General features: G+C 35.5%; 2 protein-coding genes across 2 annotated transcripts; one reads left to right on the top strand and one right to left on the bottom strand.

Moving 5' to 3' along the window:
• Nucleotides 1–45444: 45444 nt before the first annotated feature.
• On the bottom strand, nt 45445–50685 carry LOC146881537 (uncharacterized). Its single transcript, XM_085669223.1, has one exon. The coding sequence runs from the start codon at nt 50683–50685 to the stop codon at nt 45445–45447; it is 5241 nt and encodes a 1746-aa protein (XP_085525349.1).
• Nucleotides 50686–53983: 3298 nt separating this feature from the next.
• ERF4 (ethylene responsive element binding factor 4) lies at nt 53984–54994 on the top strand. Its single transcript, XM_028055505.2, has one exon. It carries the CDS (start codon nt 54135–54137, stop codon nt 54720–54722), a length of 588 nt encoding a protein of 195 aa, XP_027911306.2. The 5' UTR covers nt 53984–54134; the 3' UTR covers nt 54723–54994.
• The last annotated feature ends 17095 nt before the right edge of the window (nt 54995–72089 follow it).

The raw sequence follows: 72089 nt of genomic DNA, 5'->3' as shown, positions 1-72089 counted from the left end.
CCAACGCACCAGATTCATGCTCCATACCAACACGCTTCTCCATCATCTTCACGCCGTCAACCTCAGATCTGCATCTGCACCGTGAGTTTGCACCTGCAATGGCAACATTGATGACGCATCCATGGAAACACCACCACGCAAACACCGCGAGTTCATCTCTGCACCACCACGCAGCAGCGAGAACGAACTTGCGCAACCACCATCCATGGCAGCGCCATTGCACCTCCACCTTGACCGCACCAGTGACGCGCACCGTTCCTCGTGCAAGAACCATGGCAGCAGCTGCAATGCACCTGGACCAGCACCACCACGCCGGAGCAGCCACCATTGCAGCAGCCACAAGCCTCCATAAAATCTTTCTGCAGCCAAAGTGTGAGGGAAACCCTAGTCTGGAGAGAGAAAGTGCACTCTGCCACGTGTCAGTTTCTCAATGGACAGTCAAATGGTCAAACAATCAACTCTGGTCAAATATTCAAATCTGGTCAAAGACTGGTCAAACAAGAGGGGTTTAACTGCAAATATTGATACTTTTTGGATGTCTCTGCAAAATTGGACTACACTATTGAAAATGAGTTATTTAGAAAATTAACCGATGATGAATCTATTTTGAAAAAGCAATGGAATCAATCTATTTTCTTTACTATTGTTTTTATCCCTTTTTATCTTTTCTATTTCTTTCTTGTTTATCTTAATCCTTCTATATTTTTATTATGTTTTTTTACTAACTCATTTGTATATATTTTTTAAGAACTAATTTGTTAAAAATCAATTCCGTGTTCGTTGGGAGACGACTTAGGGTTACTTTACCCTTTCTATTTTGTTGACTACTATCTTAGCAATACTGAAGTTGCTATAGTTTAGTAGTATTAATTTGAACGCGTCAACGACAGCGTTATCACATGCCTAAGCCAAATGTAAAATGCAATGGATGCTTGCACCTCAAAAGGTGTTTATTCATACAATATGCTGATACAAGCATGATGAATTTGAAAATTAATTATATGGTATCATGAATATGCAAGTATAAAACATTCTCCAATTGTGTCCTATAATAGTGTGGATAAAACTTATGTTCTAGTCTACGGGCTTTTTAATTCCATGGGTAGCTCTAAATAATCTTACAGGCCTCTAGAGCTGAAGTCAACCTCAGGATATAATCCACAACGATAGGTGACATAACAGATGTGGCATGTTAAGATAAAGCAAACTCTAGACGAAGTCTCCACAATAGCCAAGTAGATCCGAGATCTAACATGAGAATCGTTGGACATCCACTCGCTATGGCTCACTCAGACTCGGGTATATGGCCCCAATATCACAACAACAGAACTAGCCTAAAAAGTGTAATATGTGAAGGGAGCAACCTAAAACTTCCAAATCCCCCACCTGCAAAACAACCAGAAAACTTCCCAAGCAGATATAGACAAATATAGAAATTTTATCTATGCTAGGGTTCAATAATTTCACAATATAATAAATCACGACATTAAAGCAAATATAAATCAAATCAAGCCAAATGAAGATAAATGTACATAAAGGAGAATAAAATAAAAAAGGGAAAACAAATATGTATAAACATATATTTTGCATGCTTAATTAATTAGGATGGACTCTCTAGAACAGTCCCCAGTGGAGTCTCCATCTGCCGCAACCGGGGTCACGACGGGATAGCAAAAAAAAAATATTTTAAAATAAAAAGGAGTCACCACCATTGTTTATTAAGGAAAACTATAGAAAAACCTTTAAAAGAATAGTCTTCGAAACCAAGTTTGGGTTCAGAAGTCAGTTACGTGTAGGGAAGGTATTAGCACCCCACAACGTCCGTCCAAAAATGATTCCCTTTAATTAAGTGTGCAAAATTAATGTAATTTTTAAAATATTAGTTTTCCCCAAAAAAATCAAACAGACAAACAAATACAAATTGGTAAAGAAAATATTGTTGAAAATTTTAGTTGGACCCGATAAGGATTGACCTTACTCCTACGTATCTCCATTCGCAATGGAGAATCAAGATTATGTAGTTCTTAAAAAATATTTGGAAAAATATCTTAATAACATTTCAATTTTTTGGGAGGTGAACCCGACAAAGACTTGGCCTCGCTCCTATGTATTTCCATTCAAAATGGAAAATCAGGGGTCACGCAGTTTTAAATAAAAGACTGTGAAAAATGATTTTGAAAAGATTTTAATTTTTTTTAAGGTGAACCCGACAAGGACTTGGCCTTGCTCCTACGTATCTCCAATCGGAATGGAGAATCAGAGATCACGTAGTTCTAGAATAAAAAAATTGTTTGAAAAAGATGAAAGGGTTTGTAAACTCAAATTGTTTTAGAGAAGTCTTGTATGTTGTAAAAAGTAATTATCAAGCAAGTCCGGAAACCAAACAGATAATTAAAAAGTATAAAACCTAATGATTATCAAACGAGTATGAAACTCGACATGATAATTAATGTTATGAAAAATAATGATTATCAAGCGAATTTGAAACTCCACATGATAATTAATGTTATGAAAATAAGGGTTATCAAGCGAGTCCGGGACTCGACATGATAATTAAAGTTATGAAAATTAATTATTATCAAGCAAATCTAGGAATCGACATGATAATTAAAGTTGACAAAAATGATTATCAAGCAAGTCTAGGACTCGACATGATAATTTAAATTATGAAAAATAATTATTATCAAGCGAGTCTCGACTCGACATGATAATTTAAATTATGAAAAATAATTATTATCAAGCGAGTCTGGGACTCGACATGTTAATTAAAATTATGAAAAATAATGATTATCAAACGACTTTGAGACTCGACATGATAATTAATATTATGAAAAATAATGATTATCAAACAAGTTTGAGACTTGACATGATAAATAATGTTATGAAAATAATGATTATCAAGCGAGTCTGGGACTTGACATGCTAATTAATATTATGAAAAATGGTTATCAAGCGAGTCCGGGACTCAACATGATAATTAAAGTTATGAAAAATAATTATTGTCAAGTGAGTTCATGACTCAACATGATAATTAAAGTTATGGAAAATAATGATTATCAAGTGAGTTTGAGATGCGACATGATAATTAATATTATGAAAAATAATGATTCAAACGAGTCTGAGACTTGATATGATAATTAATATTATGAAAAATAAGGATTATCGAACAAGTCTGAGACTCGACATAATAATTAATATTATGAAAATAATGATTATCAAGCGAGTCTGGGATTCGACACGATAATTAAAATTATAATAAAATTATAGAAATAATGATTATCAAACAAGTCCGGGATTCGACATGATAATTCATAAAAAATTATGAAAATTATTTATCATAAGTTGGTAGAAAAAAAAAATATTGTCAAGTTAAAGTAGGCATTTAAAAAAGATGTTTCACTGATGGCGATCAACATGATAATTTTAGGGTCTTTACAAAAAGTGTGGTAGACATAGGATAAAAATATAAAACATTATGTGAGCATGCATGCTAAGAAATCTAGGCTTAATTAATGATATACCGTGATAGCTTAAAAAGGCACCGGAAATCGGATTTCTATTGAAATGGGAGTTTCTCGTTTTTCAATAACAAAAATGTTTATCTTCTTTAAACATTAAACATTAGCAATAAAAATTCGTTATATATTTTTTCTAGATCGGCCTTTGATAATAAATTAAGTAAACACCAAACTTTCTTTGCCTTTTAAGTAGGAAAAGAGATTGAATTATTATCATTGATATACTTATTTTTATCTTTAGTTTTTTCGAATGAAACAAAATAATATCCAAGTTTGCATCAAATGTTCTCAGCAAATATTCTTAACATTGAAAGTAATTTAATCATGAATATAATATATTGAATCTAAACAAGAAATATCATTGTATTTACCGTTCACCGTTGCGCGTCTTTATCGAGTGGAAGTGGGTATTTAAAACCTATTTTTTTTAAGGTTGAGGAGGAGAAAAAAAAAGGAACTCGAGGAAAAACGCCCGGAAAAGGCCACGAGAATGAGAGAAGTCAGTAATCAATAGTCGTCCTCCATAAATGTTCGTAGGTGCTTTAGATTTTTTATATCATTCTCCCCTTCTTTTACCAAGGTTGCTCTTCTATTTTTCAGTTGAGTGTTCGCTTCTATTTTCTCAGAACTCTTTGTTTGATGACTTTTCTCCACCAAGAAGTCTTTTTCAGGGTCTTTTTCTTTTGTGTTTGGGGTACCGTGGTATGTGATTCCTCTTTTTGTGAGTTGTTCTAGAATGAACAATGAGAGATGAGAGTGAGATCCAAAAAGGATATTTTTGACCTTGGGAAGAAGATGACAGTGGATAAAGAAGAAACGTCTACTTATGTATTGTGTGAAAAACCTTCTCTTTAATGAAGCAGAGAAAGAAAAAAGGAACTCGAGGAACGTGCCTCCGAGACTATGAGATCCTGAGACCTTTTTCTATTTTTTTAGCATCATCTAAGAGAGAATCTAGGTTGTGGGAGTATAAGGAAGATATAATTGAGTAACGGTAATATATAACAATTTATTTTGAAAAAATAAAACTTTCCTTACTTTTTGTAATTTTAATATTATTTCTTTCCTTACGAAAAACTATATATATCTTTTTATTTTTTATTTTTATTAGTTTGTTTTATATACTTATTACCCTAATATATTTTTTTAAACAATATTTTTATAGTTGTGTGTATCGTTATTTTTTTCATTTTTTTACAAATTAAAACATATTTTATAAAAGTATTTTGACTATTTAAAAACTTTTTTTTTCTATTTTCAATTTATTATTATTTTATTATTATAATTTTTTTTTTAATTTTTATTCTTAATTATTAGTTTATGTTTTTTTTTATGTTTATCTTGTAAATACTTATTTTCATTATAAAAGTTTATTTTTTTATTTTTTTTTCTATTTAGTTTATTTTTCTATTTAAAAATTAGTTATGCTATATTATATATTTAAATTAGTTGTCTAGGAAATAAGAAAAACAAGATTATTATTACTAAAAATTATTTTTATTTTATTTTATTTATTATTTAGTCACCCAAACGAAATTGGGTGTTAATTTGAATTGTGTTGCGGGGCAATAGGCTCCAAAAGGGGGAGAGGGTTGAATAGAGTCTTAGATTCTTTTTCGCATAACACAAAAATAAAACAACTTGGAGCAAATAAATCAATATGAAAATAATTTTATATTGGTTCACCCAAACTCACCGACTACGTCAAATTCTTTCTTAAGCACACAACTTAAGAGGTTCTACTAATCAAATGAGCTTTTAGGTTCTACTTATTTATAACAAGTACATAAATGTAACTAGGTTACATGAATATATAAACTTCTACAAATTACACAAGTATATAAACCTTCCAAGTTATATGAGTATTAATCTCTCCGGATATTACACTTCTCAGTCTCTACTAAGACTAAGAACTTGCAAGATGACAAAGAGACCCTCTCACAAGTATTCAATGTCAAAATGATATCTATTTTTTTTTTTCAATATCAAATATCAAGAACGAAACTATAATTATATAAAGGATTAAATATGTTTTTGGTCCTCAATTTCAATGAAATTTGGAATTAGTCACTCTTTAAAACTTTTGACCAATTTAGTCCTTTATCTTTAAATTTTAACCAATTTTTGTTAAGTTTATCTTACATTTCAAGCACATTTCATGATAGTATTTGAATTATTTACACCATTTAACACATTTTCGCTTCAATGTTAATTCAAATCTTATCATAAAATGTGTTTCAAATGCCAAATAAAGTTAACAAAATTTGGTAAGAATGACTAAATCCACGCATTTTTAAAAATGAAAGACTAAATTGGTATAAAGTTTCAAAGAGGGACTAATTCTAAAATTCATTAAAATTTGAAGAATCAAAAACATATTTAACCCTTATATAAATATGAAATAAAAATATCAAATAACAAAAGAATAAAAATATACAAAATAATTATAGAGAAGAGTAAAAATAATCAAATATATGTCTAAAAAATACAAAGATACAAAAATGAAAAAAATGTTGAATTATTTAAGAAAAAAACTTAAGCAGTTATAATTCTTATATTAAAATAAAACAATATGTAATATAAATAGTTTAAAATATAAACAAATAGTATAATATATAGATATTAAAAAATAATAAAATAAAATAAAAAGTAATTATCTATCATTATTAATATCATGAATGTAATATTGCATCTATACTAAATAGTATATTAAAATAAAATCATATTAATTTAACTAAGTTAAAAGCCATTTTACAAATGAAAAATTATTGATATTTAAAATAATTTTTATTATCAATAAAAAATATATAATTAACTTGTCAATTAAAATTTAAATTGATCTCTAATAATTATCTAAATTTTTACTACTTATTATTATTTCTTATAAATTAATATTTGATTTAATCAGAGACTATTAATTATTATTTAATAAAACTTATTATCAAAGAAAAATAATCCAAATGTGATGAAGATATAATAATATAAATGTTATAATAAAAATAAAATGCCCTACTTTTAAACAGAATTATCACTATTTTATTAATGAAAAAAGCAAAAATATTAAAAGTTTACCTAATATAAACAATGAAAAAAAATAATAACATAATACCTTATTTTTTGTGTACAAAGAAGAAGTAATATTCTGAGTTAGTAGATTATTGAGAGATACAAAGTTCTTAGTACAAGTACTGACAAAATTATTTGAGGAGTTAGGTACTTTTTTTCATTTATATAAAGAATAAGTAATTAAAATAAATTAAGATAATTATTTTACTACAAGAATGCAAATTCAAAAGAGAGCGTTAGATCACTATAGGACATAAAGGATGTCGACTAAATTGAAGCAAAATCAACTTTAATAAAAAATATTAAAAATAAAAATATTTATTCCTGACAGTTTTAATAGAGGGAGGGGTTTTTAATTTCCGTATAGCATCGATGTATCCGACGCAGACCAACGCATCGACGCAGACCAACGCATCAACAGTAAATTATTGGCATCGGATAAGCGACGCATAGGAAGTGAAATTAATGATATCGCAGGGCTGACAGATATGGCACAAAATTAGAAAAGAAACAAATTTTTATTAGGTTAAATTAGATGGGAAAGTTATCATATTTTTCACCTTTTTTTCCCCAAGCACGAATTTCACCTTTTATTTTCAAGCATGCGCTTCCTAGACCGCGAGTGAGCGCCAAGAGTGCAAGTGAGTATGTGATACAAGAAGTTTAATAAGGAAACTGCATCACACAGCCAATCAATTTAATTTTGATTGATAATCAGAATTAATTTTGATTATTTCATTAGCATTTTATCTATGGTAGTGTATTTCTATTTTTCTATAAATAAGTCAACTCTAAAAATGGTGGAAGCATGTGAATTCTGATTACGAATATTGTAATTCTTCCTCAATTCAATATATCATACGGATTCTATTCATTCATTGGAATCCTTATAGTTTTGTAGTTCTTCGAATAGTTTATTCCTAGTTCTACCTACATTAGTGGTATCAGTTTGGACCTTCCATCGACATTAATGGCAGACGCAACTCGTACTCAAGCAGCCATGCGTGAGCAAGAGGACCGTTTGGAGAATCGCATCACGTCAAAACTCGAAGCATGACTCATCAAAATTACAACCTCCATTCGACAAGCTATTGATTCTTCAATTGATCAACGAATATCAGAGACATTACAGCGCGACACTCGGCCTGCGAATTCCAATTATTCTTGCGGCACCCGGTTGGCACGAATTGATTTTCCACGTTTTGGGGGTGATGCAATTCAGCAGTGGATTTATCAATGTGAAACATATTTCGCAATTAATGGCACGCTCGAGGATGTGCGTGTAAAATTGGCTATCATCCACTTTGAAGGGAAGGCACTCCAATGGCGCATCGCATTTGTTCAAAATCTTCCCGGAGGTAATCTTCCTTCTTGGACTGAATTTACAAAAATTTTAATATATAGATCGTTTTGGGGAAGTATATGATGATCCAATGTAGAGTACAATGGTCGAATACCATGATAAGTTTGATGCCATAACTGCTAGACTAAACTTTAGTGAGACTCACTTGTTAAGTTGTTTTTTAGGAGGGTTAAAAAGGGACATTCAAATGACTGTTAGAATGTTTCAACCTCCCGATGTACGAAAGGTATTTCAATTGGCTAAACTATATGAATCCGCTTCTGCCTCACACATCCCTACCAAAACCTTTCCTACACTCCCAAAACCACAAAATACTATAAAAGTCATTTTCCCTACACCTAAACCTATACACAAACCTCCCAATTCCCATACTCCCCTAAACACAAACCACAAACAACCACCAAAAAACCTTACCACGACCTCTATGAGTGAGAGAAGATCTAAAGGACTTTGTTATTTTTGTGATGAACCATACACACCTACACATGCATTGACACACAAAAAGCTTGAGATTCATGTGATGGACTTGAATGATAAGGAGGTGGAACCGATAGATGAAATTGAGGATACTCAAGAAGAGGATAGTAGTTCCATGGACCCTCAAATATCAGTCAATTATTTAACGGGTATCGCTCGCTACAAAACCATGAGAGTGACAGGCTACTATAAGAAAAAACCCTTGCATATACTCATCGACAGTGAAAGTACCCATAATTTTCTAGATGAGGAGGTGACTAAGAAATTGGGTTGTCCTATCACACGTATTCCAACCTTAAGTGTGGCAGTAGCGGATGGCGCTAAAGTTACCATTAATTCGGTTGTTAAACAGTTCTTTTGTTCGCTTCACAATACTGAGTTTTCCTCCGATATGCTTCTTATACCTTTGGGATGTTGTGATGTGGTGCTCGGTATTGAGTGGTTGGTTACTTTGGGAGACATTACTTGGAACTTTGATCGGTTGTCCATGCAGTTTTATGTTCATGGTAAGAAGCTGGTTTTGAGAGAGGCAACAAGTGAAGGGCTTAAAACTGATAGGAAAAAACAATTACAGAAAACAATTGCTTCCAGTGTGCATTTATCCATGCTTCACGTGGGTACCGAGACTAATACCTTCCTACTGCAATCATTAATCACACATGCTGATTGTCAAGTTATTCCTAACTCTATTGAGGAATTACTTGGGCAATTTGAGGACATTTTTCAGGAACCTACCACATTGTCGCCTAAGAGGCAAGGCCATGATCATAAAATTCCTTTGGTTGCAGGTGCTAATCCTATTAATAAGCGGCCATATCGATATGTTAAACACCAAAAAGATATTATTGATAAGTTGGTGCAAGACTCTCTTCAGTCAGGTATCATACAGAAAAGTTGTATCCCTTTTGCAAGTCATGTGGTCCTCGTTGGTAAGAAAGATGGTACTTGGAGGCTCTGTGTTGACTACCGCGATCTTAATAAGCACACCATCAAGGACAAATTCCCTATTCCTTTGGTGGATGATCTATTGGATGAATTACATGGTGCTGAGGTGTTCTCCAAAATTGATTCACGATCTAGTTATAATCAAGTGAGGGAAGAAACAGATATTCACAAGACTGCATTTAAGACACATGGGGTCACTTTGAATACTTGGTTATGCCATTCGGCTTAACTAATGCACCAACCACTTTCCAAAGCCTCATGAATGATATTTTTAAGCAATATATGAGGAAGTTTCTCTTAGTGTTTTTTTATGACATTTTAATTTATAGCCAGGATTTGAACACTTATCTCTCTCATTTGCATATGATTTTGTTGACTATGCGAAGGAATTCCTTGTATTCTAAAAAATCAAAATGTTACTTTGGTGTCGAAAAGGTTGAGATTAGGCCATTTCATCTCAAAAGAGGGGGTAGCTACTGATCTAGCAAAAATACAAGCTATCCAGAACTGGCCTTTACCCACATCCTTGAAGCAGTTGGGGGGTTTTTTGGGACTTGCAGGCTACTATAGAATGTTTGTGCGAAGCTATAGTAGTATTGCACGATCTTTAACGAACATGCTAAAGAAGGATAGTTTCCATTAGTCTGAGGAAGCAAAAGTTGCATTCCAATCCCTCAAGGATAGTTTGATGCAGTCACTAGTACTAGCACTAACTGATTTCTCTAAAGTATTTATGGTTGAAGTAGATGCTTCAAGTTCCGACATTGGTTCAGTGCTTATGCAAGATCACCATCCCATTGCTTTGATTAGTCGAGCTCTTAATATGCAACAACAGTCACTTTCCACCTATGATAAAGAACTGTTGGCGGTCATATTTGCAGTCCAAAAATGGAGACATTATCTACTGAATACTCACTTTATCATCAGAACATACCACAAAAGCCTACAGTATATTCTCAGCCAGTGATTGACTACAGTCTTCCAACAAAAATGGTTGGTCAAATTGATGGAATTTGATTTCACAATTGAGTTCAAGCAAGGAAGGGAAAATTTAGTAGTTGATGCTTTATCCAGGTAGCAACCCGTAGACTGTCAAGCAGTCACAACTCTTACACTTGAAAGCACAATGTTAAACATAATCATTAATTCTTGGCAAGTTAATCTGGACATAAAAAAGTTGATCCAAGACTTGCAAACAGATGCTTCATTGCATAAACACTATACTTGGCGTCATGGTGAACTCAAGAGGAAGGGGCGACTTGTTGTGGGAAAAGATGTGGCGCTTCGGGCTGAATTGTTGCAGTGGATACATGCTGGTAATACTAGTGGGCACTCGGGTCGGGAAGCTACACTCAAAAGGTTGAAATCAGTTGTCTATTGGCGAGGCATGACCAAGGACGTACGCATGTTTGTAATGAAATGTGAGGTCTGCCAAAAATGTAAATATGACAAATCCGCCTATCCAGGGTTGCTACAACCCATTCCGGAAAGGATATGGCAACATATCACCATGGATTTTATTGAGGGATTGCCAAATTCCAATGGCAAATAGGTCATCTATGTGGTCATTGACAGATTAAGTAAGGTTGCCCACTTCATGCCCTTATCACACCCGCATACTACTACTAAAGTTGCTCAATCCTTCTTGGACAATGTGTTCAAGTTACATGGTTTTCTCGATTCTATTACAAGTGATAGAGATGTTATCTTTGTCAATCAATTCTGGAAGGATTTGATGACCTTTCAAGGGGTTCAATTGCAACTCTCAACAACCTACCATCCACGAACAGATGGTCAAACCGAGATAGTAAATCGATGCTTAGAGACCTTCTTGCGATGCATGTGTTGTGACACTCCCCATGAATGGTCTAAATGGCTTCCTCTAGCAGAATGGTGGTACAATACTAACCACCATACTTCTCTACAGTGCACTTCTTATGAGGTGATGTTTGCTCAGCTTCCCCCCATTTACCTTCTATATTTACCTGGTGAGTCAAAGGTGGAGGTAATTGATAGAAGTTTACAAAAGCGAGAAGAGGCTTTAAAGTTAGTCAAATTTCACATGAAGAGGGCCCAAGAATGAATGAAGCAATTGGCAGATAAAAACCGAAGTGATAGATCTTATGAGGTTGGTGCTCTTGTGTATGTCAAGCTCCATCCCTACAACCAAATTTCAGTAGCATTTCGGGCTAATGCCAAGTTAGCACAGAAGTACTTTAGGCCGTTTCTTATCATCGATAAGATTGGAGTGGTAGCTTATAAGCTCTAATTGCCTCAAGGGTCTAAAATTCATGATGTCTTTCATGTGTCATAACTTAAAAAGCATATTGGTGAGGCAACAATAGCAAATTCTCTTCCTCCCATTTCAGATGGTGCTATGGGGGGTAAAGAACCAGAAATAATCTTAGATAGAACAATTGTCAAGCGAAGCAACAAGGCTGTCACCAAGGTGCTCGTCAAGTGGAAACATCAATTACTAGAAGATGCCACGTGGGAGTTCTTCTATGATCTAAAGAAAAAGTATCCAGGTTTTAATCCTTGAGGACAAGGATTTTTTGAAGGCTAGGGAATTGATACAGGAAGTTTAATAAGGAAGCTGCATCACAACCAATCAATTTAATTTTGATTATTCCATTAGCATTTTATTTATAGTATTGTATTTCTATTTCTCTATAAATAAGCCAACTCTAAAAAGGGTGGAGGCACGTGAATTCTGATTATGAATATTGTAATTCTTCCACGATTCAATATATTATACGGATTCTATTCATTCATTGAAATCCCTATAATTTTGTAGTTCTTCGAATAGTCTATTCCTAGTTCTACCTACATCAGTCTGCGGCAAGCCCATCTTCTACGACGAGCGACAAGGGTATCAACTTTCTTTTGTATTGCTTCACCCTTCAACTCTGTGAACCCCTTTCTATGTGACAACAAAACAACGAAATTATAAACAAAGTTCAAAGAAGAGCGAAATTCCTTTTCTCCAGCAACAATTAGCCATGGTGTTGGATAAACATATTGTAGGCATCAAGCACCAATCACGTGCGTCCACATTATAATAAAGAATTGGATGATCAACCCAACCCTTAAAGATGGTACACCTTTGCTCTTGTTCAAATTGTGTATACACTTTTTTAAATTTACTTTCTTATATTATAGGATAATAAGAAATTGGCTTTACATATTAATGTCTTACATTTTAGTTTTTTCATTTTACAGGTTTCAGTGCAATCTTTCTCTTCCATTATGGATTGTGGTTTTGATCTGGGTGTTACTAGGTTCATTAGGTTGAGGTGTATAATTTAGAATGTAATGACAAAGTAACTAGACTAGTTATAAAAAGTTTGGACTTGTATTATGTTTATCTTCGACTTAGATGTATTATATGTGACTATCATAATTTGATCCTTTAATTAGCTTAAGTAGCAACATAACTTAATTTTATGTTTGCAATTTCAATTCTAAATGAATTAAATGATATGTTGGACTGCTTGAAATGTAAATGAGTTGGCACTGAAGAAGCTTCTGGGATGTATCTTGAAACAAATTTTACATTTCCAAAATCACAAGCATTTGCATAGACTAAACTGACGCTACTCTGAGGCTATATTAAATAATTCTCTGAGTTTATGTCACATCCTGCATGGGTTTTGCCAACGAATACATTTAAAATATTTTATTATATTCTTGTCATACGTAGGCTTAGTCAACATGACCAAAATTGATTATAATATATTTTTTATGTCTTTGCATCGGTTAATTCAAAATAAGCAAGAAGCAAAATTTTATCCTCATTTGGTTGATGAAAATGGCTTTGCATCAATAGTATTGACATCATCCACATTGTCATTGTTGGACCAACGCCATCTTGGTGTTAAGTCTATTGTAAATAACTAACAAATCACGAACAAAAAGGGTACTTCCTGAGGCATGTAAATTCACTACCCTTAAGGACTTATCCATGGTGTGTTGTGCAAGCCCCCAAGATACAATAGGAACTTCTCGGATCTTCCGAGGATCTCAGAACTAGCAAGAAAGTACTCTTGAAAGAGTATTTAATCCAGATAATAGAAGAAAGAAATATGAGAGAGAAGACTGCTTGAAAAATGACGGAGAAGAGTGAAAGATGGTGTGTTTTGGAGAGGACAAAAACCACCTACTTATAGGTGTGAATTAGGAAAAGGATGGGCTAAAAACATAAAGTTTCACCAATGTTCAAAACCAATATTGCAATGTGCTTTGGGATATTCATGAACCAGAATAATTGCATTAACCATGGAATCAAAATGGAAGCATGATATTGCACCAAAACAAAACTACAACAATGAAGAATTTATAGCTGGTAGCAACATTCAAATATTTTGAAATGTTTATAATGCTTGCTTCACAACAAAGTCTGCTTTAACCTTGTTACATCCTATTTTGGTCTACGCCATCTTGTGACATCCTATTCTTGTAGTGTTTATAATTTAGAATTAGATACTAATTTTTTTTTTTACAATTTATTTGATTCATTTTCTTATATATCAAATATATTCTATAATGTTTATAGTAAATATAACAACTTTCTTTATTTGTTTAGATAAATATGTTTTTCTCTTTTATTTCAAGCGACGAGAAGTCATCGAGTCAAGAAATGTGTTATAGTAAATGTAACAAAATTTCAAAAATCAAAAGATAAAATTATGAAAGAAATAAAATATAATAATACATTTATTCTTTTATTATAATATTGTAACTAAAAGTAAAATTTATATTATTTTTTTATTTAAATTTATTTGAAATTAATATATATATATATATATATATATATATATTTAATAATGAATATAAATAATACTAATTTTGTATTTTTATCTACTAATATATTTTTTTAATCTATCAAACTTATCGTATTATTTTCTAATTTTCATAAACTTTTATCTAAAATATCCTCATTTTTCACCATCTTTCTCTTAATTCAAATAATCTCACATCGAGGCACGAATCTTTCCTTTGACAAGGGAGCCACAACCCCTCAACTTTTTTTTAATTTTTTTATTTTCTATATATATTTTAAAAATATGTTTATATATTATTATATTATTTATATTAATTTAGTTAAAAAACATTTAAAAATTTAAAAATCATGTTTTCCTTCTCCGTTATAATTGTTAGTTTTGAGATGATGGGTTTAGTCAAGAAGGGGGTTGAATTGGCTTTATAAAACTTTTTCGAAAGCTTAAACCTCTTTTCAATTGAATCTAATGAATTGGAAAGTTTGGATGTAAATCCAGCGTACCAGTACACTTTTAGTCGATTAAAATATAAAACAACAAACTAAATTGATCTTGATGCTATGAAATAGTCGATTAAAAAGACAAATCAGTCGGCTAAAATACTGGAGATTTATGCAAAATGCAGAATTCGTAAATTCAACTCAAACAACAATCTTTTACACACTAGACTTGTTCCAATCAGTATTTATAACCACAGGTGCATATGTTTCATCAAAATCAATACCTTCCTCTTGATTATAACCTTTAGCAACTAGCCTAGCCTTATTCCTAACAATGTTACCATTTTCATCCATTTTATTCCTAAACACCCATTTTGTACCAATCACATTCATTGCATCAGTTTTAGGAACAAGAGACCACACATCATTCCTAGTGAATTGATTAAGTTCATCTTGCATAGCAACAACCCAATTACTATCACACAATGCAACATTCACATTCTTAGGATCAATTTGAGAAACAAATGCAACATGTTGAAAGAATGCAAGCATGCGTGTAGTGGATACTCCATGTTCTATGTCACCAATTATGTTGTCCTTTGATAATCCCCTGGGTTCAATCCACTCCTTGGGTAAGTTGTTGTCTACAGCTTTTTCAGTCGACTAAAATTCCTTTTCAGCTGATTGATTTCCTGCAGCAGATTCCAGTTCTGCAGCATATTTCTTTTCTTGTGTTGTTTCTTCTTCACCTGCAATCTTAGGCATATACTCTTACAATTTTGGGTTAGTTTCATCAAATACAATATGCATAGACTTTTCAACAGTCATCAATTTCTTATTATAGACTCTATATGCATGACTTTGTATAGCATAGCCTAGAAAAACACCTTCATCTGCTTTTGCATCAAATTTGCCAAGACTTTGTTTGCCATTGTTTAAAATGAAACACTTACATCCAAATACTTTTAGGTGACTTAAAACATGCCTCCTCTCTTTGAAAAGTTCATAGGGTGTTTTCTTCAAAATTGGCCTAATCAACACTCTATTTAAAACATAGCAAGTTGTGTTGAATGCATCAGCCCAAAAATACTTAGGTAGTGAATTCTCATTTAACATAGTTCTAGCTAGTTCCTCAAGTGACTTATTTTTCCTTTCAACAACACCATTTTGTTGTGGGGTTCTTGGTGCAGAAAAATTATGTTTAATGCCATGCTTTTCACAAAAGTGTTCAAACCTTTCATTTTGAAATTTCCCACCATGGTCACTTCGAATAGACACTATCTTGGAACTCTTTTCATTTTCTAGCATCTTGGAAAGTCTTTTAAAAGCATGAAAAGTTTCATTTTTGGCAGCTAAGAACAAAGTCCATGTGTACCTAAAGCAGTCATCAACTATGACTAATGCATAAATATTGGCACCAAGGCTCATGGTTCGAGATGGACCAAATAGATCCATGTGAAGCATCTCTAAAGGTCTTTCAGTTGAAACAACATTTTTGGGTTTGAAAGAGACCTTGATCTATTTTCCTTTTTGACAAGCTTCACATACTCTATCGTTCTTAAACTTGAGTTTTGGTAGTCCTTCAACCAATTGTTTTCTATTTAGCCGATTAAAATGTTGCATGTGTATGTGATAAAGTCTCCTATGCCATAACCACGAGTCATCCTCTTTTGTAAGCAAACAATGGATGCTTAATGATACATGATGCAGATCAAGTAGATATATATTGTTAACACTTTTTCCTATCAAGACAGTGCTACCATGTGCATCATATATCAAACAATTATTTGGTTCAAACATCACTTTAAAGCCTTTGTCACATAATTGACTTATACTTATCAAATTATGTTCCAGTCCTTCTACCAGCAGCACATTCTTGATGTTGAAGGAGGATCCATTGCCTATGACTCCATTTCCAAGGATTCTTCCTTTGTTGTTATCTCCATAGGTTACAAATCCTTCTTCCTTCAATTCCAACTTTGCAAATTTTTTCTTATCTCCTGTCATATGCCTTGAGCAGCCACTATCTAGGTACCATAGATCATTCTTTTCCTATTTTATAACTTGCAAAACAACATAGTATTACATGGTACCCTTTGATAGTTTGGGTTCAACATGGTTATGCCTTTCTAGATCCTTTTGGGATCCATTTCATAAATCCCTTAGGTACATCATACTTTCTAACATGACAATTCTTAAGAACATGACCTTTCTTCATACAGTAGTTGCAAGAAATGAAGGACATAACATTTGGCTCACTCTTGGAAAAGAAACTAGAGAACTTCTTGGCTTTCCTTTTCCTCTTGTGAACTTTGCACATGTTTTCAAAAGATATTTCACTTGATTTTTCAAAGTAGTGCAGTTTTCACAAGGTTTTGTAGCCAGCTGTTTTTCAGAACAATCGACTGAATTACTGTAAATCATTTCTAAATGTTCGGAATCAATTTTTAAGTCGACTGTTTCTGATTGTAGTTGGCTAACTCTGTTTTCTAGCCAGTTATTTAATCATTTTAGCCGATTGTTCATGACAACAATTTTGTTTGCCTCACTATGAAACTCTTCAAAGTCATGCAACAATTGGTAATAATCATTATTATCTTTGGATGACAAGGAGCTTACTTGGCTTGATGAGGATGATTCATATTCGGCCATGAGGCATAGGTTTACTTCCTCACTTCCTTCTTGAGATGAAGTGCTTGTTGAATCATCATATTCCTCCCAAGCTATGTAGGCATGTCTTTCCTTGCCTTTTTCCTATCATCAACCTTCTCCTTCTCTTTGTTAACATTAGGACATTCAATCTTGATATGTCCTTGCTTTCCACAATTATAATATGAGAATTTAGAAGAATTACTTGAATCATTTTGTTTAGAATTGTACCTCCTTTGATTACCTTTGGTGCCTTTCCTCTTGAGATACTTTCCAACCCTCTTGACTAGTAGATTCAAGTTCTCATTATCACTTGATTCAGCAACCTCTTCCTCGGTTTCATCACTCTTCTTAGAGCTAGCCTTCAAGGCTATGGATTTTACCTTTTTCTCAGTTGTTTCAAGCTCACTTAGCCTTTGCATTTCAATCTCATGCTCTCTAAGCTTGCCAAATAGTGCAGTTGTTGTGATGATGGATAAATCCTTGGATTCAGATATGGCAATCACCTTTGGTTGCCAATTTCTATCAAGACTTAAGCACTTTGATGTTTAGCTCTTCTTTGTCAAATTCTTTGCCTAGACCCATGAGATGGTTGACTATGTGAGTGAACCTCTTTTGCATTTCAGCTATGGACTCTCCTTTTTGCATCTTGAAAAGCTCATACTCTTAAATAAAGGCATGCTTCCTTGCTCTCTTCACTTCATTCGTTCCTTCATGTGTAACCTCTAGAACATCCCACATTTCCTTTGTATTCTTACATTGGAAGACCCTAAAACATTCATCCCTACTCAAGGATGAAGTGATGATGTTCTTGGCATTGCAATCATATTGAGCTCTTCTCCTTTCTTCACTCCAAGGCTTGTCCACCTACTTATTTTCAACACCACATTTAGGAGTATATGGTCCATTAACTATTGCATCCTAAATTCCTTTGTCTATAGATTCAATGAAAGTTTGCATCCTTATTTTCCAAAACTGATAGTTTAGGCCACGAAACATAGGTGGTCTATGAATAAAGGCACCTTCAGCAAAAGGGAGTTTACTTTCAGCCATTTCAAAAGATTTTTTATCAAATTTGAATACCTTTCAAGAACCTTGCTCTGATACCAATTGTTAGTTTTGAAATGGTGAGTTTAGCCAAGAAGAGGGGGTTGAATTGGCTTTATAAAACTTTTTCGAAAGCTTAAACCTCTTTTCAATTGAATCTAATGGACTGGAAAGTTTGGATGTAAATGCAGCAGACTAGTACACTTTCAGTCAATTAAAATATAAAACAACATACTAAATTGATCTTGATGCTATGAAACAGTAGATTAAAAAGACAAATCAATCAGCTAAAATACTGAAGATTTATGCAGAATGCAGAATTCGTAAATTCAACTCAAACAACAATCTTTTACACACAAGACTTGTTCCAATCAGTATTTATAACAAGTATAAAGCCTCAAATTACACAAGAACGCATTAAATCACACAAAAGATCAAATTGCATGGTTCTCTTGAGTTTTTAAAGAGTTTCAAAGAGAGTGAGATAAGGGAAAGAGAAATGCACAACTATTTTTATACTGGTTCACTCAGTCACAAAGCTACATCCAATTTATCAGTACAACCTAAGCCTAGTCCACTATATTTAAAAGTTTTACAAATCACACACCAAGATTACAATTTTGAACAACAAAACTCACAAGATTTTTGACTCACACAAAAATCTAGACACACACCCTACAAGAATCACACTTACAAATCTGAAATCACATCAGACAAACCAACTAGAGACACAAGAACATCCAAACCTGATAGTAGTTGTCCCTAGCCAACCATATATGTGTTCTTTAAGCTACTCATAAGCCAAAATGCCTCCAAGATCAACCAAGATCTTCAAAACACGAGTTGCAGCTGTGTATTGGAAAGAGAGAGAGCTTTCCAAAGATGAATGACAAAATTTCATGCTCAAAAACTCATATTTGCTCCTGTGCTCGCGAAAACACAGCTTATATAGTATGGTTTAAGTGAAAAAAGTCGATTGAATTTTCCGTACAATCAGCTGATTTCACCTGACTTAAGTGAAATCATTTGTTTGAAAAATAATTCAACCGACTGAATGCATTCATACCAGAAATTATATACAGCAAGCCTTTTAACTTGTTAAAACTCATTTTAACAGATGAAAAGAGACACACTAAGGCACACAAGACATCTAACATATGTCATATAGCCTTCCAACAAGATATAACACTAACACATTACATTTAACATGTTATTTACAAATTTAACACACTAAAACATAATCTTCAAGTGAATCTTCATCAATCTTCATCAAACACTTAAGATCTTCATGCACATGGCTTTATCAATTCTTTGCTTCAAGCTTTCTTGTGCCAACAATAATTTCTTTCACTTCTTTATTTGACTTCTCTCTCTTTCGTACCTCCATCCCTTTCTCTCTTCTTTTTATCTCAATTTTCACCCTCAATCAAATTGTACAACAGAAAAATTGAAGAGTTAGGGAACATTTTGGATCGAACAATTTCTTCTTTTGAGTAAGTTCATTTTATAACCTTTTTTTCTAAGTAATATGTTTTCCTCTTGTATGTCACTTTTCTATGCTCTTTGCATATCTCTATTTGTTAGAGATCATAAAAGCATATTCTAATTGTTGATTAAACTCTTCTTTGTGTAGATAGAACTATTTTAGCTTTGAAGTTGTGTAATAGAAGAGTAACATTAGGAATTTACTTTAAGGTAAGCGAAGCTAATCATTTAAAAGTTGTTAATTTTCTTAAAATATTGAGTCTTGATTTTGAGATTTAATTTGGAGTATTCATAATTTTATTTTTTTTTCCTAAATAGGTGAGAGGTGACAAATTTATATTTGAAAAATTATGATAAAGAGTAAAAGAATTGATTCTTTTTTCAAGGGGAAGGCTTGTGATGAAGATAAAAAAAATAACTCTCTAAATTTCCTAGTGTTACATATAATGAATTTGAAAATGCTTTAGAACGTAATCTGGGAAAGCGTCCTCAAATTTGGCAAAATTATCCATTGTTTGGTAAAGATGATCATCCAAAAAGATTTCAATACATATGGTTTAACTTATTTCCTTCATCGTTAGAGTTTTTGCCATTAAAAGATGTTGCATATTGCTTATTGTGCTATCTTTTTAATAAAAAACCAAGCAGACAACCTGGCTTAAATTTTTTCATTACTACATGTAATTGAGTTGATTTTCATTGAATTCTAGTTGGAAATGAGTTTATTTCATCAACATGTTTTAACTTTTTTTATTTTTTTTATAGGTTTTAAAAGTTAGAGGAAAGTTAATAATGAAAAAAGTTGTGCTTTCCTTGAACACATAAGGAAGGATCCTTGGTCACCACACAATATTGCAGTGTTTGCTTGTTTAGACTTGTTAAATCAAAATTGCCATATTAGGAATATTTTGGAAGTGCAAAGCTCAGATCAAATTTTGAAGAATCGATTGTGTCTCAAGACTTCAATTGACACAATTCGTTTTGCATCACTTAAAGCTTTGCTTTTAGAGGTCATGATGAAACTACTAAATCAAAGAACCAACGTAATTTTTGTTAAAACAGATATGTATAATAATCTTAACCAAGAAGGGGATTATTGAGTCTTTCACTTGGTTAAGTTGAATTTTGAAAGAATTTTTAAGTCTTATAACCCAATTAATCAATTTCGCGGCTCTATGTTAATGGACTGTTTAAGGCAATTAAGAAATATTGTAAGAGAAGATAGAAACCAAGACACAACAGTTTATACTAGTTCGATTCAAGATGAATCTACGTCCAATCTTCTCCTAAGTAAAACCACTTAGGAGGATTCCACTAACTCAATTAAGTTCCAAGAATTACAAGAACATCTATATAATCCAAGAACCTAAGAACTAAGGATCTTGATCTACCAATCAAGAACTCCCCCTAGGAGCAATGCCTCCACGCAATTGCACCTAGGCCTTCACCTCACACAGTGAAACAACAATATTCAGAAATACAATCAGAAGGAATCAAGAAACAAATACACCTATTGTTGTGCAGATTTGTCAATTTGCTTCTAGATTCAAGCTAGACCCATCAAGGTTGAATCAACCATCAATCTCCTTGAATCCTCACTTGAATGATCTTCAAGAATGCTTAGGAACTTTGTAAATCTCAGAGGGCAGTTTCTCAAAATGCTCTTCAGTGATTTGTAACTTTTCCACCCTTGAAACTGATTTTAAAAACAGCTTTTATACAGAGTTCTCTGCTGTCATTAATGGATTAGGAATTTACCTAATCGATTCCCGTGAGGATATTTTCATTGCCTTAGTGCAATTACCTCAACTAATCCATTAGTTAAATGACTAAGCAATTTATGACTACACAAGCAAGAGTGTGATGGTCAATTACAACTTAGTGCAGGCTTGTTTAACATATGATAATCTCATACTGACAGCCTAACTAAAACGAGACTAATTCTAAACTGTTAGACATCATCAAAACTATCTTCATATAGGTTGAAGTAGCTCCCCCTTTCAACAATTTTCTTGAGATGATAAAACTTATAGCCTCATACAATGATGAAGTTGCAAAAGTTGTGTTGGAAAATGCTCAATCCAATTCCAAATATACTTCACATAAAATTCAAAAGGAGTTATTGAATATTCTTTCTAGTAAAGTGAAAAATCATATTTGTGAAGAAGTTGGGGATTCCAAGTTTTGTATAATTATCGATGAAGCTCGTGATGAATCAAAAACATAGTAAATTGCTCTTGTTTTGAGATTCGTTGATAAAAATACTTTTATTCAAGAGCGATTTTTGATATTGTGCATGTTAAAGACACTACAACATAATCTTAATGTTTCTAATATATGTGGTCAATGGTATAATGGTGCTAATATTAGAGGAGAATGGATGGATTACAAACATTATTCTTAACTGATTGCCCTTATTCATATTATGTTCATTGTTTTGCTCATCGGTTACAACTTGCCTTGGTTGTTGCATCAAGAGAAGTTATTCCAATTCATCAGTTCTTTTCAAAATTGACTTTTATTGTCAATATTGTTTGCTCTTCTAGCAAACGTCATGATGAGTTATAGGCTGCCAAGTTATATGAAATTGCATATTTGTTAGACATTGATGAGCCTGAAAATGGTAAAGGGACAAATCAAATTGGTACTTTAAAACGAGTTGGGCATACCCGTTGGAGCTCCTATTTCTCTTCTATTTGTAGCTAGATCAATATGTATGATGCCACTTGTTCAGTTCTAGAAAAAAATATTGTTGATGGACTTATTCTCAACATGGTGATGCTGATAATGCTTACAAAAACTTGATATCATTTGAATTTATATTGATCTTGAATTTGATGAGAGAAATTATGGAGATAACAAATGTTCTTTGTCAAGCATTACAATAACAATCTCAAGATATAGCTAATGTTATGCGTTTAGTTTGTTCTACAAAAACACTTATTCAAAACTTGAGAGAAAATGGTCGGGATAAGTTATTAAAAAATGTGACTTCTTTTTTGTGAAAAACATGACATCACTACCAAAAAATGTATTTTAGCAACCAACGAATTCGGTCGCTAAATAACATAAATCAGTCACTAATACCATTTGCGACTAAATTAGTGACTGAATTTATGTGGTAACAAAAACCTTGGTGGCAAAAACAATAGCAACTGATTATTTAGTCGCTAAATAGCTACCAAAATATCGGTCGTTATTTGGTCCCTAAAAGTCTGGTTACTTCCCAAGCATAAAAGACCAATTCAGCAACTAGAAATGATACTAAATTCAGTTGCTAGTTTGGTCGCAGAGAGTAGGTAGTTAGCAAACAACTATTTCGATCGCTAAAATATGATTATTATATTTATGTACAATTTTTTTGTCGCTAAATTGGTGGCAAAGTTATGAGACAAATGACCAATTAAATCGGTCGCTAAAGTATGATTAATTTATTGATATATAATTTTTTTAGGTTGCTGAAATGGTGGCAAATTTTTTTTATCAACAAGTACTAATATTGGGTGGTTGCTAAATTGGTGGCAAAGTTCGGAGACTAATAGTGACCCATAAAATCGGTTGCTGATTAGCAAAAAAATAAAAAATATTTTTAGTATTATTTACGATTTTTACCTGCTTAATAAAAACAATATTTTTACCTATTTATGAATTATAAAATTTAATCTAGCTAAGTAATAACAAACTACATTACATAATATAGTAAATTGTAGTACATACATTACAAGTGGTAAATATATAACATGATCCAAAAGAACAAAACAAAAATAGTTTGAAAGTGTGTAACATTGAAACACGCCAAATAACTAAACATGAAACTAAAGATCTCTTGGTCTACTATCATTGATATGGTCTCCTATATCATCTCTAATAGTAGTAGGATCACTAGGACTTGGCACAACATTCTTCAAATGAATATGTTGCAAAATAATTTTCATTTGTTCATCTTGTTGGCGCATACATTCATTTTGTTCAAACATACGTTCACTCTATTTGGCATGATTTTTCAGCAAGTGTTCAACCTTTTCTTCAAGTGTCTTCTCCTTGGCATTCTTTGCCATAAGTTCAACATTCAACTTTTGAATAGTCTCATACATTTCTTCCATTTGATGTACTACTAGAGCTTGGCTAGTAGAAGAGTAAGACCCGGAAAAAATTAGACTAAAGGAAAACATATGGGAAAAATTAATGGCTTGATTAATATTGTTGATTTATTAAATTTAATTAGGTTATTAAAAAATTATGAAGTATTGAATAATTATTTATGTGATTGTTTTATTTATTTTAATGATTATTTTTAATTAAATGAGTGATTAAAGTTGTTATTTATTTAATTTAAGGAAATTATGGTTTGTGGAGTATAAGAGTTTTAATACTTATAATGCATGTTATACCATGTGATGGCATATAGCTTAGTTGTGAAAGTTGCATGCAGAGGTTAGTTAGTGCCAGGGTTTGAACCTAGTTGGTGGAATTTTGCTTTATGTGTTGGTTTTAAATTCAATTTTTCTTTTTTTAAGAAGCGGGACCCACGAAACATAATTTATTAAATATATATATATATATATATATATATATATATATATATATATATATATATATATATATATATCACGTTGCACCATATGTTATTTTTATTTTATTTTCTTATTGTTTTCCATCTTTTGAATTGTAATTTAAAATATTACAACAGTCAAAAAAAATACATTTAAATGGGAGAATATTAACAGAAAGATTGTGAATGAGAGGGGGTTTATAGGTTAAAAGTTAAGGTTTTAGAAAGGATGGGCAGAGAGAAATAAGAAGATAAAATAAGGGTCCAAGATTTCAGTGGCTGTGGTAGAGAAGAGAAACATTCCAGAGAGACCCATTAGGTAGGGGAAGCCAACATTGCTTTCTTTTCTTGTTTTTTGAGTTTTTGATGAATGAAGTTGACCATGTTTCCTTTTTCTATCTTTGCTTAGTAATGAAACCTTTTGAAAACCTTGCCATGCGTTTTTTGTTGCATGGTTTTATGTGTGCATGGTATTTCCATTCTTTCTTTTGGCTTTGTGCATTGGGTTTCATTTAATGTGATGAGACATTTGAAAAAAAAAATGTGTTACGGTTATTGCATTGTGGTGCAGTATTTTTCCTTTAGGGTTCTTCATTGGATTAATTTGTTTTCTTTCTTTTCTTTCCACTCTATAGGACTTCTCTTTTCCTTTTATCCATGGTGCAAGTTTTCTTTTATTTTCACACCAATGGAAAAGTTTTCATCTTAAAAGCATATGGTGTGGCGCTACACATTTTCCTACACTGCACACGTTTCGTAAAATGAAGTTTACTACTTTATTAACCGTTGGATTGAGCTGAAATTTTAACAGTTGATCCTTAACACATAGTTCTTAACTTGGACCGGTCGGATCTTGAATCATAGCTCTGTAGTGAGAGCGGTTTATATCGCAAGATCCTTGTAGTTTGGTTGTTGATAACATTGACCTTTGTTGCTTGTTTGGTGCATAACTTTCTCTATAGTTATCAATTAAGTTGGTTATTGTTGCATTTGATTCTTGATTCAATCATCTTTAATTTAAATATGAATACATAATTTTTGGATTTTTATACAAGATGCAGTTTGATTTCTAAAATCCCAAATCATTTGCATAATGTGTTGTTAAGTTGGATTGGATAAAAATTATAAGAACTAGTTGTTTTACAAGAGAGAGAGATGTAAGTGAGGATGTTGAGGCATGAAGGTGTGCAAGGATGTGATTCATAACGTGAATAAATGGGTTATGTGATTGGTGGTTTTCTTGGTTTTCATGGGTTGCATGGTTATGTAGTTTAAGTGGTGGTTTGAGGATAATCACTTGAGTGTTATTTTATATTGTGTTTGAATGAATGTCACTCGTTGGTTTCATCGTATGAATGTATTATTTGATAAGTTGATGGGTTTATGTTACGGTTTATTTCCCATGCATGATGTGTTGGTGTATATTTTGTTGGCAATATGTAACTCTCATGGGTTGTATGTTGGGAGTGTTTTGCCTTGCCTGAAAGCTCTTGGTGGAATTAAATGTTGTGTGAGGTTTTTTGTACCTAGGAACCTAGTGAAGACTCTTTCGCTTGTGTGAAGCAGTGGAAAAGGGGTCCTATTCGCCTGTGTGAAGCAGTGGTAGAGGATTGGTTCGAGTGTTGTACCCTCTTGCCTGTGTGAAGCAACAGGGAGGGGAAAGATGTTTTCACCTTGGCTCATTGCAAGTATAGTGCCCAATATGCGATGCATCGACGTTTTTACTCATAATTCCTTCAGGAATAAGGGAGATAGTCTGACTGCGTTAGTGAGACACATAGAACCATCTGTTCTAGGAAACTAGATGTTAATGTGGGGTGAGAGGCCACGGAAAACCAAAGCTTGATTATGATCACTATGTTTGAAGATTTTAGATGAATGTGATGTTATTTTGGTTTGGTATGATTGTTTGGATTTTGGGGTTTGTGTGTTCAAACCAAGGATTGATTTGATCATAATGCTTAAGTGTTATTTGAGTTCGATATTGAGTATTTATGGACATGTTTTATTTATGAAATTCTTTTATATATCATTGTTTATGGTTAGCTTACCCCTATTTCTTTGTTTGTGTGTTTGTTGTATGTGCGATGATCGTATAACGCGTGTGTTATACGGGAGCAGATGGTATTGCAGATAATCTTGGCGTGGAGTAGATTGACGAGAGCCTGGGGTGGACTCGGGAGTTTTTATAATATATGTAGTTGTGTTTTAAATCATATATTAGAAGTTATGTAATTTTCTTTTGGTCGCAAATGTTATTGAAACTTTTTGACAAAGTGACGGTGTGAACTATGTAATTTAAATTAAATTAAAAGTTTTTATTAGTACATTTTCAATGTTAATTCTTTTTCCGCTAAACGCAAAAAATTTCTAACGTTTTATGACGTCCCAAAAATTGGAGTGTTACGGTGATTGCAATGGTGATTGCGAAGCACGTCCTGAGATTGCGAAGCAACCCGATTTCGTACCCATTCGAGCCATTCCAACTATAGTGGTGACTTTACCTGGTAAGGATTCCAATCCAAGCTTCCATTAGTCATTGATATGAACTGAGAAACCCTGATGAGTGACTACTTTTTTGTTGATGGGGACCCGAATGTTGAAGGTGTTCGTGTTGGTAGGAGTTTTGGGTGGAGGTGAAGCTTCTTTGGTGGAACTGAATCCTTCAACCTTCGATGAAGCTTTGGGAAATTGAATCTTTGGTGAAGCTTCTTGGTACGCGTGTTGAGTTGCGTGATTTAGTATATATTAACTTATGTATTGTTTAATTTTAATTTGGTTTTATGATTGGGATCAACTGATGTTGTGATTGGAACAAATGGTTCTTTCAATCATTGGGGTGAAGCAAAGGCTTTTAGAATCAGTTAGTCTTGCCAACTACATGAAATATGAGTTGGCTATTTGGATTGATTTTGTAATATGATTGAGTGGTATAATGTATTTTTGAATGTGTATTATAAATAATTGAACATGTTGAATTAGTTTGGTTCAGGTTGTTTAAAAACTTTTTTTCTCAACCTATAATAAGAATGAAAAACTCATTCAACATGATTCTCAAATTGCAGCCTTTTGCTTTTTTTGTTTGGATTGTTCAAAAGGCTTCATGTTTCTAGAATTGTCCATTTACTTGTATATTATATAATTTCTATTGTCAATTAACTTGATATAATGAGCATTAAATAAATATATATTGTAGTCATATGTTCCAAGTGAAACACCAGTAGCACTAGTGAGCTACAGAGAAGAAAAAATGGAGACTTTGACAAGGTATCTTTTGTTTATATATTATCTAGTTTATTTATTATTCATGGTAATATAAATTTTATACAGTGAATCATTCGACTATTGTTTTATAATAAACTTTAATAAACATACATGAATCTATAATTAGATTAGGGTAAAAAAATATTTTTCGAATAGTTAAACTGTTATAGAATAATCCTTTTTATTGCAAAACAATCTGAACGTTGCATGTCATAAATATAAATGCTACAGTTTCAAGTTTTATGAGTGAGGTGCATCCGTTTAGATTTTCAAACTTGAAAGCTTGGTTTTTTTTGTACGTTGCAGGGATATTCTGTTACCGTTGCCATGCATTGATTTTTCTCCATAAATGCTATAATTTTCAGCCCTTCACCATTCATCACTCACACCTATAAATAGGTGGTTTTGGTGCTCTCCAAAACACACCATCTCTCAATCTTCTTCATTCTTCAAGCTCTCTTCCTCTCTCATATTTCTTTCTTCTACTATCTGGGTTAAATACTCTCTCAAGAGTACTTTCTTGCTAGTTCTGAGATCCTCGGAAGATCCGAGAAGTTCCTGTTGTATCCTGGGGGCTTACGCACACACCGCGGATAAATCCTTAAGGGTAGTGAATTTACACGCCTCAGGAAGTATTGTTTTGTTCGTGATTTGTCAATTTTTTACAACATAAATTATATGCATATTTGCATGAATATGAGAACATAATGACTTATAACTTTGTTTTTCTTTTCTCAATAAAAGAATATAGATACAACACATGGTGTCTCAACCCTTTTACACACTGGATAGGCTGATTATAATAAAATTATTCTAGTGTTTTCTCTAATCTTAAACTCTCAAAATCATATCACTAATAGCAGAGTTGTGTAATCTTTACCTTGTAATTTATGCAGGAGTTAGAGCTGATGCTGAGAATCATATCCCAGAAACATGTAATGCTAGGATAAACCACCAAGGCAAGGTCAATTAACCAAAAAAATCTGAGCCTCATCTTTTAGTTGAATTCTTAGGAAAGGTAAATCTTCCTTTATTTGAATTTTTACTTGTTTGTTTGCAATGGTAAAAAAAATTTGTATGTTGTGTTTAATATCTGGTATTTTCCTGTGTGCACTTGATCATACAATTTTGAGTTGTGATGCATCAATTTGGGGATAGCTTGTGTTTGTTTATTGTCATGGCAATGCTTGATTTGTTTGGGCTTTCCTATAAGTCAATTGTGGTGGTAAATTCTAGATTCAATTATGCATATTTTCTTATGCGTCGGCTAAGCGCACGAAAGCTATTTTAAATATTTTATTTTGTTCCTATAATGTGTGGCCTTGACCGTCGCACCACGAAATAATTATTATATTCTTTTTATGCTTTAGCGTAGGTAACGATAATCAAGAAGCAACTATGCGTCACTGATTGACCGACGTAAAGAGGCTTTGTATCCCAAAATTAGCGTTGCACCCTTTACCGTCGCTGAACCGACGCCACCTTGCTATTGGAGTCAGTTTTGTCCCAGTTGTGTCCTATTTTGGCCGACACTATATGGCTACATTCTTGTAGTGATGAAACATGGCACCCACCTTGTTTTGTTTTTATTTCTCACCTTTTAAGGCTTAAGGGTTTGCATCTAAAATTTTCTAACTTTAATAAGGTTTCAGGTTTTCACTCTTATTAATTAAAAAGAAATATACAAAAGCAGTTTGGATGTTCATCGGAATGTTGTCAAGTAGAATTTTAACATTGCATAACAAGTTGGATATTACTATCTATATATAGCTTGTTTCAATTCTTTTATGTAATTGATCTTCATTCAACACTCTTGCTTTTCTTAGGGCTTGGTGCAAGGTTTTCTACGTTGGTTTACACTGTCGTAGCTAACGTTACCTACGGATAAATCCGTAGGTAATTACATACCAATATATCTGTAGGTAATTACATACGGATTAATCTGTAGATACATACAGATTATTCTGTAGGTAATTATATACAGATATGTCCGCATGTAATTACCTACTGATAAGATCCGTAGGTAATGTGTTTACTAGTTTTAATAAAAATATTTTTTTCTACAATACCTACAAAATATTGGGCAACTTGAAAGTCATCATAAATGTTCAAAATAATTATTACAATAATAAATATTGAAAATTTATAATAAAAAAATTAAGAATATTATTAAAGTAAATAATTGTGATTACAGTGATTATATCTAAGTTTAACAATGAAAAAACACTATACAATACAATAATCTTAATAAAAAAATCCAACCATAAGCTTAATGTCTAAGAGCAATTCTTCCGTAAAAATTTTAAATCATATACAATCCAACCATCATAATAAAAAAAATTTAACTAGCAACAATATATCTAAAATCAATTGTCTGCTAAGAGCTATTTCCCAGGATCATGATAGCACATATAAATGATTTAGAATCACTCTTAACCTTGTCAAACTCTTTCTTCTCACCATGTGGAATTCCTGATAAAAAAGATTACAAAAGAATAATTATTATCTTAATAAAAGTTGTCCCATTAATATTAATTATATTTTTATATAATATGCAAAAAAATATAACACCTAGATACTATATAACTCGAATATACCATACATTTCTTTTTTTAGCAATTAAAAGTACATACATATTTTTATATAAAATTTATATATATATATATATATATATATATATATGTATGTATGTATGTATGTATGTATAAAAAGACATGTATGGTAGGATGGGATCACAGGCACAAGGGAAACAACCACCTATATACACATGGGAAACAGCCATACAAAACGTATGGTGCTTTATGTCCTAAACAAATATATAATTCTTTTAGCAATTAAAAGTACGAGTAATTATAAATATAAAAAGATTTTGTTGCAGCCTCAATGAAAAGCAAAGCTCTAATTATTATGTCAATTTCTTATATTGTTGCAGCCCCATTGAAAAGAGTTAAGTCATAGTCTAAATTTCCTTCATGATTATTCAGCAACTTCTAAATCTCAAGCTACAATATAAAATTGTTTCAATGAACATTGGATCTATAATCAACCTCACCATGGTACATAATAACCATCAAACATATTTTAAGCTTTTGATACAGTAAACGCTTCATCTGTTGAAAAAATATTTGTAACCTTAACCACGATGAGACTCATTAAATTGTTCTTTAACAATTCTAATTTGTTAGTTAAAGCCCCAAATGCATTAAACTCATATAAATGCACTACATCAGATAGCAGAAAGGTAGCAACATTAGAAAACATTAGCATCAAATACAAGACTATAACATTCAATTATTCAGTTAATTGTAAAAGAATTTCGATTTTTTTTGCACATATTTTTGGTCTTAATATGACATACAAGCAACAAGAAGCTTACCATGCCAACAACGAGAACAATTTTTTATCCTGCCAAAATCTGAACATATAAAAACGTTAGCAATGATACTATCAAAAGGAAGTTTTTAAGAAAGAGGTAAAAAAATAGAGTTACCATTACTTGGATTCAATAGAATTGATTGTAAATTTTAAGCTAAGAAGTCAATAAATTACCTTAGCAAGACACAAATAACCAAAAAAATAGGTTAGGGAGTGAGAGGAGAAGGCAATAGTCATCCTGTGCTAGAACCATTCAGACTCCCACCAACTTGTTTCAACCCAATGTTCACTTATTATCTCTTTTATCATCCAATATGATTCTATATAATCTTTTTATCATAAATCTAAACAAGAGTATAGAAAAGAAAGGATATAAGGTTTCAACCCACAAAACAATAGCTGAACTCTAAATTTGTTCCACTAATCACGATATCAGACATCCCTTGAACAATTTTAAACAAATTTATTGAGTTATTTCCCATTAGAACAATTTCTACATGACTTCAAATATTTGATCATTTAACATGAATCCATTAGACACGCACACATAAATATACACATACATAACGTATATAACATATATATTACAAACTCACTTAATGGGGCATAATGTCCTCCCCGTTCCACTTCCAAATCTCACTAGAAGCATCATTATTCAATTCAAGTTCAACAACTTGTATCATCTCTGAATCTTCCACAGATAAAGTGACATCTTCTACAATGGATGGAGACCTAAATCTTTAATCCTGATTCACGTATACAAGTAAAATCTAAGTGAGTTACAAATAGAATAATCTAATTATAAAGCAACTGCAACCCTCTTTAATCTGAATCTAATTACAAATAGATAAATCTAATCACGTATACCCGCAACCCCAATCGAGTTTAGGGTTCGGATAAACCCTAAACCCTTCGCAACCCCAATCGAGTTTAGGATTTAGATGGGTTGTTTAACCTAACCTTGTGACACTTTGCTGCAGGGGAGAAGACACAATGGTAGTTGTGGGATGAGGGCTCTGTGACACAGCGCAAGGGTGCGACTCCAAAAGTCGAGCAACCTGCAACGAGCTCGAGTAGAGATAGTTCCTCCGGGGGCGGCAATGCAGAAGAGGCGTGAGCCATGGAGGCTAGGGTTTTGATGTTGTGTGGTTGAATGACAAGTGAATGCGAGTGAGTGCGAGAAGAATGGAGATTTGGTGGTTTTAATTTCAGCTTCGAGTGGGTTTCGAGAGGGTTTATCTCTGTGAGTGATTTTCGAGCGAGCTTCAAGTGTATTTCGAGAAGATCTTCTATGTGAGTGATTTTTGAGTTAGTGAGGTTCTTTGTAAGGGTTTCTTCTCATTGAGTGATTTTCGAGTAAGCTTTTCAACTAGGGGTTTTTTTAGAGTGAGGAGCGCCAATAAGAAATATTTAGAGGAAGTGAGCGGGAGAATAAATCTTGATTTTTATTTTTAAGGTTAAATTATTTTTAAATCTGTACGTAATATCGGTAGGTAAACATTTTTTAATTTACATTCAAATCTTTTATTATTATTTATGGATCTTGCAAATATTCTCATTCTAACGTGATAAATATACATATGGATTTTACATACAGAAAATTGGTAGGTAATACATTTTTACATTACTTCGAAAAAATCTGTATGTAACTCAATTTTACACATCTGTAGATAAAATCCGTATGTAATACCTACGTTACCTACGTATTTAAATCCGTATGTAAATATCTGTAGATAAATCGCGTTTTTCTTGTAGTGAAGCACCTAAGACAATTTATTTAAAGTTAAGAGAATTGTGGAAAAAAAATTGAAATTAAATCTCTTAGGCAAAGTTCACCCTTTATGTTCCTAACTTTAACACTTCTGGTATGAGTTTGTTTATGACTATTGATACCTTGTTATTTTATTTTGATTTTTTTTTGAGACAACTAAATTGTTTAAGTAAACAAGTACGAATATTTTTTATTCTTTTCATTGTTTTCAATAACTTTATATATTCTAGATGTCGTTTCACTTGAAAAAGTTGCGGATCTGGACAAAAATATAGGGGAAGAAAAGTTAACTATAGATGGATTTCAAGAAGTCATAGACTTACTAGAATCACTAACATTGAAGTCTGGAGCTAGTTGACTTAAACAATGGGTAAGATGTCTACAGACTAAGAAGACTTGTATATATAAGAGATATAACAAGTGAGGGGACCACTTTTATATGAGTAACTAAAGTAAACCTTGATCCTAAACTATACTAGTAGTGAAAGATTAGAAGTTAAATACTGACTATATGTTCACTTAGAAAGGTAGCATGACTTTTATGTTAGAATCTTAACCATTCATGGGAAATGTAAGGGTTAAGATAAGCTAATAGAAGCCATACAAAATTAAGAACACTCTTTGTAATATCTTTTTCGACCTTTTTATTTATTTGTTCAAGAATTTTTTTCATAGAAGAAGCTAAAGTACTCGTGAACTCTTTTTATAGAGAATTGGGTACACCTATGATAACTTATTATTATTAGAACGATTTTTACTACTTTGAATCAATAACAAGAAACAAAGTCAAATTTGATAAACAAAATAAACTAATTAGTCAAATAAAAATAGATACACTTAGTTTTTCTGTGAACTCCTCACCACCGATCATAATCTGCACCACTAAAGTCTAATTCATTCCGTTTATGATTTGGATTTTAATTTATTTTCTTATGAACTAGTTTAGAACTAAGGATGTTTGTTTATTCTTAGCTAATGGATTCAATCATTTTAACTATTGTTGTAACTATTTTGATCGTATGTCACTTTTTTTCTTAGCCTTCATACATTAGATAAGAAGATGCAATGTTATGGTCTACTTATGTTACAATTTTCTTTAATTTGAACATATAGGGTGCCAATTCCTCACTGAAATTTTTTATCAATTACACTATTCGGGTTTTAGGTAATAATTGATTATTTTGGTTTTGCATTCATATAATATTTTCTTGTATTATTATTTTAAAATTATTCAATTACTTTATTCATTGAATGCTAGGGATGTTCAAAGTAATATATCGTATCCAAATGATGCATGCCAATCAAGTGGTGGAAGTAAAAAAGATTAGGATTAAGTTTAAATGTATAATTGTATTATAATTTGATAATGACTTTTAATACTGTCTATTTTATATTTGGATATTTCAACTCTTAGCATTTTGAAATGGTTGAACAATCAATACAATTGTTTCTTTTTGTTCATTTGTATTTGTACACTGTCATGTTTTTTTTAGAGTTTTATGATTTTTTATGTAATTAAAATTGTCATTATTAAAGAAAAAATATATTGAAGTATGAAATTATAGATATAGGTGAATAGTAATAGATAATAAAATCTTATTGAATTATGAACTATAAATATAGATGGATAATAATAAAAAAAATAAAATATTTTATTAAAAATTATTTATAATAGTGACATTTACAAATGTCATAATATAATGTGAATTATGATATTTTTAAGTGTTGTTATTTTTATTGGATTTGTTTTCTAGTAAGTAAATAACACCATTTTTAAATGTCATTTATTACATCTTTAAAACGTCATTTTATACAATGTATAAAGTGGCGTTTGTTGTGGCGTTTCACTTCAAAACGTCATATTATACTTTGTGACGGTAAGAATTACAGCATTTTCAATAAACGCCACGCACTAAATATCGATGTTTAAAAACGTTGTAATATACAAAAAATAAACGACACAACTTACAAGATTTTTGTAGTGATCATATTACAGTGGAGCATTATTCGAGAGTTGAAATATTCTTTGCTACTAGTGATAAGTAATTACAAGAGTTAACTTGTAGATTTAATGACCAAGCAATGGAGTTATTAATTCTAAGCATGCTTTAGATCCTAAGATGCTTATAAAGCTTTTAATATTGATAAAATTTGCACTCTTGTAGACAAACATTGTCCCATGGATTTTAATGAGCAAGAGAATGTTAATTTGAATTTTCAACTTGAACATTTCATTATTGATGCTTGTCAAGATTCAAATTTGAAGAATTTATTCATGTCTGGCAACAACAAAAAATGTCTTATCATGACTCTTCTAGGTTCTACAGTTACAACCGAAAGATATTTTTCTACAATAAAAATAATGAAGAATATGTTGAGAAATAAGACGGAAGCTAAATTTTTAGCAAGCACTATCTTGTTAGGTTTTTAAGGAGGGAGTTTCATCGGGGAGAATAAACATCAAGGAGACCTGAGTCCAACCATATAAGGCATTGACACTACTCTCAACCCAAAACCTTAAGACAATGGGTTTATGGGTATTTATCCTTATATAGTGCTCTACTCTCTCATTTCTAGCAAACGTGAAACTTAGACTCACACTTAGATTCCTAACAATGATAATCTAGATTTAAAGGGATATTGCAACAAGCTTCTGATTCAATTATTGAAGATTTTAAGTTATTGAAAGAGTGTAGAGAAATATTATGACTAAAGGTAACTTTTTCTATTTTTAATATATTATTATTGATAATAAACTTTATGTTACAATTTCATATATATTATTGTCATATTTTTTAGATTCTATTATTACGTGGGTTTGTTTTGAATAAAAAAAATAATGTAAGAAAATAAATTTCTTTAATTAAAATATAATAATTTATATATAAAAAATATAATTTGTCCTTTTTTCTTCTCATATTACCTTTTTTTCTTCTCAAATTTACTCCCTCAAATCTATAGTGTAATCGGTTTTTATTTTTGAACAAATTTGATTTTGATTATGATAAGCTTTCGAAAATGCATTTTAACAATTAACTTACTTGTTTTCATGATTTCATAGAGAATCAAAAGGCTAACTTTAAGAAGAATCAAGCAAGAATATGTGGCAACATTTGAACTTCACCCCTGAATTTCATGGATCTTATATAGGGACAATTCAAACAGTGTCATATGTACTCAGTCAAACCTAAAATCTGCTTTTGGAGAGGTCCATCAATGTTTTCACAGTATGGCAGCTAAGTTATGAATATTGCTTCATGGATAGTATTCTTACTGTTTTTGCACATATTAGTCAATTTTTCTTGCAATGTAATAACTTAAATTTAGTCAATATGGTTGGAGGAGAAGAATATTGGCAGGTAAAGTGTCTGAACAACCAAAGAAAGAGATGAGTTATGTTTTGGACATTCAATGTGATACATTTGGATCAAAGTTATCTCATCAAATTTCTCTTGTCCCTTTCACCCTAAATCAAACTTATTCTGCATAGAGTTTAAATATGGTGGCCCCACCACTTTTGCAGCATTTTCCACTCATTTTTATCAAATAATAATTCAAATAGTAAAATACTAATATATTTAATAAAAAAAAACTACAAACTGTTACTCAATCCCTGTTATTAAACATTTCTCTTTAAATGAAAACAGAAGTTAAAAGCTATTTGAAAAAACTTAAATAAAAGTCAGGATATATAACTTTATATATATATTGTAAATTTTAAAACTAATAGTAATATAAAAAATCATAAAAGTAAAAATAATTGAAAATTGAAAATTGAAAATTAGATTTTACTAGATCTCATTGTATGAGTATAATGTGTGTGTTTTTGTATTTAAAAGAGTTCTAACTTGGATGAAAAAGTACACCAGGACATACACTACTTTTGTTTTGAGTTAAAAATAGTAAAACCTTCAAACCAAACAGAAGGTATATTTTACAGAAAAAACTCGAGTCTATATACCTACTGTATGAGTAAACAACTGTTTTAGTTGTTTATTTAATTAGTTATTGGTAAAATTAATTTGAAACATAAGCATGAGTTGGTGTTACAATAATTTTGTGTCCCACTTGACCGTACAACAAAGTATTACAATAATCTTTCATCTCTGTAAGGACGGCGCTACATTCATGGAGGGGCGGCTATGTTTGTTTCCCCATAGGGATCCAATTTCTCTCACGTGTCAACATCCAAAAAACGTCCTCAATTCTTACGTCGACCAAAAACGTCAAGGAAAAACATATATATCTTTTACTTAATTAAGTTTAAATATAATTTTTAGCCTTTTAAAAATAATTTACGGAAATTAATTTTCTAAAAGAGCATGTATTTTTTGTTTAAAAATCAATCTTAAATCTTTTGCTCTTTTATTTTATTCTAGAGAAAAATCAAACTCATATCTGCCATCAATAATTTGACTACTAAAAAGTGTCTTTAGTCTATCAATTCTATGAAAAAGAAAAAAAATATATAAGTAATTGTTTTGTTATTTATTAAAAATTCAATAACATTTATACAAATAAATAAAAAATTTAAAAAAATGATATATGTATTACATGATTGATGAGATGTACTTAGTTTGTTAAATGAAGCCAAATAGAAAAATAGAAACCAACATTTTTTATTATAATTTTTCAATATTTACTGAATAACTAAAAAAGTCATTATAATTTTTAGATGCTAATTTTAATGATTTCAAAAAATGAAAAACGTATTTAAGTTTGTACAGATAAACATGGTATGAAAGAAGTCTACATTAAAAATTTAAAAATGGACTTGTTTATCCAATTCTTTTTTCTTGGATTGGATCTCAGGGGATCCGGTACAGGCGTACAGGCGGTGATGGATAAAGCATACCGACAAATGTGTGGGGAAGCATCTTCAAACTGCCGTCATGGTCTGTTTGTGGCAGCACAACAGACACACATGTAGATGTTTTAACTGCCGTTAGGGTTTTCTGCCGCCTCCGTAGTTCATGTTGTGTCCATCGAGGGAACACGTGGTGATGTTTTCCCGGTTTTGTAGAGGGCGGCGCAGAGCTCTCATGCTACAATGTAGTCAAAATTAAAAAAATCTCGTTGACCGTGCCGAATATTACATTGCATAGAATAAAATATAACAATAAAAAAAAGCATCAAAGATTGCTTGGTTGGTGTTCCTTGAACATGCATGTGCACGCGCGTGTGCCCCCTTCACAGTACAGTGGCAGGTTAGAAAAGTTACTTTGGAGATGGGTACTCCATTCATATTAAAGTATATCTAATGACAATTTTTTATTAATAAAATATTATTTGAATATAAATCCTTAATAAAGTAAATAAATAAAAATGAAAATATCCATTTTTTTAATCTTCTTCTTCTATTAAATACACAATAGGAAGATCTGTTTTTATTATCTATTCTCAACGAATTATAAAAAACTATTTAATAAGAAATATAAATAACAAAATCAATATATAAATATGGATCTAGTTTTTTTTTTCTTTCCTTAATTTTAGTAATACTTCTTTAGTTTGTGTTAAGAAAAATATAATTTGATAACTGGAGAGACTACTTAAAGAGTTTAATTTTCATTAATCAATAACATTGTAATAAATCATGATTTTAATTACAATAGATAATATTAAGTTACAGTTATCTATGTAATAGTAATTTTTTAAGTGTGTATAAAATAAAAAAGTACTTATGTTCAGAAAAAAGTAAAATGAGTTTATGAAAGATAATGAAACCTTCAAAGTAACAACTATAATAAAGAAATATATATTAAAGACATATAATTCAAATTTAATTTGAAATATAATCTATTATTAACTAAACTCTTCTCAAAATTCATTCTTAGTCATCTCACATCGAAGACCAATTCATTATATACTCAATTTGTTAAAATTAATATTTCTAAGGGATGTCAAGAGAAGAAATTACTGTATATTATATTAATTTTAAAAAACTCACATATACTCAATAATGTCATAAAATTTCTTTTAATGCAAGATATTTAGAACGTTTAACAAGACGATACACACATTCACGTTGTTTGTTACTTGTAAAAATTATTCTCTATCAAGTTCTCCTACTATCCCTGGAACTCTTCAATGGTTTATATTATCCGTATTAAGAGTTTTCCTTCACAAAAACAACTCTTTTATTATAAGTGATACTTAAAAATTGAAAAAGTCATAAGTAATTTTGTGAAAAAGAATACCTAATTTATATTTTTCTTATTAAGGAGATAAAAAAAGGTTACGAGAAATAATTATGTGTATCCATTGGTAGCCAGAACCAAGAGCAAAAGTGTGAGGACCCACTAACTCTCCCCTCTCTATACACTCTCTTCTTCCCCAACTCATATCATAGAACCACACTCCACTCTTCACTGTCTTCCTTCCCTCTGAACCAACTGCTCAGCCTTCTCTCTAAAATAGAGCTCAATTTTCCCTTTTCTAATCACTCCTCCCCTCTGTTACAGCTGCTGAACCCGGAACCAGGAGAAGAACACCTCTTCTAGCTGAGTCATCTTCCCCTTCCGGTAGGTCAAATTCGGTTTTCCTCAATTCTCTCCAATTTTGGGATTTTTGGAGTTCAATGCTTACCAAAACCGAATTAGGGTCTTGTACTCACTCTGAGTTTTTGGTTTTCAGCCCCCTTAGGTTGAGGATTTGAGGTGCCCTTGTGATAGAGTCTTACTTTTGGTGATTTTAAAAAGGTAAGGGAAGCAAACCGAAATTCGTTTCATTTAAGCCGTGAATTATGTTTTGTATGATGTTGGTGTGCCGAATTGATTGCTAGAAATGCATGTGTGAGTGTATGATCATTGTTGCCCTGAAATCAGTGTTCTTGCATGTGAAAACAGTGGGATGATCTAGTATTTTCGCCTAGGCGGGTGGTTCCCGCCTAAGCGAGACTATTAGAAAGACTCACCCCTGATACTGAGCGAAGTCTCGCCTAGGCGAGCTGGAGTCGCTTAAGCGAGAGACACTCTCGTCTAAGCGAACCAGTTTAGCCTAAGCGAGAGTTCGCCCAGTTTTTTTTATCCTTGCCACTGTTTGAGCCTCGCCTAGGCGAGATAGACTCGCCTAAGCGAGATGGCTTCTCGCCTGGGCTAGATTGTCTAGCTTAAGCGAGAGTCACTGCAGTGGAGCACCTCAACTTCTGTTTTAAAGAGAAAAATTATACGTTTTAATGTGATTCTGTGCAAGAAAGTTCTTATATGCTTGGTAGATCATCTTTAATGTATGGTGTGATGAAACTAGAAGAGTATGGGTATATAGAGTGGTGGCTGGAATGGAATTTCAAGGGAAATTCATGTGAATTGTTAGTGTGTGTAAGGACGTGTGGAATCCATATTGGTTGGTATCCTGAAACTCCAATAATCATTCACGCTCAAATAGAGTAGAATGGATTATGTCGTGAGGAGTAGCAGGAGGTCCTAGTCTTTGGACTTGATCCAGTCCTAGACGCGAAGGGGACTTACCCTGGGAACGATCGGGTGATAACTCCTTGTGTCCAGACTCTTCCAGACTCTGCAGAGTCTGGGAACCGTTACAGGTGCAAGCCACCAAGAGCTCTATTGTCGCTTACACAATCCGGATATCGAGTCTAGAATTTTAATTATTAAACTGTGTGTTATGAGTGATGTATAGTATGTTTTGCATTATTTCTTTCTCCTTTTTTAGTTAGCTTACCCTTTCTGTTTATGTTGTTTGTCCTTGTGTGTTCTCTTTGCTATGATCGCCTATTGTTGGTGTAAGCAGAGCCTAATCCAAATGATGACGCCCCCCTTCAGAGCAGGAATTGACCCTCACTCATTGTTGTAGTAGTTTTGGGCCAGATTTTGTGGAGTCCTAACTTGATGAGTAGTTTAGGCCTTTTATGCATCTACTCTTGCCTTCCAGGATTTTTTTTATGGCAAAAATTTTGGATGACTATACCAGATTATATATACTATGTGTATATAATTGTTATCTCTACTATCTACTATGTTTGATCATGATATAACGTTTTGTTTGATAGTGTGAAAAACTATTAAATGGGATGTTACAAAAAGTATCTGTAAACAATTTTTATTGTACGTAAAAGTAATAATTGAAAGTAACTTGGTGTTAAAGTTCATTAGAATAAAATATTTAGAAGGCTAAATACTATATTGCATCATATTTTACTTGTCTTTTACAAGCCACTTGCAAATTTTTATTTGAAATCATTTTAATAGGTTAAATATATTTTTAGTTCTTGAACTTTCACGTAAAATTGAAATTCGTTTCTATCCAAAATTTTGTATATTTTGGTCTATGAACTTTAATACAGTCATTTTAATATAATTAGGTCAACTTTTTTTTGACGTGTTAAATGTGTGTGTTTTCCAGCTAACATTGAAGTGGAAACATGTCAAATTATATAAACACTTCAAATGTTAGCATGAAACACGTTTGACTCGTCAAACATATTTAATGTAGTTAGATTAAAAAAATTATATTCATTCATTTTAAAAGTTTGGAGATCAAAATGTATCAAAATTCCAAACGTGAACAAATTTCAATTTTACCACTTTTTAATACGATACCAATCACCATTGTCTTACAAAATATTTAGGAAAATAATCTTTTAAACTCTATTTAACCATCTTTATAGAATTTACATTTTCAACCTATTTACATTTATATAGCTTAATTTTAAGAAATAAGTACATTTTTTATTTTTTTTTATTTTCTTTTAAATTAGGTCAAAATACCTCTTGGTTGGGTATGGATTGTACATGAGAACAAAATTTTTCAAACTAATTAAAATATGAGTTAAATTGGATCAACATATTTTTCCCTTGATTTGACTTGCTATTTTCTTCTATAAATTTTATATTAATTATCTAATTCTTATCATGTACGTGAAAAAAATATATACTTGTTCTGGTTCAGAAAAATGAGAGATAATTCCTCACCAAAACAAAAAGAAAGCTTTATGACTTGTTTAGGTCAAAAAACTATATCCCTTGACCATGGGAGCAATTCTCTTATTTATATTATAATCAGTTACAAAATATTAATCCCCAAGATTCACTAAATAATAACCGGAATAAAACCCCTTATCTAATTCTAAAATATCTCTTAAAAATAATAACATCTCTCAAAAACAGAATTATCTTCTACTCTAAAATATTTAAAGATATAACAACTACTCCTCCTAATCCCCCCCAAAATATCGGTAAATATAAAGTTAATCCAAATACCTTCCCTCGTCATTATACCGAGACAGCATACCAAAATGTCTCTCCTCCTTTACTCGGTTTGAGTCCGACTGAGTCCGACTTCCTCCAATCAGTATCCCCACTCGGCAACTTGCCGAGACAACACCCACTCTTTCTCTCAACCCTAAACCGACTTCCTCTAGTCCAGTACATAGCTCTCCAAATTGTGCACGATCTCGGCTTTAAGACGAAGAGAGCAGAATTTGTCTTGTCACCCTTGTCCTTCACTAATTCCCGTAAGATCATCATTACTCCCTACAGTTACGCATCCACACGTAACGTATCTGCCGTTACTCCCTGCATTCACGCCCCCACGTGTAAATCATCCAACGGTTACTCTTTCAACTTCCCCCTTTTGAATATCAAACGGCACTTATTACCCCCTTTTCAACTCCCTCCATTAACCATTTCCTCACTCCCTCGCATTCGCCTCACTCCTCACTCAAGCTTTCCACCTCCCTCGTCTTGCTCAACCGCCATTTTCTTCCTCCAGGTACTTCTTCTTTTCTCCTTTTCAAATTTTACGCTTGCATTTTCTGGCTCTTTGCACTGGTTCCTTATACATTGTCTCTGTCTCTGCATTGTGTTTTAGATTGCACCCTCTTTTTCGATCACCCTAAGTTATTTCGAGAAAAACCCCTCCTTTGACCTAATTTAATCGCCCTTCATGAACGATCATTATAACGCCCTCTATTCTTGGGCCCCTCTGGCCTTGCGGCGAGAAACCTCGACCATGACCACCCTTACTAGGGTTAGGGCTTTTAGGCGCCACCAGACACTGTGTAAGAGCAACGAATCTGACGTAACCGTGATTGCTTGTGAAAACGATGAACCCATTTGTAGGGATGGCAACTTATTCCCTATTTCCCCTCACAAATTCACCTTCATGTACATTACCTTATTTGAAAAATTAGGTTTACGCCTCCCCTTTAACACTTTTGAAAAGGAACTCCTTACTGTTTTGAACGTTTCTCCTTGTCAACTCCACCCCAACAGCTGGGCCTTTATTAGGGCATTTCAGATTTTATGTACCCACTTCGGTATCACCCCCTCGAGCAACATGTTTCTCTATTTTTTCGAGTTGAGATCTCCTCATAAGCATCTACTAGCCTCTCTTAGCGGAGTTAGCGGCCGAGCCCTTCTAACCTTATACAACTCCTCCTATAAAGGTTTCAAAGGGATTTTTATAAAAATAGTCGCCCCCGAGCAGAGTCCTTCCCTCTTAGAAGGCTTCCCTTTGTATTGGTGTCAATCACCTAACCTTCAATCACCTCGGCAATTAGACGACCTGGACCCCTCCGAGAAAAAAGACTGCTTGATGCTGGAACAACTGGATGTTGTTTTTGACACTCGAAAACTTTTAGAGCTGGAATTCCGAGTGGTAGATCTAAAATTCCACATCGGTACTCACTTTACAACTGTTCCTTTATTATAACAAGCTTACTACTGATTCTCGCCTTTTAACCGATCCTATTTCTTTTTACAGAAAACCTGATGGCGATGTCCCACCAAGATATGTTGAAACGTGCTCGCCAACTCAAGAGACAAAAAACCTCCACTCCTGGTGCAAGCCCTTCAGCACCTCCTCCCCGAATCGAACTCCATGAAGAAGTCTCGGAACCCGACCTCGAAGCCTTAACCCGACGATCTAGAGCCCGGGGTAAGAAGGTCGTCGAGAGCACCTCTCAACACTCAACCTCCCAGACTCCAATAGCTCCGCTTCATACCGCAGACAATACTGAACTAAGTTTCTGGCACCCTCAATTCCTTCACTCCCAACATAGCCGGAAACACAATTACCTTCACCACGACGTCAATCTACTAAGAGCCCAAGATCCCCAAACTCTCCACGAAAACCTCCTGGCTGATCTTCATAAGGCAGAGGCCACTAGCATCATGCTGATGGACCAGTTCAATCTACAATCCACCCAGAAATCCCTTGATCTTGAACAAAAAGATCGAGCCTTGGCTCTTTCCAAAACCGAGACCTCCCGCTTGACCAATGAAGTGGCTGAACTGACTATTCAAGTCAAAAAATCAGATGAGTTAATTGCCGATCTGCAGAATCAACTGAAAACCCTTGAAGCCGAGAAAGAAAGCTGGGTCCTCAAAGAGAAAGATTTTATCCACAACTCAGAACTCCTCAAGGATCAGATCGGCACCTCACTGAACATGGGATTTCAACTAGCCCTAGAGCAAGTTCGAGTTCTTTACCCTGATGTGTACTTATCAGCAGCGGACATCTCCAAGACAGTGGTTGACGGACAACTTGTTGATATTGATGACTAGGCGTTCCCTTCCCCCGCTTCTCCTTTTGTTCTTCGAACTTTTAACTTGTTTATTTCTATGTTTCTACCTTTCAACTTTCACTCGACATATTATGCTTTGAATTTCATTTTTACTTCCCTTATTCTCTCCTTTCGTAACTTATATCAATTGATCGACTAGATAACCCTTTTAGTTCCTTACGCTAATCAACTAGATAATAATTCGTTTTTAAACCGATCTCTTGAAACGCTCAAATAATAAGTCGCCTGCAAATCAAACCTTTAACTACAACTACCAAACTAAACTAAACAACGACTCGTTTATAAACCGAGCTGCTTAATCCTGCAAACACCAAAATGAAACTACACCCACTCGTTTATAACCCGAGCTCTCAATCCTACAATCTAGACAAACACTAACTCATTTACAAACCAAATTTGTTAAACATCAAACAACACTAAATAACAATTCGTTCATAGACCGAGCTGCTTAATCCTGCAAACACCAAAATGAAACTACACCCACTAGTTTATAACCCGAGCTCTCAATCCTACAATCTAAAGAAACACCAACTCATTTATAAACCAAATTTGTTAAACATCAAACAACACTAAATAACAATTTGTTCATAGACCGAGCTGCTTAATCCTGCAAACACCAAAATGAAACTACACCCACTCGTTTATAACCCGAGCTCTCAATCCTACAATCTAAAGAAACACCAACTCATTTATAAACCAAATTTGTTAAACACCAAACAGAATTAAATAAGAACCTGTTCAAAAACCAAGCTCTCAATCCTGGAAACACCCAACCGGGGGAAATAATAACTCGTTTATAAACCGAGCTCTTTATCTCACTCATGACCCGAGCTCTCAATCCTGCAGTCTATTGAGCTCTCAATCCTGCAAACACCAAAATGAAACTACACCCACTCGTTTATAACCCGAGCTCTCAATCCTGCCAACACCAAAATGAAAACTTCTTTTAGCCTCGAGTGTATAAACTCGTAATTTTATCATCGAGTGTATAAACTCGGAACTTTACCATCGAGTGTATAAACTCGGAATTTTACATCGAGTGTATAAACTCGGAATTTTACATCGAGTGTATAAACTCGAAATAAAACAGGTGAAACAACAATATTGTAGTATTAGAAATCAAAACATAAATGTTCTTACAAAAAGCAAAACAACTTAAACAAACTTCAACTAAAATAAAAACGTAAATTAGCCGCATTCCATGTTCGCGGAATTTCCTTCCCCTCTAAGGTCTCCAATTTATAAGCTCCTTCTCCCAACACTTGTTTAACACGATAGGGCCCAGTCCACTTCGGGGCCAATTTGCTATCCATCTGAATTAATTGCGCTTTCCTTAATACCAGATCTTGTTCTTGGAACTTCCGAGGTACCACCTTAGTCTTGTAACTTCTCTCTAACCTTCTCTTCATTGCCTCATTAGAAATCTGAGCCAAATCCCGAACCTCATCTATAACGTCAAGGTTTGCCCGCAAACCAACCTCAGAAATCTCCTCATCAAACAACCTCGCTCTCCCAGTGTTTTCCGTGACCTCAATTGGAATCATTGCATCAGTACCATATACCAGAGAAAAGGGAGTCTCTCGGGTAGTCGTCTGAGGAGTAGTATGATAAGCCCACAGCACCCGAGGTATCTCATTTGGCCATTCCCCCTTTGTCGCCGCCAATCTCCGCTTCAATCCCCTTAATATCACCCTATTAGCTGCTTCCGCCTGCCCATTTGTCTGAGGATGCTCTACCGACGAGAAGACCTGTTTAATTCCTATTTCTGCGCACAACTGCCTCACCTGCGAGCATGCAAACTGAGTTCCATTGTCTGAAATAATCCGACGTGATACCCCAAATCGACATATTATATTCTTCCAAATAAACTCTCGGATTCGCCCACCCGAGATGACAGCAACCGGCTCGGCTTCAATCCACTTCGTAAAATATTCTACAGCCACGATCAAAAACTTGAATTGCCTCACCGCCTTGGGAAACGGACCTAAGATGTCTATTCCCCAAGTGTGAAAAGGCCAAGATGTACTAATAGAGTGCAGTATCTTTGGCGGAGCATGACTCCAATCGGCATGTTTCTGACATGATTCACATTTCCTGACGTACTCTATACAATCACTTTTCATAGTGGGCCAAAAGAACCCTCCTCGGATTGTTCGCAGCATCAATGCTCTTCCCCCTACATGACTCCCACAAATTCCCTCATGGAGCTCGGCCATAAGCCGATCTGCTTCCTTCCTTCCCACACAAAACAACAAAGGTCTGGAATACCCATACCTGAATAAGTGACCATCTATCAGTGTATATCTGCTTGAGTTTTTCTTTATCTTCTGTGATTCGTTGGAATCCTTAGGTAATTTACCATCCGCAAGATAACTCTTAAAAGGTGCCATCCAAGATTCTTCGGTTGCCAAAATCTCCAGTACTTGATGTTTTTCCTGCGTGTCAATCCGAGGAGCTATTAATGTTTCCCTTATCACTGATTTATGCTGTCCCGGTTTCGAACAACTAGCCAACTTGGATAACAAATCAGCTCGGGAATTCTGCTCCCTCGGAACGTGCACGAACTCAAAGAGAACAAAGTTCTTCGCAATAGCTTGGACAACTTCCAAATACTTAGCCAATTGCGGATCGCGAGCTTGGAATTCTCCATTCACCTGACCTGCCACCAATGCAGAGTCACTTTTAACCAACAATCTAGTGACCCCCATCTCTTTAGCTAGAAGCATACCAGCTATCAAAGCCTCATACTCCGCTTGATTATTACTGGCTTTAAAAGCAAACCTCAGTGATTGTTCGATTAGTACCCCTTCCGGTCCTTCCAAAACGATACCAGCGCCACTACCCCTTAAATTAGAAGCTCCATCCACTGACAATATCCACATTATCTCCCCTACACCCTGATTCTCCACAGGCGGCTCAGACAATTCCACCACAAAATCAGCTAAGAATTGGGCCTTGATTGGCCCTCGTGACTCATACTGTAGTCCATACTCTGACAGCTCTATCGCCCATTTAACCAACCTGCCTGATATATTAGGTTTTTGCAAGATGTACCTAATGGGAAGATCCGTCATCACTTTGACACCATGATTCTGAAAATAATGTCTCAGACGCCGAGCTGAAACAACCACGGCCAATGCAGCTTTCTCTATAGTGGGATACCTCACCTCGGCACCATGGAGCATTTTGCTCACAAAACACACTGGTTTCTGGTCCCCATCACTCTCTCTGACTAAAACCGAGCTAACAGCATGTTTGGTTACCGATATGTATAAGGACAACTCAGCACATTTTTCCAGCTTACACAACACCAGCGGTTTGCTCAGATATTCTTTCAATTTTTGGAATGCCTCCTCACACTGATCAGTCCATTGAAATCGCTCATTCTTCTTCAAACATTGAAAGTAAGGAAAGCCCCGATCCCCACTTTTGGCAAGAAAACGGGACAAGGCCGCCATTCTCCCCGTTAGCCTTTGTACTTCTTTTACGTTACTAGGACTCCTCATATTTATAATAGCTGCACATTTATCAGGATTGGCTTCTATCCCCCTCTCGGTGAGTAGAAAACCCAGAAACTTTCCAGCTTTAACCCCAAAAACACACTTCTCGGGATTGAGCTTAAGTCTGTATTTGCTAATAGTAACAAATAATTCCTCCAAATCCTCCTCATGCTTCCTCTCTTCCACCGAGGTGACTACCATGTCGTCCACATACGCATGAACATTTCTTCCCAACATAGGCGCTAAGATCCGATCCATCAGTCTCTGATAAGTAGCTCCCGCATTTTTTAACCCAAACGGCATTACCCGATAACAATAATTTGCTGCCCCTCCCATAAACGCCGTCTTATCTTCATCTGACCAGTGCATCTTGATTTGATTATAGCCCGAATAAGCATCTAAGAAACTTAGCAAAGCACAGCCCGATGCGCTATCAACTAGTGCATCTATATTAGGCAAAGGATACGAATCCTTTGGGCAGGCATTGTTCAAATCCGTGAAATCCACACACATCCTCCATCTCCCATTGGACTTCTTTACCATCACTACATTTGCTAACCAGGTCGGATACTGTATCTCTCGGATATGAGCCGCTTCTAATAATTTATGTATCTCCTCAGTAGCTGCCTGAGCTCGGTCTCCGCTCAACTGCCTACGCTTCTGAACTTTAGGCTTAGCCAATGGGTTAATATTAAGCTTGTGGCATAGAAAGTCGGGATCAATCCCCGACATATCAGTCACACTCCAAGCGAATGAAGAAAGATTCCTCTTCAGCACTTGGATGAGCTGTTGCTCTTGCTCCTGACTCAGATCACCCCCAATTCTCAACTTCTTCCCATCTATAAGCACCTCCTTCACCTCTCCCACAGGCTGAGGCCTTCTCTCAGGGTGCACCAATCTTGGATCTAACTCGGGATCCAATACTACTCCAGTTGTGCTCACTGAGTATGCTACTTTCCTCCTTAACCTCAGACTGTCCTCGTAACATTTACGAGCGGTCTCCTGGTTTACAGCTAAAGTGAGTATTTTCCCCTTATCCGAGGGAAACTTCATCTTTAAGTGTATTGTTGATATCACAGCCCTTAACTTATTAAGAGAAGGCCTTCCCAACAACAAATTGTATGATGAAGGGGTATTAACTACTATGTAGCGTATAAATACGGTCTTTGCATCTTCCTTGTCTCTGAAAGTTGTTCTAAGATCAACATATCCTTTAACCTCCCCTTGATCTCCAGAAAAACCGACAAGCACTCCATCAAATGGTTTTAATTGATCTATCGGTATTTGTAAGCCTATGAAAGTACTCCAAAACATCACGTCAGCAGAACTCCCCTGATCAATTAGCACCCTGTGGACATTCCTTCCCATCATAATCACCGAGACCACTATGGGATCATCTTCATGTGGGATTACCCCTTTCAAATCATCATTTGAAAATGTTATGTCAGGAGCTTGCCTTGGCTTATCCATCATGGCTGTGGTCATGACACTCCTTACATATCGTTTCCTAGCCGAGCTGGTCTGGCCTCCTCCCGCAAAACCTCCTGCTATTGTATTGAAATCCCCCAAAATGGGTGTCTCATGTACATCGGGAGCCACGCGAATCTCAGGTGATTTCTCATCAGCACCCGACTTCATGAATTTTGCCAGGAGTCCCCGGTTTGCCAAAACAGAAAGTTGATAACGCAAACCATAACAGTAGTTGGTGTCATGGCCTCTGGTTTGATGAAACTCACACCAAGCATCCAATCTATTACCGAGTGTTCTCCCCGCGACGTCAGGATAGCGCAGATGTCTAGCTACCTCCGCATCCTCCAAGACTTGGGCCATCGGCACCTTGAGATTCGGTATTCTTTGCACTTGCGGACAATCGGTCCTTCGTTGTGCCACATAAGGGACAAAACGCCGATCTGTTTTCATTTTAGGAGGAGTCCTTTCTCTTCGATAAGGTCTCATATCTCTTTCACTCCTGGAATGAGTCACCGGTTTTTTGTCTCCTGACTTTTTGTGGCGCATGGCTTCCTCAGTCTCTATCTCCACAGTTGCCCTTTGTCTTATCTCTGTAAGGCTTTTCGGCGGATATCGGTACAGGGACTCACCGAACGAGCTGGCTCGAAGTCCTTTCATAAAGGCTTTTACCAGCAAACCCTCGTTAGGGTCTATCAGCCTCATGCTGACATTGGTGAATCGATTAAGAAATTGCTTTAACGTCTCTTCGGCGGTTTGCCTTATATCAAACATGTCTGCCATCTCCACGGGTTTGGCTCTATTTGCTGAGAATCTCTCCAGGAAAAGACGCTTGAAGTCATGGAAGGAGCTGATGGACGAATTCGGTATAGTGTTAAACCACTCTAGGGCAATTTCCGTCAGTGTGCCCACAAACATTTTGCAACGTATGGCATCATTGCCACCTGATATCATCATCCGAGCCTGGAAAGCTTTTAGATGCAATTCTGGATCGGAATTCCCTGTGAAAGGCGTGATTTTGGGAATTACGAAATTCTGTGGGATCGGCTCGCTCATGATCGCATCTACCAAAGGATTGGTATCACTCACGTCGGAATTAAACCGAGATGAATAACGGAAACCAGGCCTGGCAGACTCCAATCTGCTTTGCATATCTTCGTTCGCCTTCCGCAACTGTTCTTGCAGTGCTTCTTCCAATCGCTGATGTGTTTCCTCTGCATCTTTCCGCAACCTCTCTCTTTCTCCCAAAGCTTCTTCCCTTAACACCTGTAAGTCTTCTTCTGCTTTCTTGCGAGTTTCCTCTCTCTCCTTTTCAAGCTGAGCCTGATCAGCCTCCGCCTTCAACCTAATCTCCTCATTCTGCCTTTGTAGCTCCAGTATGCTTTGCATTATTTGTTGTCTGGTGGGCCCTTCACGTGGTGCTCCTCTGCCTCTATTCATCTTCTGATTCGTATCTCCCGCTTTTTTCTTTCACTGTTTTTTATCTTGATGGGGTAAGGATCGAGTTTTACCGTACCCCACGGTGGGCGCCAATGTTCTGGTTCAGAAAAATGAGAGATAATTCCTCACCAAAACAAAAAGAAAGCTTTATGACTTGTTTAGGTCAAAAAACTATATCCCTTGACCATGGGAGCAATTCTCTTATTTATATTATAATCAGTTACAAAATATTAATCCCCAAGATTCACTAAATAATAACCGGAATAAAACCCCTTATCTAATTCTAAAATATCTCTTAAAAATAATAACATCTCTCAAAAACAGAATTATCTTCTACTCTAAAATATTTAAAGATATAACAACTACTCCTCCTAATCCCCCCCAAAATATCGGTAAATATAAAGTTAATCCAAATACCTTCCCTCGTCATTATACCGAGACAGCATACCAAAATGTCTCTCCTCCTTTACTCGGTTTGAGTCCGACTGAGTCTGACTTCCTCCAATCAGTATCCCCACTCGGCAACTTGCCGAGACAACACCCACTCTTTCTCTCAACCCTAAACCGACTTCCTCTAGTCCAGTACAATACTTTATTGAGAATTGAATATATAGAATATATTTTCTATAACATGTAATAAATAAAACAATATACAATTTTCATTCTTGATAGAGAAAAATGATTTTATGGAAGAAACTTCGTATGACACTAACAATGATAATAATATAGAAGATAACTAGAGGAAGAAAAAGATGAAAATGAGAAAAAAAAAAAGAGAAAGAGGAAAAGAAGCTGTGAAAGATCAACAATGATAACAAACATCAATGATAATGATACGATAGACAACGAAGGAAGAGAAGGATAAAGAAGAAAAAAAAGAAAAAAGTAAGAGGAGGGAAAAAAGATTAAATCTTAATATTTATTGACAAATTTTATTAGTAGATTTAGGTTGTCAAGAATTACTAACAAATTTTTATTGACGAATAATTATCGATAAATTTGGGTTATCAGTAATTATCAATAAATATTTATCAACTAAATTTGTTGTCAATAACTATCAATACTTTTTTTTTAATTTATCGGTAAAATTTATCGATAAGCATTTAATCGATGATTTATTAGCTAATAGTAAATCATCGATAATTTTATTTTACTAAGTGTTTGTATTTACCAATAAATTTTATAATATAGTTTTTGTTATAGTGTTCTTAATTATCTCCTTTATCCTTCTTCCTCCATATCATGGATGGGGAAGCTTGTTTTCACTCTAAACAATAAATATATATATATATATATATATATATATATATATATATATATATATATATATATATATATATATATATATATATATATATATATATATATATATATCGGCGGACATTCTATGGGACTATGGGGAGCCATGGCTCCCCCAAACTTTTAATTTTATTATATATATATATATATATATATAATTTATATTATTATATTACTTTTATTAAATTATATATATATATATATATATATATATATATATATTAATATTATATATATTTTTAGTGTTTAAAAAGTAAAATAAAATTAATTTGATGGATTAATAACTGGATTAAAGAGATTAAGGTTTTATATCTCGTTATAAGGTTTTTTCACAATAAGTCATCAAAACAGTGTGAAATAAAAGAAAGACAAATTAGGAAAAAGAAATTGGAGAACATAGAGAACAAATAATGCATACTCACACGATCTCATGAATAAGTATCTTAGTATGATTTATGTATGTTAGATTTATGATTCTTCCATTACGATATTTCTCCCAAATTAAGTTTTCCTAAATTAGTTTGAACCCTAACTATGATTTTAGAAATTTTTTGTATGAAATTGGCATGAACCCTAATTATATTTTCTCAAATTAGTATAACCCAACATTATAAAATATTGATATTTTGTATTTTCAACGGAAGACTATTCAACTAATTCATTATATGCACGGTTTAAATAAAGGAAATAATTTTTTTAATTAAAAAGTTATATGTAAAAAATCTAATTTGGCATCCCTAAATATTTTCTCCAAGTTCCGCCACTATATATATATATATATATATATAAAAGTTTAAAAACTAAGATTAAAATTTTTATTATGATAAAATATATATAAATTAAAAATGGAGATAAAATATTTTGAAAGTTGTATAATTTAATAAAATTATTGAAAACAAAAAGATAGATAAAAATAAATAAATAATTTTATGAAAAATTTTGCCAACTTCTAAAACTGTACTCTCTACCATGCAAACTATATTAATTCTCAAATTCTTCATCATTCTCCTTTTCTTCTGTACAAATCAAGGGTAAGATAAGAAAAACATAGTTAGCTATATACTTGTTGCACATTGTCTTAAAAAAAATGTGTCAACACTTGAAACACGTTTTCTATTTTTCTCTATGTTTTGTTAACTAAAATTTTGAAAATAATAGACCTATTTCTCGGTCACGAAGACTTGTATTCTATTTTGCAGAAGTAGCAACAGAAAGATATTTTGGTATGATAATCTTTTAGAATTTATCCCTCACCTGAAACAAATTTGTTTTAGTTAAATAAAATTATTGTGAATAATTTTTAAAAATATTAATTATAGAATATCTAAGACTTGAATTTAAAATTATTTATTAAACTAAAACAATGTCATATTGGATTATTCATACTTGAAAAATAACAAGATATAAAATATAATATTCTATTACGATTTCTTTTATCATATTAATGTGTATGTCATTTTTAATTTTGTTTTATCCGTTTTACTATATATGTATAATTTAGTAATTTGAAGTGTATATATAATATTAATAGCATTTTAAAAATGTTCCAAAAGTGCAAAAATTAATAATATGTTTTACTGATCGAGTGAGTAACACGTATTTGATTCCTTTAAGTAAGTCAAATGAAATAATGATCATTAATTAAAAATAAGAAATTGAGATTGTAATTAGTGATAGATTTTGCTTAACATGGATATAATCTTATGAAAACACCCGTGTTTTTTTATATTACACATTTATCTAATAAAATTAATCACTTTATATATCCTGTTATTGAAATTGATAGAACATATAAACTAGATGGATTTCAGTAAATAAATAATTATGTAAATTAATTAGTTGTTTTAAAAGTTGAAAACACATTTGTGGCAGTCTCTAGCCACATGAAAAGAATAATTTGGAATGAAATTAGGAGCACGAGACTAGTGAGCACATTATTTATGCAAGTGAATCTACGTTGAGTACGCAACAAGCGCCCAAAAGGAGCGTAGCTTTTTTAACGCGCACGCACACACTCTTCTCTCTCTCACCCAACTTTTCGCTATAAAAACCCTTCCAACACCGCAACTATTGTCTCCCTCTTTCAAGCCTGCGACACTCTCTCACTTTTTCTGTCTCTTCGCAATTTCAAACTCGCTGCAACAACAACAATGGCTCCCAGTGACAACAGATCCAACGACGTATCCGGGTCCAATTCGACCCGCTTGGACAAAGAGATCCGATACCGCGGGGTCAGGAAGAGACCGTGGGGCCGCTACGCCGCCGAGATCCGCGACCCCGGGAAGAAAACACGCGTCTGGCTCGGAACCTTCGACACCGCCGAGGAGGCCGCGCGTGCGTATGATGCGGCGGCGCGTGATTTCCGTGGCGCGAAGGCGAAGACAAATTTTCCCACACACGCGGAACTTACCCACGTGGCGCGTAGCCCCAGCCAGAGCAGCACCCTCGAATCCCCCTCTCCGCCGCCGCCGCCACCGCTTGACCTCACTCTCACCCCACTCGCCGCCACCGGGGCGTTCGTCTTCCCCGTCGCCCGCCCCGTGGTTTTCTTCGACGCGTTCGCCCGTGCGGAGGTGCGGGCTTTTGATCTTCCCGTTACCGCCTTCCGCCGCACCGCCGTCGCCGCCACCACGCAGAGTGATTCCGACTCGTCCTCCGTCGTGGACTACGAGCGGGTCCCACATCGGAGAGTGTTGGATCTTGACCTTAATGTTCCTCCTCCGCCCGAGGTTGCATGAACAGGGAAATGATCCGGTTTTTTCGCGGCTCGGTGGTTTATTAACAAATCAGTAGCTGGCACCATGGTCGATTTTTTTTAATGTAAATAGATTATAATTAACCAAACAAAAGAGAAAAAAAAAGCAGGTTTAAGTTTTTTGTTTCTATTCTGCTTTTTTTTACAACCGAAGAAGAAATTTGTCTTCTCCTCACTGTTGTTGCCGTTGCTGTTTAACTTTCCATATATATATATATATATAAGTTAATATCTTTCTTTCCTTATAACATAAAAGAGTATTTTTCTGTTCTTAGAATTTAAAGTCTTATTCAAAATTTAAGTTTCTGAAAACCTCTCAATTTCAAATTTATGAACATGGTTATGATTCTGTATTTAGAAATGTTTAATTGAAAACACAGCTTTCACTGTATGCATATTTTTGTTTGTGTATTTAATAGTGCTAATTCGAAATTAGAATTTGATCACATGACATGATGAAAAAATGATACTCGCTAGATACAGATTTGTGTATCATAACAACTATATTATTTATTATATTCTATCATCATAAATATTCTGATGCCATTATTTATTTCTCACACCATTGTTTTTAAATCGTACACATCAGTAATTTGTATGGAACTTGGCACGCAAATGGCGGGCATTGTTGAGCTTTTTCTATTGACTTTTTTTTTTGGAATCCACTTTATCTTACGACATTTGAAATTGAAAAGCTAAGAAAAAGAAGAGAAAAGAAAAAAAGGGTTTGTGCAGGTTCATGATGGGAGCGCGGGTTTGTTTTGAAGGTTCTGACGAAATGTTTGGTTTCGCCTACCTCGTGAATTGAGGACGCTCTTGTCACGTTTTGGCGCGCATCTCAATTCTAAGTCAATTCTATGACCACAATTCATAGAAAAATTAAGAAAATAGTTAAATTAAACTCGATCTACAATTTATCATTTGCTAATTTTGATTATATTAACATTTGAACGGTATATTTTATTCTCTTTTTCTTTAAAGAAAATTAAATAATTTTAGTTTATAATTATTTTATAATTTAGATATCAATAAAAAAGTGTAGTCCAACACTAGTTTGATTATGTTTTAATCTTGTTTGATATTAAATATTTAGTATATTCTTCGACATCTAATTGTTAATAAAAAAGTATATAACTTCGAATTAATCGGTCGGTCAATTCACTTAGTTTCTTTCTATAGTCCAAGAAAGATTTTAATCATTTTATCTATTATTAAAGTCCGAGTATGAATAAAACAAAATGTCCATTGCACGAGTGCATGCAAACAATGTAAATTTGTTATCTTTCACTTAAACAAAAAGGTTATGTAAAAATATAAATACAAATTATAATTAAGGACGTAAGATTGAAAGACTATTGTTTAAAACAATCCTAAAGCAAAATGAGAATTCAAGAAAAATAAACAAAAATAAATCTGTATAATTCAATTAATAAAGCTTCATTGTGCTAGACTTTAGAATCCATTATAAAATTACAAAAGAAACCAACTTAAGAGACTTATGCTCTGTTCACTTGAAGGAGAGTGATTGAGAGAGAGTGAGTGGAAGGGTTTAAGTTGATTTAAGAGTGAAATTTGTGTTGTTTTTTTTAAGGGATTTAGAAGTGATGGTGAGTAAATTTAGAAATAATTTTTGTGAAAGTTTAGGAAAGATTTGATTGATGTGATAGATTAAAAAATATGTTTTAGTAGAAGTAATGATCAAATTACCATTTAGCCCTTAGTTAAATTAGTGTTGTAAATGAATTTCTTAATTTTTTTAAAGACAACAAATGAAAGTAAAAAAAAATTAATAAAAAGGAAAAAAATTAATAAATATGATCCAGCGTCCAGCCAGATTGGATCTAGCTCCAGCCACACAGCATATTCGATCCACTCCTTCTGCGTATTCGATCCTGCGAAGCCGTATCCGATCCACCTCCCATCATATTCGATCCCGCGAAGGGTAAAAATGTAAAATGCATACCCATTCCCCTCATATCCTCGCATAATAGCCGCGATTCCAAAATTCATCTATCCCTCATATCCTCGCTCTCACTTCTGCACACATTTCCTTCAAACGAACACTCCAACCTCACTAATTTCTTTGCTCGCAAATTTGCTCACCTTCAAACGAACACAATGTTAGTCTCCTACGAGGAAGGTAATACAAGACACGTGAAAAATGAAAAGTAAAATGAGATGTAGTGATAATATGTTGATCAATGATCCCCTCCCCATGCCTCGACTATCATAAGAATGCAAAACAGTAATCAATGTATTAATTTTCAACTTAGAATATTTGCATTATTGGCACACATTATTTTTTAGAAGTATGAAAAATTAATTCATTGTTCTAACTTATATTATTAATAGAGTTCATGCCATTTATACTTATACATGTCATTTGAAAAATGTATAATATTAACATACACTATAATAAATTTTGTTGATTGCACATGTACAAAAACTAGGTTATATAAGTTTTGAATAACCTCTGCTACAATTTTGGCCATGTTGCAATACTTGAATTCAGTTGCTGATTCTAAGTTTTGTTATTGGTTCAAATTCTACAAAAAGTGTCAGTGTTCGTAATGCAAATTCATTGAGATTAAAGGGCTTTATCTTTTGTTAATATTCATTGTCAATTACTTGAATACAAATGTAATATCTTTTATTAATAATTCCCATGAAATTCGTGCAAAGTAATTATCAAGATCTTAACTCTCGTGTTGCTCAAAGCCTAACACATCAAATAATAACACTAGATAAGGTCCTCGAGATGCAACATCAAATAATACCTTGAGTAGATGAGTCATGAAAACAATATATAATTGTATCAAACAAAACAAACTAGACGAATGCATATGTCAAACCATATCTTAGATGCGTCTCTCACTATTTTCTCTGACTTCAATCATTTTATTCAGTCTTCCAACTCATTTTGTCTTTTCCATCTAGCATGGTCACTTAGCTTCTAATCTTCTTCCAAGAATTTGTTCAAAGTCATTCTGTCTATGGTGTGTAGTGTTGTAGATGATTCCATTATGCAACTTCCTTAGATGATATATATAAGCTTCTTTTTTCACTTTAGCTACACACCAACACACGTTAGAATGCTAAAATTACATATATTCAATTAACGAATGATTGAACTTAAATCGTCCAATGGACTAAAAACTCAAATGAAATTAGAGCAGCTAACACCAATTATCCAATTTGAAACAAATGTCATCTAATAAGGCTTAATAAGCTGACTTTAAGATTTCAAAGCTTATTTACCTTATAGGAGAAAGTTTTAGTCAAAACAACAAATTTAAACACAATAATCACACAAGACACCTTAGCTTAAAGGTATAATGAGTGCATAAATATGCACTCATCATGTATAGTCGAAATGGTTAGACAAAATGTATCAGAGTTGGACAAAGATACTAAGTATATGTATTGTTGTTAAGAGCAGTACACACAAGGTGCAATTACATAGATCAAGAATTATGTGTAACTGCATGGGATAAACATTGTGTAATTGCATATAATAGACGTTTTATAATTGCATAAAATAGACGCTATATGTAATTATATAGGGTAGACACTAAGTATGGGTAGGCGTGGTAGATGTTCTATGTGGAGGAGTGTGGTAGACAGTATGTTGATTAGTGTAGTAGACTTTTTAGTAGGCATTGTGAGATAGTTTGAAGAGTCGAGAATATATTTGTAGACGAAGCTATGTGAATTGTTCAGTGCAAACAAGGCATATCTAGATGATGCATGTCTAGACGAAGCATGTATAAATGCAATGTAAGAAGTCGTGTTAGATGCAATATTAGAGATTGTGTTGTTAATTGCAACAATCGCTAAACTGTTGAGAATAGTAGAATATACATGTGTAAGAGAGGTAAATTAGACGAGTCAAAGTATATGGGACATGTATGGATGAGAGAGGCTATCTTTTAAACTAATTAGAACTAAAACTTGAGTAAACTAATCTTTAACCCTTCTTTTTAAGTCAATTTGATGGTATGATTGCATGTGATTGTATCATGCTTGTATGTCACTCTTTTAGGTTTAAGATGAGTCTTTGTATGACAAAGATCTATAATTATATTTAAATCATTGATGTGAAGTTTCTTTTGTGTAGATGAGAAAGACCTAGTAGTATAACTTGAAAAAGAAAGGCACTTTAAGACTAGGTAAGGGAAATTAACTAGATACCTTATTTTCTTAGTTAGTGGTTGCGATGTGGTGTGAAACAATGATAATGTGTGGCATGTTTGTTGAATATAAGTGACTTTGATTGTTATGATGACGACTCGCGTTGAACATATGGTTGATTTGATCAACGACAGAGCATTATAGGGGTTGGGAGGGGCCATGCCCCCCCCCCCCCCCCCCTAAAGATTTTCGATTTTTTTTTTTAAATTATATACATTTTGAAAATTTTAAATTTTTTAAATTTTTTTTAAATTATAGGTAATATAATTTATAAATGGATGAAAATTAAATTATTTTTCTTTCGATTTCTTTTATAAAGCATAACAATTAATGTTAATAGATAATAAAATATAAAATATAATATATAAAGAATAAAAATATTTAGGTTTGATTGATCTTTTGGTCACTATTTTCATATAAAAATGTCAACTTGGTCCTCAAGTTTCTTCTAGTCTCAATTTGGTCCCGACTTCTGAAATATTGATACAATTTAGTCATTCTCGTTAAATTTATTGAAGCGGATCAAGGATTTTCATCAAGATTGATAGTTGGATTATGTTAATTACACCAACAAAACAAACATTCTTTATTTACCGCTTTAATTTTAATGTAAAAATATTGATCTATTTCAAGAAATTAATGAAAATAACCAAATTGCATCAATTTTTCATAATTTAGAACCAAATTGAAACTAAAAAAATTGGAGGATCAACTTAATATTTTTGAACTAAAATAATAAACAAAAGAGTAATTAAACCAAATATTTATTAAGATATTTTTTATGTCCTTGTTGTCTTTTTAGTTTTACAAATATTGTACTCATCTCTCACTCCCATATTTTTTTAAGAAAAAAGGGAGTTAATATAAATTAATTATTTTTTCTCTCATTTCTTATTTGTTTTATTTCTTTTTCGAAGAAAAGAAAAGCAATTATCTTTTATCTTACTTGATAATGAAATATTAATTTAATAGTTAACATTGTTTTTATCTCATGAGCCTTTGGTATATTAATTTTTTATGAATATAGAAGAAAAAAAATGTATTATGTGTTTTTTCATAACTGATTTTTAATTATGACTTAACTATACTATATTTTTCCTTTAATATTTACGTCTCTCAATTTTCTAATTAAGGTATGATAAATTATTTTTAATATTATTTAAAAAAAATAGGTATATTGATGAAGAATAAAAGAATAATTCATTATTTAGAAGTGAAGACAAAATAAATTATGCTTTTTCACAACATTATACTAAAGATCAAATTATTCAGTTAGATGAACTAATTTTTGAAATATTATACTAATGATCCAACAATCTAATGATCAAATAATTATATTATTTTGACCCCTTCAAAACTTGTGGTTAAGATCCGCCTAAGGATTTGATGAAATGTTGTTGTTCATGTTAACAATGGAATGTGATGATGTTACATGTTCATTGTTGTACCGTACCTAGCCAAACTCAACCAAGTAAACATTATGCATATCGAAACCGCCTAGTACCCACGCTAGGCCGAGTTAGCACTTCACATCACCAACATAAGCCATCTAGTCAAGTAGCCGGTCGAGACCGACTACTCCAATAAACTTAAGCCAACATTGATACCCCCGCATTCAATAGGTCTCAAGGGCCTGGGTTGGGGCCCAAGCCCATTCATGGCCCAAACTAGAGCCCAAGTCAAGACCTAGTCCATGAAATGGTCAAACGTCATTAATGTCCTATAAATACACGTGGACCCCATCATTTAAAGGTACGCATTCATTAATCACTGATTTGACTCTCTGAGAGCTTTGACTTACTTGAGCTTCGGAGATTCTTCTGCAGGTAGCCCCTCCTGGGTTCAATTTGACATATATTGACCGGGAAGAGGCCAACTTAGGAGATAGCGGACTACATAGTAAGGTGACATTTGTGCCTAACCTCTTATTTGTTCTCTGCAGGAACAATTGGCGCCCACCGTGGGGCACGAGACGAGCACCTTTCGTACCCGTTTTTCTCTGAAGATGGTTTCTACCCGTAGCAAAGCTGGAGCTAACAAGCAAGTGGACGCTGGTCCCTCTGGACCTCCTGACATCGCCCCTGACATGGCCGCCATCCTAGACGGCCAGGCAAAGATGCAACAAGAACTCGCAGACCTGAAGAAGCGCAGCGCTGAGGAAATGGAAGCGCTAAAACAAGAGAACTCTCGCCTCAGGAGAAGGATCGAGGCAGACCCCAACCTAAAGGGAAAAGCCAAAGAAACCTCTGAAGCTGTGAAGTCTCCGGCCTTCCAGCCTACAGAAGAAGAAAGTGAATACAATCCCACCCCCCACACCTTCACCTCCACCCAACAAACATCCCTTACCTCCACCCATCCCCATCACTTTCCACCCGATCAACCAGGGCTCACCGCACCCTCAACCCCCGCCCCCACCATCCCAACCACCCACGCCCCCTACAACATACCCACCGCTCTCCATACCACATATATTCCACCCTACAGCCCACAATATCTTCCCACAACCCACATCCCTCCTCACAACATCACCTCCACCTTTCCTGCTATGATCAACCACCCACCCCCACCCCACATCTCTCCCCCTCACCAGCCCAGACGCCGCCACCCATTCACGGATTTTATCGCTAACACCCCTCTCCCAGCCCAGTGGGAACCGTTCAACCTGGATCGTTATACCGGCGAAACCGACCCTGACGAACACCTGAAAGTCTACATCACCCACGTTGCCCTGTACACATCCCAAGACGCAGTCTTTTGCAAAGCTTTCCCCACTACCCTCAAAGGCCCTGCCCTAGAATGGTTTACCACCCTCCCGCCCTACTCAATTGATAACTTCGACATCCTTTCACACATGTTTTCCACACATTTCGCTGGAAGCCGCCCACATCAAACCACCACCATATCCCTATTGGGTATCAGGCAGGAACCGAACGAACCACTCAGAACATTCATCGATCGCTTCAGTAAAGCCGCACTTCGTACACCACACCTCAACCAGGAAATGATACTTCAATGTATGACCCTCACCCTACAACCCGGCCCCTTCGCCAACAACGTCTACCTCCACCCACCCACCTCCATGCACGAACTCAAGCTGCGCGCAGCTGACTACGTCCGCATGGAGGAAATGCAAACTCTTCACACCAAATTCTGTAACGACTACGCCGCCAACACCTCCAACCCCACCCCCAACCCCACCCCACAACCTCACCCGCGCCCTGACACCCGCCCACGTGAACCCCGCCAACCTCGCTTCACCAGATACGCTCCCCTCACAGTAGCCCGCTCCCGCATCCTAGACGAGGCCCTCCAAGCTGACCTCCTCCCCCCACCATGAAAGACAACCACACCTCCTAACGCCGACATGACCAAGTATTGTCGGTACCATCGCAACCACGGCCATACTACGGAAGAATGCAAAGCGCTCCAGGATAAAATCGAAGAACTGGTCCGTGCCGGCCACTTTCGCCGCTTCATCCATAGGGATGACCATTCCTCCTCCTCCCGATCCCGCCACCCTCCACGGCATGACCACAGACGCCAACCAAGCAACGCCCATCACAATAGCCACTCCACCCAACCCAACAACCAACAACCAGAGCCCGCCCACACCAACATTACCCCTGCCGACCCCCCCTTACGAGGCACCATTAACACCATCTCTGGTGGCTTCGCAAGTGGAGGCTCCACCTCGTCCGCCAGAAAGAAACACCTCCGTCATATACAATCCATCAACCATATCACTCATTCCCACCACAGACGTCGTATGCCCCCCATCGTATTCACAGATGACGACTTCCACGGCCTCGACCACCAGCAGGACGACCCCATGGTCATCACCATCAAAATCGAAAACTATGCCATTAAGAAAGTACTTGTGGATCAAGGCAGCTTAGTTGACATCCTTTACTGGCCACCTACCAAAAGTTACAACTTCCTGACACCGCCATGATACCATATGATGAGCCCATATACGGCTTTTCCGGCGAACAAGTATCCACTCGAGGCTACATAGACCTCCATACCGTCTTTCGGGAAGGAACCCAAACCAAAACCATCCCAATTCGTTTCCTTATAGTCGATGCGCCAACTTCCTACAACATACTCCTGGGCCGTCCTTCCCTCAATACCCTTGGTGCAGTCGTCTCTACCCCTCACTTGGCCATGAAGTTCCCAGCCCCATCCGGCGACATCCTGACCATCCACTGTGACCAACGCCTGGCACGCGAGTGCTACATGGCAAGCTTAAGACCACAACTCCCAATCCAACAAACAAACCACATCGAACGACCACCTAATTCCCGCATAGCCCTATCCGGCGAGGACCTTGACCCCAGAATAGGCCGGGATGCCCGCCTCGAACCAGTCGAAGACACTACTCCCCTGGAACTCCCCAATGGCCACTCCATCAACTTAGGCACCGGTTTAAACTCTGATGAGCGTGCCACAATCACACCTATCCTCATCAATAACACAGATCTTTTCGCCTGGTCAGCCGCCGACCTCCCTGGAGTAGACCCCCAGGTGGCATCCCATAAGCTCTCGATATATAAAGAAGCCCGCTACGTATCCCAGAAAAAGCGCAAACTTGGGGAAGAATGCAGACAAGCAGCCAAAGTAGAGGTCGACAAGTTACTGAACGCAGGGTTTATAGAAGAAGCACAATACACCACTTGGCTTTCTAACGTTGTCTTGGTAAAGAAAGCCAATGGCAAATGGCGAATGTGCGTGGACTACACAGACCTGAATAAGGCGTGCCCTCGCGACGCCTACCCCTTACCCAACATCGATCGACTCGTAGACGGCGCGGCAGGAAACAAGGTGCTTAGCTTTTTAGATGCATATTCAGGTTATAACCAAATCCCCATGGCCACAGCAGATATGCACAAGACCGCCTTCATCACGGACGATGCCAACTACTTCTATAGGGTCATGCCCTTTTGGCCTAAAAAACGCTGGGGCAACTTACCAGCGACTAATGGACAAAGTCTTCAGCCATCTGACAGGACACTGTGTCGAAGTCTACGTCGATGACATGGTCGTCAAGTCCCCAAGCCATCATCAACACGCTAAAGACTTGGAGGCAGTATTCTCCGCCCTGCGCCAGTACAATCTCCGCCTAAATCCCGATAAATGTGTATTCAGCGTCGACCGGGGTAAATTCCTTGGCTTCATGTTAACCTAACGCGGCATAGAGGTTAACCCCGAAAAATGCAGGGCCATCATCGAAATGTGCAGCCCCACTACTGTCAAAGAAGTCCAACGGCTAATCGGCCGCCTCACGGCCATTTCTCGCTTCTTGCCAAAACTAGCGGAGCAAACTCAACCCATAATCCAGCTCCTAAAGAAATCCGCCCGATTCACGTGGACTGATGATTGTGAACAGATCTTCCAGAAACTCAAAACATCCCTAACCTCACCCCCCATCCTCCACAAACCGGACATCAGCCAACCCCTGCTGGTATACATCACGGCCACTGATCACACCGTCAGCGCAGCCCTTGTCCAAGAAGCAGAAGGCACGCAACATCCTGTGTATTTCGTGAGCAGAACACTACAAGACCCCGAAACCAGGTACCAAATGGTAGAAAAACTAGCCCTATCCTTGGTCCACGCCGCACGCCGCCTACGCCCGTATTTCCAAAACCACACCATAACCGTCAAGACCGATTACCCAATCCAGAAAATACTACAAAAGCCGGATCTAGCTGGACGCATGTCATCATGGGCCGTGGAGCTGTCAAAATTCAACATTCGCTATGAACCCCACGGCCCCATCAAAGCCCAGTGTCTCTTAGACTTCGTCAATGACTTACAACAAACACCTGTTGAGGACCAGTGGACGCTTCATGTAGATGGCTCCTCGAACCCAAGGGGTGCCGGCGCTGGCATCATGTTGGAAGGCCCCAACGACATCCTCATCGAGAAATCTCTTCACTTTGCTTTCAAAACGTCGAATAACCAAGCCGAATACGAAGCTATCCTCGCCGGCCTCTCCCTAACCCGTGAAGTCGGCGTCAAGAAGTTAACATGCAAAACCGACTCCAAACTCACTGTAGGTCATCTAAACGATGAATTCCAAATTAAAGACCCCATCCTTCAACAATACTACCATCTAGTCCGCACAATTATTCAATCCGCCTTTGAACAGGTCCGCGTCGAACACATCCCCAGAACCGACAACGTCAGGGCCGACATCCTTTCCAAATTAGCCAGCACCAAACTCAAAAACCGTAATCGGTCCCTACTACAACAAACACTATCCACACCTTCCATCACACACACTTGCCAAACGTTAACCCACACCCCATCAAACAGCATCACCCCCACCCAAACCCCAAACTGGACCACCTCTTACATTCAATACCTCAAAACCGGCAACCCCCCCTCGACGCGGACAAAACTTGGTTGGCCAAGGCCGCCAGGTACACTATGGTAGGCGATGACCTCTACAAACGCGCATACGACCAACCCCTACTTAAGTGTGTCACGCCGGAGCAAGCCAGTATATCATCAAAGAACTACACGAAGGAATTTGTGGTTATCATTCAGGCGCACGCACCATGGCCACAAGAGTTCTCAGAGCCGGATACTTCTGGCCCACGATAGAAGCGGACTGCCAGGGTCATGTCAAGAAATGCAAGCCATGCCAGAAGCACGACAACCTTATCCATCAGAAACAAGAACAACTACACCACATACTGTCCCCCTGGCCATTCGCTAAGTGGGGAATGGACATCCTCGGACCCTTCACACCCGGCAAGGGGCAGGTCAAATTCCTAATCGTAGCCGTTGACTACTTTACCAAGTGGATCGAAGCCAAGCCATTGACCACCATCACGGCCCAGCAAGTCCAGCAGTTTGTGTGGAAGGACGTTATATGCAGATATGGTGTACCACATACCATCATAACAGACAATGGCCGACAATTTATCGACAAGGAGTTAGCCAAATTCTACACTGGCTTAGGCATCAAACACATCACAAGCTCTGTAGAACATCCACAGACCAATGGGCAAGCGGAAGCGGCAAACAAAGTTATTTTCGTAGAGCTACGTAAAAGGTTGGATACCGCCAGAGGCCGATGGCCTGAAGAGTTAATCGAAGTGCTATGGGCTTACAGATGCACCCCTCAATCATCAACAAACGAATCCCCATTCAGCCTAGTCTACAGCGCAGACGCCATGATACCGGTAGAAATTGGCGAACCATCCCTGCGCCGAGAACTATACGACCCAACTCACAACCAACAAAACATGGCCTTACATCTCGACCTCCTTCCCGAACTCAGAGAAAAAGCCCAAATACGCAATCTAGCCGCCAAACAACGAGCTGCCAGGAAATATAATGCAAACCTACACCCACGATCATTTGTCGTCGGAGACTTAGTATGGAGAATGGCCAGCAGTGCTAGAAAGAAGGATGGCAAGTTCTCCGCCAATTGGGACGGCCCATACCGCATACGAGAAGACGCAGGAGGAGGGGCTTATCGCCTAGAACAATTATCTGGGGAAGAGATTCCCAACACATGGAATGTATCCCACCTCAAGTTCTACTTCAGCTGAATATGTATCATGGTTGAATCAATACTTGTAACCATGGGTGTACTCTTTTTCCTCACTTGGTCTTTTTTCCCTAAGGAGGGTTTTGGCCAATGAGGTTTTAACGAGGCACCCCTATTTGAATAAATAAAAAGAATGGTTCCCTACTTTATGACTCTGCCTCTAATCTTGGTTCATTCGTTTAAGTTCCCCACCCTTACCCCAAGTAAGCGACCTGGGTCGAACACCCTCTAATCTTGGTTCATTCGTTTAAGTTCTCCACCCTTACCCCAAGTAAGCGGCCTGGGTCGAACACCCTTTAATCTTGGTTCATTCGTTTAAGTTCCCCACCCTTACCCCAAGTAAGCGGCCTGGGTCGAACACCCTTTAATCTTGGTTCATTCGTTTAAGTTCCCCACCCTTACCCCAAGTAAGCGGCTTGGGTCGAACACCCTTTACTCGTTGGTTCATTCGTTTAAGTTCTCCACCCTTACCCCAAGTAAGCGGCCTGGGTCGAACACCCTTAACATACAATCGCTTACGCCATACATAACATACATCACAAATCATCAAAATCCGATACACACAATAACATACAGAAACTAGTCGCATTAAGCATAAACGCAAATAAATGTACCAACGCAACGAACATATTGTACCAGTTAATACATACATAGGCTCAATAATACTTTTACAACATTAAGAAATCAATGTCCTATTCTGCTGAATCATGGGCCACCTCTGCAGCATCATCCACTTTCCTCTCCTCCTCTACCGCCTTCTCCTTCACCTCCTCAGCATCCCCCTCATCCTCCTTCACCAACTTTCCATCAACTATGTCCTTTTCCACATCGAACCTTGAATCCGAAACATCCACATTTGGATGGAAGAAGGCCGCCTGCCGCAACCCCTTCTCAAAACCATTGATATGCTCCTGGATAACGCTGTTCTTCAAATCATCAAGTTCCCCAACAGCCCCATCATACTTGTCCCTCAAGTCCTCATAGTCCTCCTCCAACTCCCCTATACGCTTGTTCAGTTTATCCTCAGAATCCAAGCAACGCACCTTCCATGTTGCCAGCCTTTTCCTCTCCGCTTCCCAGCCTTCTTTCTCCTTTTCTAAAGTCGTTTTCTCCTCCTCCAGCTTATCCACCTTACCCTACAACTCCCCCACCTCCTTCGCTTCCCTCCTGTAAAGAGACCCTACACGCCGGCTCAGAACTAAGGCCTTGCTCCCAAACTCGACCATTGTTCTCACAATATGATCTGCGTCCATGTTATCAATAGAATTAACAACGGTATCCGGGAGGGTGATCGAGATATCCTTCCTAACGGATATCTCCGGTAGTTCGATCAACCCGACTTCAGGCCCCTTCTCCCCACTAGCCGACCCCGTCCCGCTAGCCGTTCCAAGAAGAGCTGCCCTTATTTTCTTCACATCTTTGCCCTTCCCGGGTCGAGGCGGAAGCTCAGCCTTCCTTTTCGTTCCGCCATGTACGTGCACCTCCACCACCGATTCCTGCAGGTTGGGAACATCAGCTTTCCCAGCCGCCTTGGCCTTGGCGGCCATTTCCTTCCTCAGTGATTGAAAGAGCGTCAGATTCTTCTTGCCAGATTGCGCCATATGCCCTGCAATAACACATCACGACTCAGATCAAAACAACTTAACATTATTAACACAGCTTAAGTAATAAATAGATACCTTCAATATCTATTATCGGGTGCACCGAATTATAAATCCTAACTAGGCCCTTAGTGGGCAACTTATCGACAAACTTCAACAATATCCCCACCACCTCCTTATCACTAGCCGACAACTCCTCCATTCCCATGTCTTTATATCGAGAAGGATTGCTGGTCCAGCTAAAGGGAAACTTGGTACTCCCATTCGCATTCAAAAAGTGAGATTTACCCCCTTCCTTGACAACGACTTTGAAGTACCCATCCTTGAAATGCTTGAAAGACTGGGAGAAGGCATCCAGTCTACTGATGCTAGGGCGACTTATCAAGGATAGCCAAGTAACCGGCCGCCGAGGTCTAGTATCGTAAAAATACAAGAAAGCGTAAGGAGTAGGCTCCAAGTATAAAGACTGGCACATGATGCGGAAGGCCTGCAAATAAGCCCAACTGTTCGGATGCAACTGTGTGGGTGCCACATTCAACGCCTGCAACACGCCTATAGTAAAATCGTCTAGCGGCAATCGTACATGAAGTTGAGAGAAGTGACACATGTACATGTAGAAAAACATTTCGGTAGCCCCTTCCTGCCCGTGGCATACCCGGTCGATAGCGTTGACCCTCTCCAAAGAAACAATGCCCCTACTGACACCCTTGGAGATAATAGGTGTGCAATTCAACCAAGAGTTCAGTAAGCGGGACCACCTGAACAGAGACGACTGATCACGAACATCATCAGCCACCCACCCGTAGCCGCCTTTCGCCGGCCAGTTGCTCTCCTCCAACTCTTCGGGGGGATCCTCCCGAACCTCCCTCACAACCTCCACTGGCATCCCACTGGTACCAACCATAGAACTCGTGCCCTCATCACCAAGCTGCCTATCTTTACTCCTCTCCGACTCAGTACTCTCGCTACTACTAAACGTAGACATGCTATCACTACTAGACATACCTGGTTTTGTTTTTTACGAGAAGATGTCGGTCGAAAGTGGGGACTAGTCGGACAGTATTACGTGCACAAGATCTCTGGATTCAGAATTCTCGCAAATGAAACAAGTAACCTCCCATCTGTTTTCAAACCCACTGCGATCCCAAACGACGAACCTCTTCCCGCCAAAACCATCCCACAGACCAATCGACACCATCATTGCGAAAGATCCCACTTCAAAATGACGGTGCCAAAACTTTTTCGATGTAACCAACTGACACCCTTTCACCTACCTTTTGACAGTTGCAAATTCTAAGCCTTAACACTGTTCACCACACTTAAAGGCTCGGGGACTGGTGTATCACACTTAGCCGGTTCTACTAGCTTATCAACACATATCATCCTTGACCGACAACCCATATCGGACAAGGCTGGGGGACTGGTGTACCGTACCTAGCCAAACTCAACCAAGTAAACAGTATGCATATCGAAACCGCCTAGTACCCAGGTTAGGCCGAGTTAGCACTTCACATCACCAACATAAGCCATCTAGTCAAGTAGCCGGTCGAGACCGACTACTCCAATAAACTTAAGCCAACATCGATACCCCCGCATTCAATAGGTCTCAAGGGCTTGGGTTGGGGCCCAGGCCCATTCATGGCCCAAACTAGAGCCCAAGTCAAGACCCAGCCCATGAAATGGTCAAACGTCATTAATGTCCTATAAATACACGTGGACCCCATCATTTAAAGGTACGCATTCATTAATCACTGATTTGACTCTCTGAGAGCTTTGACTTACTTGAGCTTCGGAGATTCTTCTGCAGGTAGCCCCTCCTGGGTTCAAGTTGACATATATCGACCGGGAAGAGGTCAACTGAGGAGATAGCGGACTACATAGTAAGATGACATTTGTGCCTAACCTCTTATTTGTTCTCTGCAGGAACAATTGTTATGAGTGACTTGAAGGTTCTGATGATGTTGTGTGTTGGTTGTGTTGTTGGTTTATTTTAAATGATGACATTTGGGGATTGATGAAGTGTGATGGAACTTAAGGTTAGGTGGTTCCTGCCAAAAATCTATAGTTGATGGGGGGGGGGGGGCGGGGGGGAGTTTTGAGACGAAAAAAATGAAGTTAGATTCTTCAAGATATCAACCGTGTCAAATGGTTGTTTTGCAAGTGAAACTTTGTTTTGAAAACTTTATGAAAATCTTTTATGTTTGGAAAACTAAATTAAAATACTTAAACAAACTAAATGGGTCAATTGATATAATTTATCAGTTAACTACAATTGCTCAAAGAAAGCATTAGATTATTGGTCTTGACAAAAGGATGAGTGTGAGTTTGGAATTATTTGGCTTAAAGAAAAAATATTTTATATTTTAATATTAGATTATACTTTTTTAAAAAAGATTTAAAGGAAAAAACTAAGTAGCTACCAATATTTTTAAATATTTCTAAATTGACGTACTAATCAAATTGTTACAAAAGGATTAGATAAAATACTCATTAGACGAGTGATTACCAATCGAATAAAATGACTTAGAAATTACTTTAAAAGGAAACAACAAACAATGCATTCGTTGAGCAAATAATATTATCATTGAGTGATAACTACCATTGAGACTATCAAATAATAGTCACTTCTTTAAAGTATTGTCACATAGAGAGTGAACAAAAAATATAATAGATTAAGTCAACTTAAATCGTCTTTCAATAACTTAATAGAAATATCATTGAAAAACATTAGTTATAAGAATTTGAAGAACAGTTAGAACATACAATAATAAAAGATGTGATATTTGAAATAATAGATGATATAAAAGAAACACTAAAAATAATAAGATAAAACAAATTAATTCTCCAATTTTATCATAATTAGATTATTTACTGGTTATCAAATTGTTATTATTCATTGACTTGCCTTTACTATTTGTTAACCAGACAAGTTTCAATTAATTTGTTAACAACTTTATTCCATGTGTATATGAATAACTCAAATTATTCCACACATCAATTACTAAAATATTAATATATTCTTTTATTTTTTTACTAAGCAAAACAATATTTCTTTTTTATTCATATGTATATCAAATAAAAATTAAAACGGTAAATATAGTATGATAAAATAATTTATAGAATCACAATTAAAAAGAATTACAAATAAAAGTATGTCTCGTTAACATTATAAATAATTTTAAATATATATAAGTTTAAACACCTGAAGTGATATTGTATATCATTTAATTTTTGTAGTGGTAATAAATAATGTAACGTCCAATTTAATTAATAAGCGTATTAAAAGAAACATCACGCACAAATAGTATAGCAGCGCAGTCCTGGAATATTAAACACAACCCTTACACGATTCTAGGCACACCACGATGCCAAAGCAAACTAGTTACAACATTCAATCGCAAACCCAAAGGAAATTAAAACAGTAAACTAATACAGGGGCCATAGCCCATAAAGAAAACCCATCAAGATACAGATTCAATCCAAGCGGACTATGCAGCAGAACCTCCATCACCCTGATTATTTTGGGGAGTTCTCACCTATGCTCACATCAACAAGTTGATGATCATTGCAAAAGAAAAGACCACACCACAGAACATACAACAACAAATAGTAGGGTAAGCTAGAGTAGAAATCAATTTATCATGCAATCACATACTATCACCCAATTCAAGCAGTATTTATAAATCATCCAACATGTTATGACTTTCTCAAGCAATACACTAGACCCTGACTCGACTCATCCAAATACATATAATCTAGTCGGATTTAGCGGATGCTTGCACTTGTGGTGGATACCTCTGCTCACCCCCGAGCTATGTGTTACAAGTGTTACGATGAATCAATCCCTCACGCACAAGGTTAGCCCTTAAATGAGTTTCAGGCCTCCTGCTACTCTCACCACAAGAGTCAGTCCGCTCTAAGTGAGACTAACTGACTCCTTAGAGTGTTAGGATGCAACCTTACCTTGAATCCTTACCAGATCATATAGATGGGG

The sequence above is a fragment of the Vigna unguiculata genome, chromosome 11, assembly GCF_037176805.1.
Source record: "Vigna unguiculata cultivar grain cowpea cultivar isolate G323 ecotype 2 chromosome 11, ASM3717680v1, whole genome shotgun sequence".
Classification (NCBI taxonomy): Eukaryota; Viridiplantae; Streptophyta; class Magnoliopsida; order Fabales; family Fabaceae; genus Vigna; species Vigna unguiculata.
Note: the sequence above shows the minus strand (reverse complement) of the source record. Positions and strands in the feature narration are given on the sequence as shown.

Excerpts from the sequence above, each read along its gene's own strand:
- LOC146881537 (XM_085669223.1), bottom strand. The coding sequence starts at position 50,685 with ATGAATAGAGGCAGAGGAGCACCACGTGAAGGGCCCACCAGACAACAA.
- ERF4 (XM_028055505.2), top strand. The coding sequence starts at position 54,135 with ATGGCTCCCAGTGACAACAGATCCAACGACGTATCCGGGTCCAATTCG.